The 66673-nt window shown below is 45.3% G+C and overlaps 1 protein-coding gene across 1 annotated transcript; it reads right to left on the bottom strand.

The window, feature by feature from the left end:
* Positions 1 to 52565: 52565 nt before the first annotated feature.
* On the bottom strand, positions 52566 to 62754 carry SIK1 (salt inducible kinase 1; the record flags this gene model as incomplete). Its single annotated transcript, XM_079549570.1, has 13 exons — positions 52566 to 52986; positions 53782 to 54013; positions 54529 to 54804; positions 55487 to 55709; positions 55961 to 56083; positions 56682 to 56831; positions 57064 to 57287; positions 58289 to 58412; positions 58527 to 58651; positions 58927 to 59088; positions 59283 to 59346; positions 61852 to 61968; positions 62602 to 62754. 13 exons carry the CDS (start codon positions 62752 to 62754, stop codon positions 52566 to 52568), a joined length of 2394 nt encoding a protein of 797 aa, XP_079405696.1.
* Between the last annotated feature and the right edge of the window lie 3919 nt (positions 62755 to 66673).

Below are 66673 nucleotides of genomic sequence, written 5' to 3'. Positions count from 1 at the left end.
CTGACAATGGACAGTGGGTTTGCACCTATGATACGCATGTATACATGTGTGTGTCTATAAATATGTGCATATGAATGTTATTCTATCAAATCACCTGAAAATGCATGGCTGGGCACAGGGTGGCATTCCCCAGGTGCAACGGCATCACTGGGTGAGCAGGACAGCCCCTACCTATCGCCCTGCTCCCCTAGATGGGCCAGGTCACTGAGGGGTTTTTCGGTGTAAAACCGAAGTGGAGTGCCATCTGCTGGGCACGTGCACGGCTCTTCTGGCAACGAGGAGGAATAAAGCAAAGGAAAAACCCACAGGAACTGGCTATGTCTATGCTGGGACTTGACATTTTGCTGAGACCCGTTCTCAACAAACTGGCAGGGAGCAGCCCACAGCCAGGCTGGTTCATCTTGTAACTTGGCATGTTGCTGCAAAGTGGTCAGTGAAGGTGGCAACTGGCTCCTGCCAACAATCAGGCTGCTCGGGAGAATTGTGGAGGAGAATCCCAGTGCATCTGGGCTAAAAACACACCAGGACTCATCCTGATAGCGTGGATGTACCAGCGGGAACCAGTGCCTAGGGATAACTGTTTGGTATTAGTTGATTTGCTAGCATAGACATTGTCTTCATGCGATGTGCTTGTGAAGGACCACACCAGTGACAGGGAGGAAGAACAGGTTTCATATCTTGCAACCCTGACTATCACACAATGCAGCTTTGAATGAGATCTGGAGGTAGCCGCTTCTGTCTGTCAGCTACACAGGGAGATTGCCCCCTAAATGTATAGCATTTGGCTGCCTCAAGGAAGCTGTGTGAATCCCTTGTGCTTAACACCTCTAAAGGGAAAGTCTCCTCCTTTTGAGCCATTTCTCCCTGCTGCACCTTCTCTGATTCAGCACAGATGGTGGCAGTTGTTGAAACCTGAATCACAGTGGCATTTTGTTAACCCTCCTCTGATTACAGTGTGAATGAGGAATACAAAGGGAGGAGGGCAAGAAGGGGAGAGTGGGACACAAGCTGCAAATTAAAGGCAAATCACAAGCTTGGTCTCTGCTATTGTGTGAGCGGGGCGGTTCAATTTTCTGCCATGCCAGGAAACTGCAAGACATACCACAGCGCCAAAGATCAAGGCCTGTTAGTACACCAGCCATTAAGATCCCTATTTTTTCTCCTATTAGAGATACAACTGCCTCATGCATTTCTGTACAGCTGCAGCATGTTTCCTTCCCAACACAGAGAATCCAGGGAAACAATGGAAAAATATACAGTGACTGAGTTGGACAAGGTCTCTCAGAAAATTGTTATAAGAGGACTGAATCTAAATACATAAATAAATTAATGTTAGATTTCTTTGCCTGCATGCAGTAATCGCTAATTCTACTTTCCTCAATGAAATACATCAAAAGTAAGCTTTCTCCCCATCCATCATTTGCTTCCCAAAAGTAGCAAAGGGGCCTTGACGTCAAGTAATAGTTAAACCCATCAAGTGAGAGGTAACACGTCCTTCAAAACAAGCACATTCTTTCCTGACTTCATGGTTTTATTCACGTCCTTCCAGCCTACTCCAAACACAAACTTATCACTGTCCTTTTTTTTTTTTTTCTCCTTTCTTTCTTTCTTTCTTTTTTTTTTTTTTTTTTTTTTTTGCCAAATCAATAATAGCTTGCACAGAGATTGTGGAATGCTGCACTTGAAAGCCTCTCACACACTCTGTTGAAGTAAGGGACTGATAATAATTAATAGCTGCCAAGGACATTCAGCCTCGCTGAGTGACTGTTAGCATGGTTTTTACCTGGACACAGTTTAGACTGAGCCTTTCCAATTTTCCCAGACAGCATCTGAAGACCAGATGATTTCTCTGCACTTTTGTGCACAACCCCCTGCAGAAGGTGATGAGAACATCCCATGAAGCCCTTGGACCAAAAATCCTTGCCAATGGATGCGCTCTGCACCTTTTCTGGAAGCTCTTCCAGAAGGAACAGCTTTCCCACTCATATAGACCTCTGTGGTTTGAGTAGGTGAAGTAGCTTTGGACAGGCTTCCAGGTCACAGGGGACAATCAAAACACTGAAACACTGCATGCCGGAGGCTGAAGGATATGTTCCAGATGGTTTCTGCCTCTTTCTCTCATGATTCAACCACTCTGATAGAGTTAGAAACCTTAGGAATTGTGCCTGGATCATAAGCTGCCTTTATTTCGTAGATATTCTGGACTTAGTCCTAAAAGCATTGCTTTTGGGAGCAAGTAGTCTAATAACATCACTCAACACAGTAGCTAAAGGAAGTAAGACAGCTCAAGTGGAGCGCAGAGCTCCTGGCTCTGCATCTGACTTTTGTCAGCTCCTCTCAGACCAGAGGAAGAAAGTTTTGGAAATCTCTCATTTTCTTCCTTTATGCTTGGGCCAGCTGGAGACAGAAGAGCTGTGGGGCAGGCAGGCACCAAGCACACTGAAGGCAGCAGTGATATAGAAGAAAAGCAATCTGACAGGCAGCCAGGAAAAGAAAATACCCTAGCTATGAATGCTTTGTAGGGCAAATCTGGCAAACTCTGCCATTCTCTTTCTGGTTTTCTCTCTCCAGTAAAATTCAGATGCTCTAATGAAGGTGCCAGTGCTTATGCTTAGACAGGAGGAGTGAAGACCTTCAGACTGGCTGAGCATCCCATTTTTCCCACAGCTGTGCGAACATCTCCAGGCTGTAGGATTATATGGCAAGACACAGGAACAGACCAACATCTAGCTAAATGTGGTTAGTGGGAAAGCTGTAATGGGAAATACGTGCACAGCATGTGGCAGGTTGGAACATATATATCCCATGAATGAGTAACTGGGAGATAATATTTGCTTATGTCAGGGCCCAGTCTGATTCTTACTCCAAGCAGTCAGGGTGGCCAAAAGAGCAGTCTAAACAGAGGCAATTTAGTCCATTCGCAGACATCAGAGAATCTACCTGCTTTGACAAAACCCAGCTATGTTTCTAATTAAGCAGAGATAGCTCAGAGTCTGTTGCAGCCAATGTGGTTACAATCCCAAATTCCCACAACAAATTGCATACATTTCTGACTGTTGGCAGAATTACCTATTTATCTACCATCTCTGGTCAAATGCTGGTGTGCATCCTCACACAGGAGTGCTATCATAGCCATTACCTGAAATTTGTCTGAGTAGAACTTGTGGGATTTGGTGTTTGACACCAGGTGTTCTGCCTGAAGGGTGGAAGCTTCCTTTTGAGCATGAACAAAGGAAAGTCGCTTGGGGCTTGGACTTCCCTCTTGTTCTCCATCAGCACAGGGAGAAACTAAGACCTGAGTGGAAATTTCTTGAGTTAAATTCTTCCCCCTCCTGCTTTCTATCGGAAGTGTACTCTTTGCTGTTGTTGTTATTTTCTTTTTTGTCCTTTCTTTTCTCCTTTACATCCTTCCTCCAGCTTTCTGCACAGCTCATAGAGAGGCCTCCCCACACTGCCCAGTTCCCTCTGCAGACTTTTCCTTGTTGTTCACTGTGCCAGCAGCCAAAGAATCACAAAAACACAGAATGGCTGAGATGAGAAGAGTTTTTTGGTGATCACTTGCTCAAGCAGGGACACCCAGAGCAGGTTGCCCAGGACCATGTCCAGGCAGCTCTTGAAAATCTTCAAGGAGGAGATTCCACAATTTCTCTGGACTACCCTTTTCATTATTTGGTCACATTCACAGTGAAGAAGTGTTTCCTGATGTTCAGACAAACTACTGTGTGTCAGTTTGTGCCCATTGCCTCATCTTGTCACTGGGCACCACCAAAATGATCCTGTCTCCATCCTCTTTGCACTCTCCCTTCGGGTATTTTTATGTATTAACAAGATCTCCCTGAGCCTTCACTTCTCAAGCTGAAACTATTTGGCTTCTACTCAACTGGTAGAAATGAAGGAAAACACTCTCTCATGCAGGCCTTCATGCACATTGACTGCAGTCCATATTTTATCCAGGGCTGAAAATGAAAGTTGCTTTGTCTTAGGTAGATCAGCCTAGTTGTCTGTGCCATAAGTGAATTCCTAATGCATAATAAGCTGGCTTTATAGCAGCTAGCATGGGTATGAGCGGAGGGCTCATTGCAAAACCCATTACAGAGCCAGGCAATCCTCTGGAAGTTGCTCTTGCTGTGCAGACCCCACTGTGTTGAGGACAGCCATGGTGTGGGCCTGCACTTGGCTCTCCTCAGAACTAATGAGGAAGAGAAGAACAGCCCATTTATTCCCACACTGTTTTTTGAAAACCCTCTTTTTGACATTCCTTGGGTACCAAAGCTGACATTCCCAGGGTCCCAAAATGCAGCTTGGACTTGGTCATCCTGAACTGACACCAGGACAGTACTTTCCATTTCAGCTTAAAAATATTTTAAAGCATCAGCTCATATGCTGCAGCAGTAGCCAGTGGTCAGGTTTCATCCTTGCTGGCAAGCAGAGGGATAATCCTGCTGTCGTCTGTGCAGCTGGCACCTCATGCTGTGCTGTTGTGGAGATCCCCTCCTGCCCCTGCATGTCCTATGCCACCAGAGGAGAGGACCTGCTGGCAGCTGTGCCCCTGCCACTAGCACCCAGTGTCCCAGAGGTAGAAGGGGGCTATTACTTTGCCAGACCCTTGCATGAGGTTATCATGGGTTCGAGCTTAGCTTGGCATGCTGCTATGGGGTGGGAAGGGCCAGTGGCAGCATGGATGATGGCCATCTTCCTCCTCCTGGTGGATGAACCAAGAGGGAAAGGAAGGAACAGTGAACAGGGAAGGAGGGGACGGTGGATGGGGAGACAGGATGGGAGTGGCAGGAGTGCACAGTGAAAGGCTTCGGGAAGGGGCAGGAGCCTGGAGAGGGGTGCAGGGAGGGACAAAGCCTGGGCAGGAGGTGAAAGGAGAAGCATAACTGGGACAAAGGAGAGCGCTGGGGAAATAAGCCTTACCCTTATGAAGAATGTAACTTTTTTTTTTCTTTTCTTTTACAGCCTTTTTATTTTAATTGAAGCCATTCTTCTTTTCTCCCAGCTTTCTTTGCCCATTCTTTTCCTCCTGGTATTTGACTGTCCATCTGTAATTCTGCTTCAGTGTTTGCTAATTTTCTGTCTCTTGCTCTGCCAGTACAACTGTCATCGCATGCATTGTGCTATGTCCTTTATGAAACGATGTGCAGATAGCAAACAGTCCGTACATACAATACAAAGGCTGCTCTTACCTCTGTTGGCATCATTTCCCCATCCGCAATTATCCTTTCATTTCGTCTTTTTGTCCTTTTCTGTTCTGTGAGCCTTGATTTTCCCATGTTTTCTGCAGCCTGGCCCCTTTCCAGCTTTGCTTTCCCCTTTCTCCAGCTGAGTCTGTCCCTATCCCTGCTGTTGGTATCACTTGCAGTGCATCCCTCCCGGAGCAGCCTTGCTGAGGCAGCTGGAAGGAAGCAGAGCAGTGTAACAGGGAGAATGTGAACAGCATCTACTGCAGATCTCTGTGGTCATGGCTAAGGTCAAACAGCCAAACATTTATGGTTTGTGCGTGGGTGTTATATAAACAACAGCAATTATTCATTTTCAAAACCTCATAACTCAGCCAAAATTTGACCATTTTGCTGGACTAATCACAGAGGCTGCTACTTCTTAAGATTAACTTTCAGCCAAACTTTACAGCCTTCCTCTCCCAGATTGAAAGTTTTGTTACTGCTACTAAATCAAAGAAACAATTCATGGTTATAGTGAGCTTCCCACCTCACTCTCTCCTGCCACTGGAGATGTGACCCTTGCTAGGTATGGCCCCAAAAATCATACTCTCTTGCACAGTATTTGCTTAAGTCAGCTAGAGAAGTAGCAAGTACTTCAAAGCTCTTTAATATACATGAGATGGCTCCTCATGACCTTTCACTTGCCCTTTCAGAGGTCCCAAGTGTAAGGTAGGGGATAGAGTTTCTTCACTATACCTAGATCCCCAAGAAAATCCCATAGTAATCCCAATCCTTACACTGCTTGCAAGAACGCTCCATCCTCCTTCTGCCATCACATGCGGTGTAATCCTCCTTTTCCTGCGTCACCTGTTCAGTGATCCTTCTTATTCTGCAAGATCACATGCATTGCTTATAGCAACCTTCCTCACACACACAGGGCGAGCACCAAGTCCAGAAGAAAACACTCTTCCTCCATTTCTCCCACATGTTGCATAGGAAGCCTCCCTTTTTGCCCGTTCCCCCCAAAAGCCCAGGGCAGTCTAGATTCTATTTCTCTCCCTTTGATGCCATGAGACCTCTCTTCCTCGAGTGGTACCAAAGGAAGTGCTTATTAACTTAACCAGCTAGCTTTTGCTGCTCGTCATTGAGATCCATTTCTCTTTGCTGTGATAACCTTTCTCACTCACCCTCCTCCTCTGAGACCATGAGCAAGGCAACAGCAAGCTGACATTTTCTGTCCCAAAACAAAAACGAGACACACTGAAAGATCAGATCAGGGCTAGGTTATTCTGCCAGCTCCCCCATGCACTCCTGTCCTTGCTCCATACAAAAAGCATTGTATTGCAAAGCAGTATGCTGCTTAGTCACAAGAGAAGCCTGTATGAGCCTGTAGCCTCAGGTAAAGAGCTGCATTTTTTCAATGTGAGAAACAGACAGCAAAATGAAGAAAAAATACCCTGTGAAATGGCTTCCTTGGTATGTGCAATCCCAAGGGGTCAGGATTCATATACCCTTCTGCTGTATTGTCACAGACAGCCACTGCAGCCACTGCAATTCTGGGGAAAGAGCTCTATGCATTATCCTTCAGATAGCTGGGGGGCTAATAAGCGGGCTCAAAAGCCTCTGCTTCCTTGATTATTGTCGTCTTGCAACTCCAATGGAGCAGCAAAATTGAGATGGAAATAATAAAATATAAAAACAATGGTGACTTGCTACTAGGTACTAGCATGGCTGCGCTGCTCCAGAGACAGCCTCTCTTGCCTTTCGTGGAGATGACTCAACCCAGAAGGGGTGATGAGGAGAAAGATTTAAATCAAACCCAATTATTGGGGCTTGATAGGCTTCCCTGGCAAGCTGTCTGGGATTGACCTAGCAGTTGTCAGATGGCTGCCTCCTCCCTTGACACTGCTCGGAGGGTTCAGGAGCAGTATGAATCATGGCCAGGCTCTTAACAATCTTCTGGGCTCTAAAAGCAAGCCCCTCCTTCTTTACAGGCACTCACTGAGCGTCTTCACAACGGAGGCTGAGTAACACACGGCCTTTACCTAATCTTCATCAGTGGACAAACAAAACGAGAAATGGCTCCGTGAGCACTTTGTCTGAGACCCTGGAAATGGCACGCTCTCGTTGTGGCTTTGGAAATAATCCACCTAAGAGATTATTCTGGTGTGGCTGTGAGATAATACCGTGAAGCCATCGCGTGTGCTCAGCTCCCGTCCCTCAGGCACCTGAGCTTTGCCCAGGCCTCTCCCCAGACACATGAAGTGCTCGTGAAGGCAGCAGGCAGGACCTGACCCACCGATAGTGCCTGGCTATCACAGGCAACAGATGCCTGTAGACATGAAATGAGAGGCAGGAGAAAAGCACAGCACGCTGCAGAGGGAGAACCTGTTATCGTGGACCGTGCTACAGCAAGGCCAGCACACACTGGCCAGTACCTGAGCCTCCCCAGGAGGATGCAAGCCATTAAGTCTGCTGGAAAAATGTTTCAGAAATGATTTTGAAACAAATCAAATACACCCATTTTCTCCCTCAATGCAGTCTTACGTGTGGCTATTAAATCAGAATGGGTCATAAATAAAGAATTGGACCAAAGCAGCATGAGCATTTTTATTAAAAAATGGAGAGTAATAAAGTAAAGCTGTAATAATAACATGAAAATGTTGACTAATATCTGTGAAAAGCTTGGAGAGGCATGGAGGGAACGAGCTATTGTGTTCTGCGGCGGGTGGGGTGCTGGTGAAGTGTTTGTGGTTAGGACAAAGACTCAGAATTTTGCAAGCAGAGCTGATGAGTTTCAGGGTTTGCTTTCTGGAGACTCCCTGCACCCATGAGGAAATGGCTGGTGCTCAGGGAAGGCCAGAACAGACAGGCTGTTATTGAATTCATCAGATCCTCTTCCAAGGGCTTTGTCTGTCCTTTTTCCATCCCCCCTGTGCCACTGGTAAAATATGGTCCAACATCACAGTGGCGGATGATGAGCTCCTTGTTCCAGAACTGTGCCAGGCCCATCCCAGCACACTTAGCAGCACCCGCCATTTTGCCTAGCTGAGTTGGCGCTGTGGTTGGGCCCTGCTGGGGCCTGGCAGAGGGAAAGGCTGCGTCTGTGGAGACGTCAGCAAAGCACGAGTTCAAAGGAGGGGAAAGGATGGGGGAGATAAGAGCGCTTCAAATCTTCATTTAAAAAAGAAAATCTGATTAAGATGTGCTGGCTAACTCAACGCACATGAACCCCAGCATCAAAAGCCTCGCAGCTTGTACACGTGCTGTTGATCACTATCAGCTTCACTCTGTACTGCCTACAGTGACAGAGCTGATACTGGGCCACTCCAGCACGCACCTGGCCTGCCCAGTGAGAACCGCTCAGGCCTGGGTGGTTGGACTGGGGCTGAGTGTGCTGACTGGGCCAGAAGGGTGGATGGTGAAATTCCCTGCATATTTCTAAAGCCATAAGATTATGGCAGAAGGCAGGTAATGAATGCCAGACCTTCTGAGAGAGCCGCACATAGCCTTGATGTGAGAATAACATGACTTCAGGGGATGGCACAGCAAAACACCTCCCTTCCCTGTCTAAGAGGCTTCTGCTCAGAACAAAACCCTCCCCTGGAGCTGAAATGACCGTCTGTCTGCCTGTCCATGGGAGGCAGAGACAGAAAGACAGGATGCAGACATAGAGGTCAAGTTTTTGTTAGAAAGAAGAAATAAGCAGAAGAGTGGTAGTGAAACAATTCCAATCCCATAGCAATTTGTGAGGGGGAGGTGGGAATCCTCTCCCTCTCTCTACCCATGCATGACCCTGTAACAGTTTTCTTTCATGAGCTCTTTGCACTTCATAGAATCACAGAATCATAGAATCATTAAAATTGGAAAGACCTCTAAGATCATCTAGTCAAACTATCAAGCCAAACCTATAACTGCTCTAGACCATGCCACTCAGTGTGACATTCACCCTTTTCTTGAACATTTCAAGAGGCAGTGACTCTATCACACCATGGGCAGCCTATGCCAGCGCCTCGCCACTCTTTCTGAGAAGAAATGTTTCCTAATATCCACCCTTCATCCACAGTCTCAAGATCACTTTCACTACATTCTGCAAATCTTCAAGGACAACTCTACTACAATTACTACTAAGTCTCACACTGTGCACCCTTTCACTACCCCATCCTTGTGGAAGATTGTTTTCTTCATGCACTTAGTCCTTCATTTCATAGATACCCAACTGCATGGGGAACTTCAAGGTTATAAATTATGAAGCCTAATCTAACCTGCAAGACCCGACCTGGTAAGTCATGTGTTTAGAGTAGGCTTCTGAGGAATAGCTGGAGACCAATAAAATAGTCTGTATTTTGGGGGGCAGTGTAGAAATATACCTATAAATAATACTTTCCATCTATGCCAAAAACAAAAACACAAGCATCTAACTCCACAGAGAATAAGGCAGCTCACTTTATAGCAAAGTAGATTCATGCCCTGTTGAATATTAGATACATGCTAACTGAAAGATCTTCTCTGGAAGTTCAGTTGTGTCCCACTTGGTGATCAACTGCACCTCTTCAAACAGAACATAAAACATTATTTATTTTTGCAAAAGATACAGAACATAAACCTATTCTCACAATGGTGCTTTAATTACCCCAAAAGACTGACAATAAATTTGCATTTTAATTGAGAGTAATGAATTATGCATGATTGCTTAGCACTTTCTACTTAGTTAGCAGACAAGCACAGAGAAATGTGCAGTATGGATTGCACGAATTAATCCTGACAAAAGAAGGAGGAGGCCATTTTGTTTGCAGTAACTGACCACTGAGGAAAAAAGACTTTCCAGATATCAGACTGTTAAAAACATCCTACTGAAGCTCTGCTACAAGCTCAGTATTGTACTATGGTCTATGAGAACTGAGTCCATCTTCTCTCTATCATGACAACACTACTTGAAGATCATTTCACTAGAAATTTAGCCCTTCTGAACACTTTAGGACTATGTATGTAGGAAGAGTGATGGCAAAACATTTCCCATCCTCAGCAGGGACATGGAAACAACAGCCTAACTGTTCATGTTGCAGACACCCAAGATTTGGCTGCATTTTGTCAGCTTATCTGTCGTAAGTGTTGCTCATCCCCACATAAAACCATAGCATCCATTCGAGGTGAAAGAAAATGGAGAAAGTAACTCTTCTGAATGCATAAAACAGCATGTAAATTTGAGTACATACAGACATGAATCCTGAAAAACAAAAGCACTATAGGACAAGCTAGGCATGCAAAGAGCACTTGAACTGTGACTTCTGAGACTTTTTACATCACGGGTTCTTAGGAATGGGCATTAGAGCATCACTCCAACATTATTTGTAATTTCTCTACCTGTTCTGCCTCCTAAAGTTTTGACCTTCAAAACAGCCCTTGTTTAAAAAAAAAAAAGTAATAAAAACACGGAAGGCAGAAAAAAAAAATGATGCACCAAAGAAAAAGACAGAACATGAAATTGGCATTATCACATTCTTTATGCCAAACTCCAGTTTGACCAAGTTGCCTGACTTCCATATTTTAGCTGCTTGTTTTGACCTCATCACAGTATCGCTTTCTTCAACTGCAGTGTGATCTGTGCTCCAGTCCTTCTCTGCTCCTTGCTGGAGGCACCAACCTTCCATACTTTTGTCTGAGGGAAAGTTCTACCTTGGAAAGTGGAACTCACAGTGAGCAGCCACTTTGAACTTTGCATGGGTGAAAATCTGAGTTTTGTGACAGCCAGAAAGGCCAGTGAGGAGATAGCAAGGGTTCATCCCACAGAGCTGAGTTGAAGCCCATAATTCTGCAAGTGATGGCACTATGTGAAGTGCACTGAGGCTCAACAATTCCATCTGACCACTACAGATCCAGGGCTTCACAGAACTCACCAGCTTTCCACCAGTGCAAGGGACAAATTGTTAATGTTAGTAGAAACCTTGCAGAGAGCTACTTCTGAGTTGAATGACAACTGTGTCCAAGAGTTGCTATACAAGACTCCTTGTTCGTGCTGGAGCTTTCCCCTTAGCCTTAGCTGAAAATGCTCCCATAGCTTGTTTCACACAGAGATGCCAAAGAGGTAGCTGTAGTTGTTATTCATTTCCTCCCAAGACAGGGAGAAGGCACTGAGCACAGAAACGTCATTCACCGAGACACTCACTGACTGAGGTATTCCATGTCTGGGCAGACTCTGAACCGGATCAAAGTCTTTGCTCAGACAATGGCTCACACCACAGAGAAAGGGGCAAATCCCTCATTCAGTAGTCATATCATAAGTAGTCTACAGAACATCCTCCCAAACTGCTCACTTTAAAAAAGAGTTTTTCACTCTTTTTATGGAATAAATCCATTTTTGACATATGCTTCTCTCTCCCAAGCACATTTCTGTCTTCCTAATTGCCTACCCACATAATGCTTACCACTCCTTCTCTTGTTTCCAGATGCTAAAGCACCCTGAAGGACAACTGCAAACACTTGCTTAATGTTATTGCTCCATTTAAGTGATCACTCATGTTGCCAAGGGGATATCATCCCTTCTCCAAGGAGAAGAAAGCATATTATAACATTCTCTCTGTACAGACGCAAATCTCATGGGGAAAATATCCAAGAATGTCCAAGCTTAAATTCTGATCTTCTTGTACAATCCTAGGCAATAAACAGAAATAATCCACGGCATTTTGCAAACTGCAGTCAGCAAACTCTGTTTTTGTCACCTACTAGTGTGCCTTCTGCTCCCTAGCAGGTTTTTTTTTGGACTGCAGATTCTCCAGTATTCAAAATCTCTGTTTTATACACAGAATGAAGCATCAGGACTGCACCTACAGCAACAAGCTAGAGCGGCTTTTTTGTTTGCCAAGAGTAAATCATAGGAATATTTGCCAGAACCAAAATTAACTTATCAGAGATTTAATAATAATAAAGACATCCTACAAGTCTCTCATCAGTACCCAGGAGATACCCTTGTTAAAAAAAATTGTAGCTGTAGTTAAGAATGGATCTGGGGCACCTTGTTGATGAATGCATAAGATCACCAGACAGTAGAGGGTACCATTTTCAGACTCTTTTTTCCCCCCTGCTTTTACAGAAATTAGAGATCTGACAGGTTTGTTTTTGGTCTGTCTTTCCATTGTGGCTGATAGGTGTAATTTCTGTTACCCAAAGGCGCCTAAAAGCACATAAATGAATAGGCTGCTGCAGTACAACAGTACAGAAAGTACTTTACAATAGGTAAAATATATATATGAAAGCCAAAATTGAATGTTACCAATACCTTCATCTTTAATACAGAGAACTCTAAAGGAGGTGACCACAGCACAACGGGACTGCACCAGGAACTCTGAATTCTCCCTGCACAAAGGTACAGAGCAGAAAGCAGCCTGCATCTTTTCAGACAAGGTGTTCTCAGTAAGATGTAAGATAGAACAAGACAAGTTTCTGGATAGTGCTGCTACCTTATGGGATGTCTAAAGTTAAGAGTCACATGAAATAGAGTCACATGCCCTACAGGAAAAAAAAAATCTTTTTTTTGTTATGTTGCAAATATACAGAACATCCTTTGTTAACATCTCTGCCCTAAAGCTCCAACAAAGAACAGCAAAGTGGTGTGAATACATCATCATTCAATGCATCAGTACAAAAGACTTCAGTGAACTTTGTTATTCAGTATCACATGTCAGCTCATTTTAGTAGTTGTGTTTGGTGATATTTTTTACAAAACTTATAGCAATCACCTTGTTAAATTAAAAGGCTACAAGAGACTATCCATTAATTTCACACAGGCTGCTGAACAGCCACCATTACAGATTGAGGCTGTTGCTACACCTTATCTGAAGTCAAATTTGTGACCTTGAATCACAGCAGTATGATCTCATTACCAGCTCCTGTAAAGCAGCCAATCCCCTAGGTAGGACTCTTTTGTTTTCCTCCTTGAATTTCCCCTTTTAGTGTGCGATTCTGGTGACACTGAAGGGTAACTTTAACCGGTTCAGCCACCAGAAGCTACACCTAATGTTCCCGAGTTACTGCTTTTTGAATGGGAGCTTTCACTGAGGCTGGCTGTGAAAAAGCACCTGGAAAGATACCTGCTGCAGCCTTTGATGTTGGAGGTGGTGGGAGGTTTCAAAATCTCTTGGCTTCTCCGCAGACCTTCAGGTGATAAGGTAATTTTTGATCTCCATCAGTCTGCTGGGCTGTTGCCATGAAGAAAGAAAAAAAACCACCCACTTTCAGCTGCTGGTGTTTACCATTGTTTGCTCCTTAAGTGAACTCTCCAGCACCAGAGGGGGATGTTTAACTCACATGAGCATGATGTTGGGTTTCGCACAGCACGGTCCATTTGGTTGCTGTAGCTTTGCTTGAAGCAGATCATAAAGAAGAATTACGCTCTTTCCTTCACAGTCATGCAAAAGCCCTCCAGTTCAGGCAGGCTTAGCAAAAGGGAGAAGAGAATGTCTGTCTTCTGAGCAATGGTAAGTGTGGAGGTAGCCTGTAAGTGTCCCAGTAGCGCAGTACTGCTCTCATGACTCTAGCCCACAACCGTCACAACAGTCTTAATTCCAAAATCCCTATTATGATGCACAGATGAGCTAGTTTTTCAGGTTTAAAAAAATATATATGTTTTTCCCTCACCTCCACAAACACACTCACACACTCTTCAGTTCTGTCAAGCCCCACACTTTCTGGTTCACTGAGAGCCAAGTTGTACCAAATGAAGTGAACTGATGAAGGCAGGCGAAGATGCAGACTTGGTACAGGACTCACAGGTTTGTTTGTATCCACCTCCAGGTGGGTATTGAGCCAAATTGCAGGTTTTGCCCCATGTTGGTACAGTGCTGCCTGCAGAATCACACAGCTTCTGGGCTAGAAGTGCCTTGCACCTGAGCGACATGGTGTGGGTGCAGTTAATTTGTGTCTGCCCTCACCTGCCCACTGAGACACATCCTAAGGAACCTAAAGAAACCAGAAGATGAATTTATCACAGTTCGGTGACTATGACCAGGGAATGAGTATAAATATTAGACAAACAGATAGTAAGAATCTGGAAGAAGACACTTTATGATGGAACCAGGCAAAATAATAATAATAATAATAACAATAATAATAATAATAATAATAATAATAAGGATGAAAGGCATTTAAAACCTTTGGGCTCAGTAGGAGCAGGTACTCAATGGAAAGAGTGTGGCCAGAGCAGCTGAATAACTGGAAGACATAATTCCAGCTACAAGAAAACTCTTAACTAAGCAAAACTGGAAGGCTCCAGAAGGTCAAGATAGTTATACCTTAGCTGAGACCTGAAAAAAAGACATGGGGATTTACTCAGACTTAGTGGTCAATGAATTTTTTGGCTGTGGAAAAAAACACAGATCACCACATAAGTCCTGCATATAAGTGTAAGTACAGCCTAGCAGACTCTGTAACTTTTTAAATGAAGGCAAAGGGAGACATTAGAGAGACAAAGCTCATACCTATTCTTTGTGTAAGATAATAAGAAGCAATTCTGTGACATTTGACTCGTCACACATGCCACAGCTATCAGGCCAAGTCAAAGAAGGATTATAGTTTAAATGACCATGGAAAATGGAATACAGATTTGCTCACATTCTATAAGAATACTGCATTTATTTCAGGATATTTTTTGCATGTTACTATGATGGCCCTGCAGAGCAGCATCAGCTAAGCAAATAGCTGATAGAACCAATTCTGGTAGGTATGGTGCATCAGGTAGTCATCGACGACTGAGTGTGGATTTAGCCCACAGCGCAGTTTGACTATAGACATTTCACTGTTGTCTGTACTGTATTAATTTTCAACATTTTTATTGAAAACAATGTTTGGGTAAAGAAGCTCTGCTGGAAAGAGGAATGGAACAGATACCAACCCTGTCAGCCAAGTACAGTGCTCAGAAGGCAGGTTTCCTCTTCACAATGGGCAAGGTACAAACACTCTAAGTCTGTGGCAAAAACAGCACTAGCTGGCTTCTCTGTGCTCCAAGCCCAGTGAGTAGTGCATGAAATTGATCTTGGGCAACCTCCCTGATCAATCTGAGGCTCTTCATCCAGCTACAGGCTCCTCACCTGCCCCAGAACCTACACTCCCCTATGTCCCTCCATGTCTCTCCATATGTACGTCCTACTATGTCTCTCCATATCCCCACACATTCTTCCATGTTCCTCCATAACAGCCCATATCCTTCCACGTGCCCCCCACAACTCTCCAGGTCTCACCATCTCCCTCAAGCCCTCTGTCTTCCACATTACTCCTTGTTTCTACACCTCCCTCTATGTGCCTCCATGTCCCTGGCAGGTTGCTACGCTCTGGGAAGAAGAGGGAACACTGCATTGAATGTTCTTCTGGGACAGGTGCAGAATGTTCTTCGTCTTTTCTTTCTGCAAGGATCAGGGAGAAATGCCAGGAATGCCCAGTGCCACACAAAAGCAAGCTGCTTCCTTGCCTCTGAACATTGGGTACGCTCTCTGCTTGCTCAGTTTGTTGAACTCGGCTGTGTTTGCTTCCTAGCAGGATCATTCCTTACAGATCCTGGCACAGAGACCCGGCCCTGTTCTGGGTCTGTAAGTACTAATAATGTGCACGTACCTCAGTAATGAGAAGGAGCTGAAAGTTGGAATGAACGCTGATGTGAAATGATAGCAGGCTGGGAACAATAGCACAGGAGAGCATAGGCGTAAACTACAGCGTGTTTGCTCACAGGAGGCACAGATCAGTCTCTCAAAATTGTACTAAAAGAACATCTGTGCTGAGGAACAAGAAAAGGGACATGGTTGGAAGATGGCTCCTACAGAGGCAGTGCTCTGTCAGTATCCCATGCAACTGGTCACAGTGAGGATGGAAAGGTGATGCACTACTTAATCAGGATTACCTACAGACAGGGAAGGAGCTCCCCAGATAAATCCTGATGGAGGCACATCTTTGGGCTTCTACTCCAACCTCCCGATTTGTGCCTTGTGTAATTTCACTAGCACTGTCTTCACAGTCTAGGAAAAAAGCACAACCAGCCTGGGAACCACAGCAGACAGTGGGGTGATGCAAAGAGTGAGAGGAGAGACCAGCATTTCCCAGACTGGGAAAAAATTACATGATATAACCCAGATTTGCACTCTGAATGAGAAATAGAGGATTTCAAGGAAACATGGGAAGGGAGGAGGTCTCCCAGCACACTCAGGAATTGAACTGAGCCACGAGCAGGACTACCTGGAGAGCTCAGCAGCCACATGCTGTCTCCAGGAGCTGTAGGCATCTACAAAGGATGCACAAGCCTTTTCTGCACTGTGGCTCTTATGCTTCCCAGATAGTGCACTGAGGGAAGGGATATGTGGGGAGAGACAGAGGTGCTTCAAGACCTTCAGGAAATAACTGGTATGTTCTGTTGGGCTGAGGCTGTGCTGCATTCTGGAGTCATACAACAGGGTAAGGGCAAAAAGGATTAGGTGAAAAAGGGTCTAGAATTTGCTTCTTCTAGCAAGGTGGCAATGCTAAGCAAGGTCTTTTGACAGAGTCACGTTGGCCTCAAGCTGTCCTTCCAGTACACCAATATTGGAAGAATTGTTACACAACCTCCTCCCCAAACTGCTCCTCTCCAACCCATGAGCCCAGCAACACAGCATGGCTCTGTCCCATCAGACAGGCCCTCACCCAGTGTAAGCTGCTTTCACTTTGCAAATTACTCATGGCATTTCCTGTAAACACGATCAACATCACCTGCAGGCTGTGGGAAGGCGAGCAGAGTGACATTACAAAATGTCTTCTGAAAGGGCAGGCTACCTCATTTTTTCCATTGTTTCCCAGCTTCCATGCTTGGGAGAGCTAGAAATTGTGGGGTGGGGAAAACCCCACCTTGACTGAAAGTGGGACAACTTCAGTAAAACTTCTGTGCTGTACTTTCCAAAGCTGCCCATAAACTCACTGTAGAACAGTCCTTTCCCTAGAAAACCTTGGGTGAGAAAAAATGGTGAGTGCTCCATGTACTTCCCAGTCTCCTATCCAGCGTCTATACTCACTGTGCTTGAGGAAAAAATACTTGCAGCATAACGTCAGGATAAAGAACAAGCCAAAGGAGGACGTATAAGCAAGGAGAGCAAAACAGAGCTGTAACATAAATAGTCTGTAACTAATCTCACATGCTTGGAAAGTCCCAATTCAAGCTTCCCCAAGTCATGACATTGGATTAGAGTGACTTAAGCAGTTTGATTTGAAAAGTACAAGAAAACAGGTAAACAAAGAAACCTTGGCCTACCTGAAGGTCTATTTGTCTTCTGATATCCTTGTCTTCAGGCTCACAGGAGGGCCCTAAAATATCCGTCTGACCATGAGGCCTAGAAACAGCATAGAAACGAACAGCTCAGATTCTCATGTGACCACCAACATTTATAAAGCAATAAATATCACAAGATATATGATGGATCACAAGAGCAAGGAAGCATCACCAAACTTGCTGCTAACACAAAGCAAAGCAGAATGACAGTGTCACCTTACACTGGCATATACTAATGAAGTGCTGTAAGAACCGGCTTCAAGGACTATTTGAAGTCAAAGTTATTTTCCCTTTGTTTGCCTTTTGCTGGCATTTGCCTGCACCTTGGACAGGACAGGGGGGTCACCTTGCTAAGGAGCTTTATAAAGCCCTTTTTATCGTTTCCTCAAAAGCTCAGAATCTAGTGATTAGTGGGATCCAGTGAAACAGACCTACAGGAGTAAATCAGTGAACCAAGAAGAGCCACAAGGACTGGTCTTAAATTACTGTTCCAGAGATGTAGAGAAAGAAAAATAAAATAAAATCCATATGATGTATCATCACAAAAATGTAAAAGAAACTTAAATATGTGGCTGCAGCCAATGCAAACTGGCAAGCTCCCAGACGTTACTGGCACTGGCCCAGTGGGGTTGGTGCCATGTGGCCCGCAGCCGTGCCAGAGGCTTTGATTAGATGAGGAGCAGTGATTGATGAATGAGAAGGCAGAGATGCAGGGCAAATGGCAGGGGCACAAGGAAGGGAGACAGAGAGAGGCAGAGGCAGTCAAGCGGCAGCAAGTTTGGATATGCTTAACTATTAGAACAAAATCTCCAAGGTTTAATTTTTATGGCAAATTTCTGAGGCCATTTCTATCTAGCTCTGTCTTTTTCCAAGAATGGTCAAAATTTCCTGCTGCCCACAAGGGCTTCATGTCACAAGGGAGTGCAGTCTCTTTGAGAGTCCCAATATCCCTTTTTTAGATCAGAACAATTTGGGACTATCCTGGTGAACATTTCTCATACTCTCTCTCTGCTCCTGCAGATTAGCCCAGAAAGGGGGAGAGACATGCAGAGAGGAAAACTAGTAAGTTTGTGCTTCTAAACCACCAAGAATCTGAATCTATTTGGAATCAAGTTAGCTGTAACTGAGCAGGTTGGATTCTCAACTCAAGCCTTCCCCTTATCCTCCAAAACCATGCTGCATACACAGAGTTTCATGTGGAATGTTTCTTCATTGCTCTTGGTGTCATCTGAAACCATTACCCCAAGTTATACATTGACCCGTGGTGTTATGCCCAGTGAGCAGGAAAACTGGCAAACAGGCAGGCATTGTGCACAGCCAACCCAAATACCTGCTTTATCAGTGTGGTCAGCAGCTGTCAGGAAGAATTTCGGAGAGCATTTTGTCTTCTAGCAGCAAAGCTTCAAGGTGAGATGGCACAGCAGAGGGTTGAACCATAGCAAAAGCGTAGCATTTGCCAGCTAGTGGATCAGAGAAAGGTTTCCGTGCCTTCTCTTCCTGACTAGGATAAGGATGGCCCAGCTGCCCCAATCTGCACAAAACCTTCATGCTCAGAAGGTGCCATAATGAGCAGAGCTTACCGCAGAGGGTTTCAAAGAGCCCATATTAAAATTCCAAGGAATTAAGGAGGAATGTCACCTCCTATTCCACTGGAGGGTGTTGGGATAAAAGAAGAGCCAACCGCTCACTTGGAGATGGGGAACTGGGCACCAAGGGTGACCCCAGCCTTGGCCATGCTCTCACCGACAGACATCATCCTTCAGGAGCCAAGCACAGTGAGTGGGCTCGGAAGAGGCTGGCTGACTGCCCCAAAAGGGTAAGGGGATGAGCCAGGGTCAGGGTCCACCTAGAGGGTTCCATCATGAGCTAAGGAAGAAAGGGTAAGTAATAGAGCTGACAGAACTATAGCGTGGGTCCAAGGGCTCCATGTAGGAGGTAAGGCTGGAGACATATTAGCTATACCATGGATCTTAGGGCCATCTGGGAGACAGGACAGGAAACAATCACCCCTACAGCATGGGTCAGGCAGGCACTGGCAGCCCCAGGCCAAGCTGAAATGGGTTGTCTGAGCTCAGGGGCAGGATGGGAAGAGGACCCAGGTGAGACTGGTCAAAGCCATTAGGTGTTGTTAGTTTCCTTGATATAAATGCAATGGGAATAGGGGTATATATCTCTGAAGAGTAAGTCTTTTTCCTTCCTTTTGTGAATGCTACTTGATGTGAAGCCTTGCTACAGAAGTACCAAATCCTTAACCAGTGCCTGTGCGAGGAGTGTCTGGAGAGTGGGTTTTCATGCAGAGCCTGCCCTCATTCCAGATAAATCCTGCTCAAAGAGCTGCCGTTTGATCATCAGTATCAACTCCTTACAGTGTATAATGCACTCCTTAAAAACAACATTAATGGAGGTGCAGAGTCCAAAGTTAGGAAATGCTATGATTAAAGCCACCTGTGGCCTTACATCATCATCCTTATGTGTCTGCCTTGGGAAATAATCTCTAATTGCCTACTTTATAAATTCTTACCTCACTCAGAGTACAAGGTTGCCAACGCACTGCTGTTTTGGTCTTTGGTCTATTCTGCATCTGTGATCACATGGCTGCAGGCTTTGTGTGCTGCTTGTTGCTCCAGCCTTGCTCTAAAAAGCGATTATTTCACAGCATTTTCTGAACTCCCCATCACTAATGCATCAGAGTATTTGCCAAGTGGGTTCACCAAGCTCCACAAAATCCATTTCAGAATGAAAAACTGAAGGAAGAGAAAAGATAAACAGTTTAGGTACTGCAACTGGGAGTGTGAAACACTCTGAGCCTGAGCTTTCCCAGCACTCAGAGTTATACAGCACTCAGTAATTTTAAGGACAGATGCCACCACATTAAGCTACGTCAAAAAGCCTGCAGCATGTCTGCAAGTGAAATCCTGCTGCTTCCGCTCATAGCCAAACTGGAGGAATAGCTGATTACAGCTTGGTTTCAACCACTTGTTTAACTTTGTAACATGAGCTTTGCAGACTAAGTTGAAACAGAGTTCCAGTCTCAAAGGCATCATCTTAGACAAGAGATGTTTGAGATTAAGACTGGTTCTTTTAGGGAAAATATAGAAAGCTGTCTTTACACTTCTGTGTACATTAAGATACACTGTAAGATATACTTGTATTTAACATGTATACATATTTTGGCATCACTTATACCAATATATATGTAAGCAGATGTGCAATTAGCACTTCTCAGGAGGCTTTGTTGGCAGCAGCAGAACTGTAGGACTCTCTAGCTTGGTTTCCATTCTGTGCATGGGAGTAGTGTGTACTCAAGGCAGTAAAGTGCTCTTCTGTGTGCTCTCTGCAGGCTTGACACCCTGGAGTTGGATGTAAGAGGTCAGTAAACACCTTTCTTCCAGCCCTGCCTTCTTATGCCCTAGCTTCTGTATCGCTGCAGCTGAAGTTCTTGCCATTTTCAGCTGACCTTCCCCCAACCAGAGCTATAAACCCGGCTTTTGGCAGCACTCAACCACTCTAGCATCTAAGGTCTAACAAGATCAGACAGCTGAGGATTAGCCGTACAACTCTCCAGCCACAACACAATCTTCACCAGGTGCCCTCGGCTTCTCTGCCAGGCACCAGCCTGTTGCCTTTTGCCCAGCTCCTGCCTTTTTACAGCTCAGACCTGTGCTTTATTCCAGCTCCTGCCTCCTAGCACAGATTCCCCAGCATCCTGACACTGAAGTCTAGTCTCTGATAATGCTCTCCTCTCCCACTTCAACTTCTGTTCAGCCTTCACTCCATCAGGACACAAACCAACCTTCCTCTAACCACAAGGTCCTGCCGCCCATGTCCTACAGAAGATCCTACAACACCTAAAGGCTAAAACATTGCTTCTTTGGACAAGTTCTTCTGCTATACAAACTTGGCCCTCTCCTCAGTCTTTTAGCTCAGATTCCTGGGGGAAAAATCAGCCCTCTCAAAGAGAGATAACCCCAGGTAAGGGGGAGGGTTCTGGGATGGAGGACATAAGGCAGCCTAAAGCATATACTATGTACACTACTTCTACAGGAAAGAAGGGGACAGGGTCTGTGGTGATAGAACAAGGGGGAAATGGCTTCAAGTTCTAAGAAGGTAGATTTAGACTGGATATAAGTAAAAAGTCTTTTACAGTGAGGGTGGTGAGGCACTGGAACAGGTTGCCCAGATATGCAGTTGATGTGCCATTGCTGGAGACTTTCAAGATGAGACTGGATAAGGTCCTGAGCAACCTGATGTAGCTGTGATGTCCCTGTTCAGCACAGGTGTGTTGGGCATTCAAAGGTCCCTTCCAACCCTAAGGATTCTACGATTCTATTATATACTTTGGGTTTTGTCCCACCTATAATAATTTTCTTTGTGGAGAAATGAAGGACATAGGAAGGCCTAACTCTTCCACTTAATGTTCAATGCATCATGTAGCTCTGAACTAATACATTGCGCTTAAGCCAGCTCTCCACTGGACAAGCAGAAGATGATGAGACTTGAAGACAACAGAGCCAGTTGTATGTTCTTTGAAATCATTCTCACACACTTCTGCAAATCTGGACACATGTAATAAGCAAAGCTCAAACTTTACCACAAACCAGGTGCTTTTCTCTTCAGTCAGTTATCCTTTTAGTTCAGAAAGGAAATACCCTGTGCACAGAGCACAGGTGTTTTGTGGTATTTGTTGTTCAGGGAAGCAGCAAGATTTGCATTAGGGGCAGAGGGCAGAAAGAAACTGAAGAAGGACAGATTAGGGACAACCACATCAGGTGATGTGGAAATACCCCTCTTTCGCTGCAGTTCTTTAACAATGACCTGTTTATATGGATATTTGATGAAAAATGCTAGTAGTTCTTCCTTGTGGTGGTATGATGACATAGAGTACTACTAGCTCCCACTCTCCCTAAAATGAGGGTGACCAGAGGTGAATGACTGAATAGCTGAAGTAGTTTCTTCACTGATTGTTATCAATCAGGTCAGCATCATTCAGCATGGCTAATTCCACCCACCACAAGTTTGTTTTGAAAGCAAGATGATGCCATTACTTGTTGTGGATGCACTGTTTAGGCATGTTGCAGTATTGCCTAAGCTCAGCGGGAAAGAAAATAACATTGCTAAGGGCAGGTGATAATATCGTCTCTGACTGAAAGCAAGGACATGTCTTTCCCAGCACCTGTGGGGAGTAGAAGCACTTAGCAATGAGCAAGCAGCAGGAAAGAGAGGAATCACACGGAGGTCCTGATGCTGCAGAGTTCCCAAGCTCATGCCTAATTCCAAGCTCATGAGTAGCTCCCTCAGCTAGAGTCAGGCATACAAACATGTCAGTGAAGCAGGGTTGTGAGCATGGGGAAGTACTGGACAGAAGCTCTGTCTTTTTTTTTAAAAAAAAAGCAGGCTTCAAACAAGAATCCATCTGTCTGCTATGGAGATGTGGACAGGAAGGATCAGACCACTGGAGAACAGTGATATCTATGCTGCATTTCTGTACAGTGCCTACAGCTCCCTGATTTGTAACTAAGTCTAAATATGTAATCAACACATCAAAAAGACAAAATTATTCTAAGCAATCAACATTTTTTCCCATCCGAAGTATGGATATTGCAACAATACCAGTTCTCCCACTCCTGCAAAGAATGCCATGCAACCAAGAGGCAACAATTCTCCCAGATTGAGCGTTTTAAATCACACCCAGGAGGGGGAAGGCATAGGGTTGGTTCCTGAGGTATCACAGGTGGAACCTACCTGGTGTCCCCGAGCTTTCACAAGAAATCTGTGGATGAGAAGCTATAAAACAAGATGGAAAAGAGGAGAAAAATTCTTCCAAATTTTCAAATGGGAACAAATATGAAACAAAGGCCCAAATGAGGCATTTACAACTGAGTTCATTGGAAAATGGAGGGAAGTGGGCATTTCTAGGACACGGTTTGCCTTGTCCTCCTGTAGGCGCCTAGAAGAGATCAGATGACTCATGCCATGGGAATGCCTGCTATTCCCATGGATGATATAGGGAGCCCAGAGCGACAGGCACAAACAGAGCTGTCTGCGGCTGCTTATGACTGGGGTGCACCCCGTTGGCCGTGCCCCAGGGGCCTGGTAAGAGTCTGAGTCATGGTTGTTTGATTAAGAAGAGATCATGGACACAGCAAAAATTGTTCTCAGGGTCACCTTCAGCTGCATCCAGGCTTTCTGCAGAAAAACCTGGTGGTGATGTAGTTGACGTACAAGGTCAGGCTGGATGGGGCTCTGGGCAGCCTGATCTAGCTGTAGGTGTTCCTGTTCACTGCAGGGAAATTGTACTAGGCAGCCTTTAAAGGTGCCTTCCAACTCAAATGATTCCGTGATTCTGTGTGCTTTGGGAGGGCAGACAGAGCCACCGGCTCAGCTGGTGAAGGACAGAGGATCAATGGTGTGGTAATGCAAATGCCCCCCTTCAGAAGGGAAAGTAAAATAAAAAAAAGATCTTCAATCCTCATAGTTTGCTAACTGAGACTTCTTGCTGTCATTTGAGGGGATCCCTCCACACTGCTAAATAACGCTTAAGGTGGAAAGGGATTGCAGGCAGGGTTTTCTGATGGGAACCAATATGTCATAGAGAGAAAGTGATGCGATTCGGGAGCATAGTGAAACCCCGGCAGTTTGGGGAACCCCTTTCACCACATCCTTTGGCAGAGCTATGGCAGAACAAAGTCAATATGAAGGAGGCCAGCTGCAGACAGCACCCTGCAGGGAAGAGGAAGGAGGACATTTTGTTTCTTAGAGCTCTTGAATGTGACCTTCTGGCCTCTCCTTCCCCCTGCCCTCATCCCTACATCAGAATGCAGAGCAGCATCAAGAAAGCAGTTCTACACAGGGCAGGAAGTGAAGCATAGCAGCTAAAACCTCTGTGCTGCTCGAAAGGTAACACCAGCACACTTTAGACAATGTCAGCAATGTCATCTCCCTCAGCTCATGGCATTAGCTCCTTGTTTACAACAGCTGGTTCAGTGTAGACCCTTACAGGTGTCCAGAGTCAATGTTTCTCATAGCTTATATTACCCACTACTTTTCCCCCCTATAATCTACTGCATCCTAGCCTTTGTTACTTTGTTAGTTCTGTACCTCCAATAAACCAAATTCTTGCTGGCCAGGACAGCATTGTACCATTCGATCTTGGCATTTTCTAGCCTGCCCTGCAGCACCATTTCCCCTCCTTGTTTCTTTTAATAAAACACAAGAGGCAGCTGCTACATCAAGGCACGTGGCCACTTGGAAGAGCACAGCAAGATGTTCTTATATAGATAAGCTACAGAAAATACCAATCTGAAAACCCCAGTGGCTGCATGATTGACTTAAACTCACTGCAGAGAGGATGACTGATGCAGAGAGACCAGATGTTCAAAGGGACACCGAGCCTCAGCTGTAGAACGATTTCCAGAAATTCTCACCCCTTTCAGTACTAAAAATAGGGTTTTCTGAAGTGTTTTGCATGCTCACAGAAGTTACTTCTTTGTCCACAGGCATATAATGCTGAAACACTGCTTCTTCTTTAAACACCTAAGTATGGTTTGAGTTCTCCCGAAAGCATAAGGCTCCTGAGGTGTCTGTGTGTGCTGAAGGGTTTCCTCAACACTTCTAGCTTAAAGCACATTTAACATGGAGGGATGCCTATCCGAAGTGGCTGTTACTTGGCCCTGCTGCTCAGAGGCATGCTGACTGTAAGTGAGATGAGTGCAGATGCAAAGGCGCGTGCTATTCCTGGGCATACGAGAACAAGATTTCCTGCCTTTGGAAAATGTGCAAGTCGTATGGGGCAAAATCCAAGCAAGGATGCCTTCTAAAAGAAAGATAACCTTTTTAGCTTATGTGGGGCTTGTGTTTACATGTCGCTGGTGTTCTTGTTGCCACAACTAAAAAGAGTTCTCAGTTCTCTGATGTGCCCTGTCCTTGATGAGCCCTTTGCCAGAAAAATGCTGTGAAGAGCAAGTCCCAGGAACCACTGCATACCTTTTATTTTAATAGCAGTGAATCTGTCACAAGGAGTTGTTCATGCTTCTGTCTTCTTTACAACAGTGCTGTGCAACCTTTGCAAATGCGATTCTTGAGTAAAAGAACCAACACTGAGCTTATCATGTCACCTGCAGATACTCTCAAAATCTCTCACCTGTCTGTTGGATTTGTTATCTTATAGAGTGTAATACTTGGTGCAACCCTGAGCTCTGGTGACACCAGCCTGGATAACAGCCTAAGTTATCAACTCTTCAGCATCAAATATTTACAGTGTATCCTTGGAAAATAAATTACATTTTGCAGAACTTAAACACAATCTGTATGCAGAAAGAGAGGTGAGAAGAGCATGTATAAGAAAAGTTAAAGATTCAGTAATCCTTTGATCATTTTCAATATTTCTGTAGGATTATTTATTCACTGCTGAGAGATAAAGGCTTCCTATTTACCATGGGAGATCAGATATTTTCCCTTTGTCTATGCAAAGGAGTCTGACCCGCCCCACCTTCTGTCCTTTGGATGACTGTCCTGAGCGTATGAGATGACACGCAAAGGCAGGAAGAAAGGCACAGCTCAGTTTCGCCTGTTGACAATGTTTCACTTTGCATGACAACTTAAAACCTGTGCTTAATGAGAGATGAGGGCTCCAACCATCTACCACGCACGTACCTCTTCCATGAGGCTAGAATTTCATCTGTGTCCCTCCACTTGGGTAAGGATATGCACAGAGAATCTATGGCTCAGGTCTGCTCTGAACCCAAACTTCTAAGAGCTACTCCAGAGCTGAGTCACACACCTGGACCTGGCTCTGAGAGAATAGATGCATGGTTTGCTAGAGAGATTTTGCTCTAATTCCATAGTACTAAAAGGAAAGGTAATTCTTGTGCCAACTTTCCAGCATCGACTCCTCCGCAGGCAAACCAGAAGAAAAGAATGAACAGCAAGACCAACCAAGCCAGTTTTCAGAAGAAAACTTGTCAGCCAAATTGAAAAAGGGAAACTAATTGTGGAGCATATTCGTGTTTCCAGGTCCCAGTGCAGCAGGCAGTAGTTGTTCATGACGTTTCCACTTCATTACCCTTCCAGCCTAGCCAGAGAGAGTATATGCTAGTTTTTTACTTCCACCTCCTGAGTTCTCCGGCCAGCATGCTGGACTGAGATGTTGTCAGGACGAGAGGAGGCCATGAAGATGATCAAAAGGCTGGAGCACTTCTCCTATGAAGACAGGCTGAGGGAGCTCATCCATCACAGAGAAGAGAGGGCTCCAAGGAGACCTCTCTGTAGCCTTCCAGTACTCCAGTGGAGCTTCCAAGCAGGAAGGGGACCAACTTTTTAGATAGAATAAGAGGAGTGCCTTTAAACTAAAGGAGGAGAGATTTAGGTTAGATGTCAGGGGGAACTTCTTACTCAGAGGGCGGTGAGGCTCTGGCACAGCTGCCCAGAGAAGCTGTGGTGCCCCATCCCTGGAGGCGCTCAAGGCCAGGTTGGATGGGGGCCAGGGCAGCCTGAGCTGGTGGGGGGCAGCTTGGGGCAGTGTGGGCTGTGAGGTCCCTTCAACTCAAGCCATTCTCTGATTTTATGATAAGTAAATCACAAGCGCACATTCAGTTTGGGATGCTTAGCATAACTATCAGATAACCTGAGCATTGGAGGTCTCCCATGCACAGCGGGTGGAACACAGCTCTCTAGCCAGAGCTGTTAGATGTTACATGGGTTGTTCTTGGCTTTCAAACCAGTTCCGCAGAATGTTTATTTTTTATGGAAGATCTGTAAATATCTATGTGGATGGTAATAGTGTATACTTTCAGAAGCAGAGAAATGTTATCTTGGTTTGTTGGGAAAGCTTTCTAAATGCTACTAGACTTTGTGGAGTCAGAAGAGACAGAAACTCCATGTTTTGAAGCCAAAGTAGGCGGCTGGTTGCTAAGAAGCTATCAGATTAACCAGAATAGGCTTCGTGCACATGTGTACTATAACTGTAGTCTTGCATGCACTCTGCTTTACCACAGGTTCTAAGAAACAAGACAAAAGTCTCTGGTGAGTAAAAGCAAAGTGTCTAGCTTCACTGCTTGCTTTGTGGACTAAAATTTTAACCTGACTTGAGAAAAATCCACCAAGAGAGAATGAAATGGAAAAGATCACCAGCAGCACAATCTCTGGAAATCTAATGAGAAAAAAACCTAACCCCCATTTTCCTGATGGAAATGCAGTAGGAGCTACTATGGTCCCTTTTGTCCTTCCGTGGGACCACTCCAGAGGCAGAGTGCTCTATGGGAGTGGCTGGGAGATATGGTCGTTGGTGATGTTGGCTAGGGCTCAAGTTCATAAAGAAGGAATGACGTGATCCTTTCTGGACTAAAGCTACAGCAAATGAAGGGACAGAAGCCAGTGGAGAAGCCAGCAGCACTGTGATGTGTCACTGGATATATAATTTAAAGTGGTCCACAGATACACGCCTCAAATACATTACGAAGCTGAAAATTTTTGCCCACTTGAGAATTTCAAGTGACCACACCCAGGCATGTTTTAATGCCCTTGTAATTAGGGGTGGGACAACCGGTTCAGATAAAATTAAGAACAACCTGAAACTACACCCAAAACTTAAAATTATTCTCTCTCATCCTGCTCAGAGTTGTTTTGCCTTTAATCTTTTTCTTTCTTTCTTCCTTTTTTTTTCTTCCTTCGCATACCTTTCCTGCTTGGAACAACAAGCAGAAAGCAGAAATACTGACTCTAAGATAGCAGGTTTTTCTTATTTCAATAACTGAAACCAGCAAATATTGCAAACCTCTTAAATGTTGAGGCTCTCAATCTCCAGAATATTTTACAAAAATGATCTCTGCTTCACATATACATATGTTTCCAGCCTGCCTCCAGGTTTCAAACAGGGAAATGCAGTTACCGTTCAGTGACAGCATTTCTTTGTGCTTTGTGCTTGCACCCCAGCTTTCTGATGACAGGCTGTAAGAGATACCCACCTCTTCCCTTGCGCCTTCCATGCCCCAGCTCCTCATGCTGGGAGATGCACACAGGACGTGGGGTTTCTTGTTATGGCATCAAAAGTCTTTCAGAGCCTTGAAAGGAAACTGTCTCTAGGCTCAATGCTCAAGGTTAAACTGAGGGTAGAATAAGGGAAGGATCATAGAATCACAGAATTATTAAGGCTGGCAAAGACCACTAAAATCACCCAGTCCAATCACCCAGCCCATCACACCATGCCCTCTGCCCATGTCCCTCAGTGCCACATCCACATGGCTCTTGAACCGCTACAGGGACGGTGACTCCACCACCTCCCTGGCAGCTGGTTACAATGCATCACCACTCTTTCCGAGAATAAATATTTCATAATACATAACTTGAACCTCTCCTGGCAAAACTTGAGGCCATTCTGTCTCGTCGTATTCCTGTTTCTGAGGAGAAAATAAAGACCCCCACTTTGCTCTGAGGTGGGACAGTGATGCCTCCAGTCACCCATCAGTCAGTCTGAGCAGAGAACAAGGCTCTGGACCTCCCTTCATCTATAGCATGGAGCATCACTCACATCTAGCATCACCTGAGGACTGAAGTCTTATTCTCTGCATTTATTGAAGCTGAGAGCTCCTGGATTGAGGTGCTTTCATTTGCTATAGCATAAATTTCTGCAGGAGGGAGGGATGCCAGGGGGAGAGCAGATCTGTGGCTATTTAGTGGTACCCTGGGCCAATAACTTCTTATTTGTGTGCAAATCATGTCTAATCCTTACAGGCAGCTCCTTAAGGCATAGCAAGAAGAAGGAAAAGAAATCTTAGCAGAAAAAAATTAAGAATGTGCTGACATATTGCCAAGGGGACAGAATTATAAAGTGCTCCTGAAAATATTCTTGGCTTTGTTGTTAATTTCCACCACTTTTTTCACACTCTTTTCCCCTTGAATTTTTCTTTTCCTCCACCTTTCCTCCCCACCATGCGTCGATCCTGTTGCAAAACAAGCCTGTTTCATCAAAAAGGAAAGAAAAACAAGTGCAGCCCTGTGCCACCACCTGTAAGTTGTCCCAAATCCATTACCTGCGCAGTTCCAGACAGTGACGTCCACCGCCACCGCGAGCAAAGCACAAACACCACCTCACATGAATGGCATGTGCGTAGGAACAAAAACAACAACAGAATTCCTGTGTGCATTGCTTTGGGCTTGTAGGCTTTCTTTTTTTTTTTTTTTTCATGTTATTTTGCCTCAACATAGCCATAGAGGTATGGCATTGATTTATGTCTTCAGAAATTTTTGTAGCTTGTTAGCTGGTTATTCTGCTTTCTAAAGCTTTTTAACATGCTTACTTTACACATCTGAACAGTATTGCATAATTACAGAGAGGGCTCCTTGTTGGTTTTAAACCAAGAAAGTATTACAGGACAATAAACACTAGATTGCGTCTGTTTGTCTCCATGTCCTTCTCATAGGTCAGAGCACCCAAGATTGCCCATGTCATTGCTTTCCTCACATGTAAGGCACCTACTGGTTTTCCAGAGGCAGAGACACCCAGCAGGAAGATGGCATAGAGAAAGAAGGAGCCCTTTTAAAAAAATCCTCTTTAGCACTGCTCCAGCCTGAGCACACGAAGGGCCACCAGGAAGGTGGCCCAAGTCCTGTTGGCAACTAGTGGTGCCCCAGCTAGGAAGAGGCCTTGGTTTGTAGCCCAGAGCACATCAACTCCAGATGACGGCTTCTGCATCATCTTACAGTGCCCAGGGTGGGCAGCCCCAAGCTTGCTGCTCTGTCTTGCCTCTTGAGGATGCCTGGTAGTTTCAGGTTCATGGCAGTAATAAATTTAAGGGAAAAAAGAGACTCTTTATTTATAAGGGCACCTTTTTTTTTCTTTTTTTTTTCGTTTGCCATTCTAACTTTCTGTTTTTCAACATATCAGTTTTTCACAGATCGTATTTTACCATGTTCCTGTGCTATTTCCCAAGCCGAAATTTGGTCAATGAAACACTAGATCATAATGAAACAGCAGTGGTTCTGTGCACAGAAACGCAAGGAGCTTTTTCGACTGTGGTCTTGCTCTTATCCGATTTCAAAGATTCTCTGTGAGAGCTGTGAAACCAACCCATCAGCGTGAATCAAAACCCTGGGCTGAGCTCACACGCAGAGTCGGAGGAGGAAGCCTGTCTTCCCTCTGTGCTGAGTAAGGCTCTTCACCCACTCAAGGCACATGTGCAGGGAATCCACCAAGTGCCTGCTTGCTCCTCACCAAGTCTCGCTTTGCTCTCATGAGCCCAATGCGGATATTGGCTACCACCCCTTCTCACCTCCACCATCTTGTTGGGTTTCTCTGCCTCATTTTCACACTCTCGCTCTTGTGTGGAGGGGGGAAATTCAGTCACATGAAAGGGGCAGCCCAACGCCCACAAATTTCCAAAATTTAAGCATTAGTTTTCTGCACCAGCCTCTATTTTCCCAGTTTTTGAGACTTCCTCATGTCTTCACACAACCCCTTCATTCAGGTCACAGCAATCCCAGCCCCTGACGAGGGCTCAACTACCACTCCATTGCTCCCCCACCCTGGTGCCCTTATCTGAAGGCAGAGATGGAAAAAGAGACACAGTTCCATACATGCGCAGTGTAGCACTGGGAACAGACCAACACAGCACTGGTCCTCATCACTTGGGAAGGTCTGAGCAAATCGTGATCAGAGCTGAGAAAACAGTCATTCTGGGCACCATAAATAACAGAAAGGAGAGATGGGAGAGATATGTGTCATTTACATATTTGAATCATTGCTTTCACGTTTGATTTTGTTTAGCAAAGTAAATGTAAAGAAAGGACTGGTGATAAACACATTCCAGGAAAAGCATTGCCATTTTTGAAAACTAGGCAATTTGTTTATTTTAAATAGAGCTTTTGTTTCAGGTTGCATACATGTAAAATAGGGAAGTTGTAGGAAGAAAAGCCTTGCCCTGAAGATGAAATGCACTCCTTGAGCGTGAGCAAGTCTCGTGCTGACTTGGAATAAAGCGACATGTACGGAGGGGGCACCTGGAGGAAAACAGAACAAAAGCCCAAGCATTCCACACCAGCAATTTGCTCTGGGCTTTTTCTTTAATGCTGTTCAGCTGTCAGCTCTAGGAGGTGTTGCTTGTCCAATATTTATATGTTCATAATGAATGGGTATGAACATTAGTAGTGACCTCTTGCATCACGGGCACCATATGCTGTTATATTTATATTTAAAGTGAATCCAAGGATCTGGGTAAGGATGCAGAGCAAGCAACTGTTTGTTGTAGCAACAGCTTCTTTGGTTTTTCAGGGAAAACTTCTCCTGGCCTCCAGACACTATACAAACCAGAGAAACCACCTTTGAGAACTGGAAGATGCTGATTCAATTTTTCCCCCACCCTAGAGAATGGGAGGGTGAAAATATCCCCTGGTTATATGGGGAAAACTGTAAATTAGATGTATTAAAGGTACATTCAGTTAGGCGTGAAGGAAGGCAGCTTAGTGTTCGGGGATAATTTGTAAGGAATCGTCAGTTATAAAAGTGCTCCAAGCTGTTACGTCCTCCATTAATCACCCAGCACTCCAGCTAACTGTTGCAACTGCCCCGTGCTCTAGCTGCAACTATAGGCACACATATTCAGCTGCTGGCTGGCTGATCTTACCATACCCGTTACACTCAGCTTTTTCTTGTTGCCTTTTCCTGCTGCTCCCATCGGCACACCCTCAGACAGCCCCGGTGACTACTGTCTGCTCCTGCTGCTGCACGGATATTTCGCCCGTGCTTGTCCTTATGTGGGGAATTCAGCCTGACTGAATACACGGAAGCCTGACAATCAGGCTGATTTGTTCATGCCCCTTGGTTGCTTCATGGGACGTGCAGAGCAGCTCCCAGCAGGCCCAGTTCCCCCTCCTCACCCCACGCCCTGCCTGTGGCATTGGGCTCCTCGGGCAATAGAGAGCTGATGCTCAAGATAATCAGGAGAGATGTGCTTTTGCCCAAAGAAGGAAAAGGAGAGGGCTTGAAGTGCTACCCTCCCCACCCAAGTATGATTTCTCATAAAAGGACCAGGCCAGGAAGACCAAGGAGATGGCACGCAGTCCTTGCACAATTACCAGAATGGTGGGAAGTCAGCAAAATTCCTTGTCCTGCAGTGACCTATCTGCCTTTGGGCACAAGAGAGATCTCATCATGCATCACAGTGTATCCAGAGACTTTCATGTTTCGGAGAAGCCCTCGTCAGCTTTATCTGGGTGTCTGGACTGGATGTTGCATTTTCCCCAGCTCCTTTTCTTATAGCTGTCTCCAGTTTGCATATTGTCATGCTGCATTCTACCAGAAAAAATTGTTAGTTTTGAGGAAATAGAATCAAAGAATCATAGAACCCTCAGAGTTAGAAAGGACCCATAAAGGCCATCTGGTCCAACCCCCCTGCAGTGAACAGGGACACCTACAGCTACATCAGGTTGCTCGGAACCCCATCCAGCCTGACCTGGAGTGTCTCCAGGAATGAGGCATCCATCTGGGCAACCTGTGCCAGTGCCTCACCATGCTTAGCATTAAATTCTTCCTTATATCCAGTCTAAGTCTCCCCTCTCTTAGTTTGAAACCATTTCTCCTCATTGTATCACAGCAGACCTTGCTAAAGGGTCTGTCTCCTTCTTTCTTATATCCTCCTTTAGATACTGAAAGACCACTCTCAGGTCTCCCAGAGTCTTCTCTTCTCAGCTCCAGCTCTCTCAGACCATCCTCACAGGGAAAGTGTTCCTTCCCTTGGATCATATTTGTTGCCCTCCTCTGGACACAGTCCAACAGCTCCATGTCTCTCCTGTACTGAGGACTCCCCATCTGGATGCAGTGCTCCAGCTGAGGTCTCACCAATGCAGAGCAGAGGGGCAGCATCACCTCCCTCACCCTGCTGGCCGCATTTCTTTGGATGCAGCCCAGGACACGGCTGGCATTCTGGGCTGCAAGGGCACATTGCTGGCTCATGTCCAGCTTGCCCATCACGCCTAAGCAGGCTGATAAAGCTTTAAGAAAATAAACTTTCTTCCAACATATCTAAAAAAAGCTAATTAAAAAGCCTTGGGCAACAAGTTCATTAAGCTGGTTAGCAAGCAGACTTTTCTGAGGCCCTTTGTATGGGTATCATTCATTTCTGTAAATCTCTGAACTTTCCTTCTTGCATTACCTTGCTAAAGGATTCCTTATGCTAACAGAGTACTTATTTTTAGGTGGTAAGTTTGCTGCAGGAATTTGGGAGATAGGGGAGCTGAAACACCAGTAAATCTCTGCTCAGGGAAAAAAAGAGTTCAGGGGGAAAACAAGTAAACACACCCATACATACCCATACATATCCATACATACAGGGGTGAGGAATCACAGAAACAAGAAGTTAACTCTTGAGAATCATATTTGCAAGGAACTAAAATTTTCTGCAGCGCAGGGACAGATGAGGAGGAAATTCTTTCCCAAGTGGGCAGTGAGGCAGCTGCAGCTGCCCAGAGAAGCTGCGGTGCCCCATCCCTGGAGGCACTCAAGACCAGGTTGGATGGGGCCCTGGGCGGTTGAGCTGGGCCGTGGGGGGCAGCCCTGCCCATGGCAGGGGTTGGAAATAGATGGTCTTTGAGGTCCCTTCAACCCAAACCATTCTGTGATTCTATGATTCATGCTGTTTTGAAGCAGGTCATGTGTAGAGTAAGGCCATCACCAGGGAGCAGCTCTGCTCTCCCACCTGCAAGCTGCTGTCTTCAGCCCTGACCCCAGAGGCTGCTTCCCCAGATGTTGTTTTTCAGGTGTGAGCTTGCTTGTAGTTAGGTTTTATTTCCTTTCTTTATAATCTTTCAAATAAAGGATCTCTTTCACAGAAGAGTTGCAGCCAACTCATACCAAGTATGTCTAGCATCCACCCAACTCCAACAGAGTTCATGAGCTGAGAAATGTTGTTATTCAGCTCTGTAACAATTCATCTGATACCAATAAAGTGCTGTTCTGTGCCTTGGATTTAGCTAACAGGAATTCCACATGCTAGCACTTAGTAGATTGTCATTGTTTCTTTTCAAAAGAAGCCTGTGAGCAGCAGAAATTGATTTCTGGGACAGTTAGGATTGAATAGCTCTGAAGCAGATGCAGAGAAGAAGCTGTTGGCTACAAGGGAAGCTTGACATGTGGAAAGTTTCCAGGTTTTCAAAGGAAATGTAAGAGTTCAAGACCACAGTTTACTGCACCTGGATTCTTTATCCACCTGTCCCAACTAATCAAACAGTAAGAAAACTTCTGAGATAGGGGCTTGCCCTGGCAGAGCAGTTGCTAATCTGAATCCTGATAACATTCCTCTGTCCTGGTTCCTCAAACTTGGCTCCGTGCGGAGAGCGCTGCTCTGTAAAAGTGCTCAGTGATACCCCCACCCAGGGGAATTAATTCTATCTATAATCATAAAAATGAATTGGAGAACAAAGTCGAAGGTGTTTCTTTTTGTTTGTTGTGAGGAGGGAAATTCCCATAGAGACAGTGGGCTGAGTTTTCTCCTTCAGCTTGTACCACAAGAGAACTGCCTACTAAATCCCATATGGTAGTCCTGTCCTAGTTGCTCTCAGGGTCTGTGTGGATGATAATGGCTTCTTCAAGTGTCAGCAGGAGCCTAGTTCAATTAGTAGCATTTTGCTTCTTGGCACTGAGTAGGAGGCTCATACAGGATGGTTCTCCTAGGCTAAGCCAGAAAGCTGTGTAAGTACGCCTTTATTTTCATTTTTCTCCCAAACAGCTTCTATAGAAGTATGCTTTTCATATCAAAAATCACTTCTTATACAAGAACCACCATGAAGAATCTCAGCATGCTTTCAACACGCTCACTTGGGATGTGGTTCTACACTGACCACAGCAAAGAGCAGCACGAGACCCAAGGTCCCTCTGTCTGGCCTAGGACTGGTGGCACAGCGAAGAAGGAGAGACTGAATCTGAGGAAGATCCCAGAAATCACCTTTCAAGAAGTTTCTATCCTGGGACAGCTGCTCACTAGCATCAGTTTTCCAATGCAGTGTTATCTACCACACCAAAGACAGGTCAGACCAAGACACTTATGGTCTGATTTTCGGGTGGTGCTACGCAGAGCCAGGAGGTCAACTTGATGATCCTTGTGGATTCTTTCCAACTTGGGATATTCTACAATTCTATGACCTTTGATCCATTTAAAGTCAGTTTGGTTTCATGATTCTCTGGTTTCTCATGACTTGTAGTGACAGTTTTCTCCCTTTGACAAATTTCAGTTCCATATTTGTAATGCAGGACTGTAAAAAACAGCTGGGTTTTATTCTGGGCCTTTTCTTCAGAGCGAGTTTGTCAATGCAAAACTCCCCAAAATCACCCGAACTCTTGAGTGTTGCTTTATGTATTATGTACAGGTCCTGGTCAATTCTCCTTCCACATCACAAGCTTTCTGAGGCAAAGGTTGCTGTGTTCTCTGCATTTGGGCAGCATGTGTTATATCTGCAGCTTGCCTTTTTTAAAATACAAAAAAATCCCAGGCACCTGAGGCAAGCAGCTGAAATACATGCCCACATGAGTGCGAGCTACTGGCAACTCCAATTTAAAACCAGCCAGGTTGATTGGAAACTGGCCAGATGGCAGCTCCTGTAAGCTAAAAGGATTAATTATTTGGGGATCATGCCTGGAGAGCAGGCGTGATGAATGTAATATATTATTCCTTGTCACGACTGTGTCAGCACTGGGAAATGAGGAGTGGCCTGGGATTCAATAGCAGCCATCTTTGCTCTCTCTGGAGAGACAACAATTCTTTTAATAAGGCTCAGAAGACAACATAACCCTCATTTTCAGCCTGAAACTCTATGTGTGAACAGATATCTAACAGTCTTCACTTTCTGCAATTACACTGATGTCATACAGCCTTATTTATTTTATGAAGTATTTCACAACTGTAGTGTTAATTAACTATTTTATTGAGTCTGTGTAATTAACCATGTAATGACTCAAACACCTTCAAGACAACTTTGTTTTTTTCCCTCTTAACTTACCATGTATGGCACTGTAGCTACTCCTGAACGGACATTTCACTGCATAGCCCTGCCTCTCACAGCCAAAGAAGCTGGCCAGCCAAGCTCCAAGAGATTGTCCAGTATAATTAAGAGCCAATTTTCTAAAAGGAAAAATCCACTTAGGAGTTTGCTTGCAAATGCCCCTAACAAAGCTTATCTGTTGCTATGGCTTCTGCTGTGCTGAATGGCAGTGGGGCTGTGGTGCCCTCCTCCAACCTTGGCCATGCTGAGGTTAGACTTGGGGGAATGAGACCTACCTCACACATCCAGTGGGGAAATTCCTCCAAAAACAGCTTTTTGACTTTTAATCTATGTACCCTACGTCCAGGTAAAAAAGGAAAACCTCTGACAGGGCCTGTACTTCCCACCATGCTGTGAGGGCCTGGCTGCCCTTCCATCCAAGCACCACCAGTGACCACCTGATTTTAACAGCCATGTCTCAGCACAGTTATTTCCAGCACAGTTTCCCTGGTCTGTGCCAGTGGAGAGACACCTCGTTTTTCTGTTTCAGACCCCAGCTGGCCAAACCATGCTGTGTTCTCTTCCTACACACCAGTGTAGCGTGACAGACAGTGACCACATGTGGGGCACAGGGAGGATGGCCTTTTGTGGCAGTGAAGGACATCTTGACTGACTCTGGCAATTGTGACGGTGCTGGGGGAACCTTGCAGAACAGCTGGATCCAGCTTCAGACCCCCGACCAATGGCACTGCTACCAGTCCCACTTTGATGAGATGCTTCATCTTTGCTGGGCTCAACCCCACAGAGCCCTGCCCTCAGCCCTTCTCCTTTTATTTTTTATAAGTGACTTATTTGGTCTTAATCTGTAATTTTTCTGCTGTGGAGCTGGAGCCAATACGTAAAAAACAGAACAGGATTGTCCTCTAACGCCTCTCTGCAGTGAGGTTTCTCAGAGCCCAGCTGGATTTTAGGAGCTTGCCTGCACTCAATGCTGTTTTCTCACCTGAAACCATAATAACCATAATCCTCTCTTTGTGCTCTCGCTCACTTCCATAGCAACCAATTCTGATGGCCCCAAGGATTAGAGCTTCAGGAAGGAAATAAACAGGGATGGAAGAAGAAATAAAAAAGCCCAGAAGAAATGCTTTGATCCTGGTTTTATTATGGTGGAACAAACGAGTTCAGATAAAATAAAGAGCACTGCTAGCCCTCAGCTGTTCTCCAGACAGTCACCAAGCTGTATGGCTGGCTGGTGGCAAAGTTGGGTTTGATTTTTCCTTTTCTGTGAATCACTGTGTTCTGGCCTCTTGCTGAGCCAAAGCAAGATGAGTAACACAAAGAGCCTGCTCACCTTGCTAGGCTGACCATCCACCTAAAACATCTCGTGTGTGCAAATGCACGTTCCTCCAGAAGGACTGCTTGTCAGGCACTAGTGCACTACAAAAGATTTTTGCAAATTCCCAGGATAATACAAATGGACTAAGGAGAAGGAGATGGATAACGTGCTCAGCAAGATCACAGTGGATACTGGGAAAATGAACAGAAAAGCCTTCTGAACTTTTGGCCAGAACCAGTATAAGTAGCTGCATTAAAGAGAGACATTCAGAGCTCCCAGTAACATCTCATTTCCTCCAGTGCATCAGCCAAATCAAACAACTCAAATATCTGCAGGCATAAAATACAGAATGGAGGACACTATGAGGGGAAAGACGTAGCATGAGCACTTAAGGCACAGCCAAAACATCTGCAGGAGATCACTGCCTTGAGAAGCAGGATGAGTACAAGAACCATAGGCGCATTCATAGAATCATGGAATCCTAGAAGGACAGAATCATAAAAGCACAGAAAGGCTTAGTTTGGAAGGGACCTTAAAGATCATCTAGCTCCAACCCCTAGCCATGGGTAGGGTTGCCAACCACAGATCAGTCTGCCCCAGGCCTTATCCAACCCGGTCTTGAATGCTTGGGGCATCCACAGCTTCTCTGGACAGCCTGTTCCTGTGCCATTCCCCCATCACAGTCTCATGTTAACCTACAAGAGAAAAGTGGCAGCACTCGGGCATCTAGTGACCACCAACCCCAGTACTGGTGCAGAATTTCGTCAGATTTGAGTCCCACATGTGTGGCTCCAGCCAGGAAGGATCATGCCTTCCCATCACCCCAAGTGCTGCCACCTGGAGCTGAATGCCACAAGTAACAAGAGATGGGGTGAAAGCAAGTGAAACCTTGAAAAGTTGGAAAGAGAACAATTTGCTTGTGTATGTTACTAAATATCTCCAAGGAGCTTAACAAAAACTCCAACCACCTTCAAGCATTCAAGGAATGACAAAGAGAAACTCAAAGCCATGAACAGGGTTGGTGTGCTGAACTAATACATATTCACATGGAGGTTACATCACTCAGATGTGCTTTGTTCTTCAGAGCCTGATCCAAGTCAGGTCATGCATAAGCTTTTTGTTTTAGCTCTGCTATGTGATAGAGGCTGGTGGTTACAAGCTCTGTTTACCAGGCTGTGTGGCTGAAATTGTTTCACTGATGGCTTTGGTGCTGTGCATTAGAAAGGATTAGTTTCTTTGTGCTCATGTGCACATGTACACAAAAAAAAGAAAAAAAAGAAAAAAAAAAAAAGGTTTTTCTTGCTGAGAACCTCTATGGGAAATATATAGAAGGATGTATTTACAGGAAAATCTCAAGGAAACATTCTTCAGTCTTGGTTTTTCATATTTTGCTAGTCAATTATTTTTCCTAAGATGACAGGAAAAGGAAAGAAAGACAAGGTGAGAGAAAAAGACAAAAAGGAGGTAGCAGACTTTGCTAGGATTTGTAGAGAGGAAAGCATGCAAACCCAGGGCTGCAGAACCGCATAAAAAGGAAACTGGAAGAGACATATCTAGACTGCCGCAGTCCCACACAGCACGACATAAACTGCTATACTGAAGATTTGACATGGCTCAAATCTGTTGTGTCCCTCTACTTCCCCGTGCCTCCTTCCCACAAATAAATGCTTTTTCCATTCACCCTTCTCAGACCCTTTAATTACACGATGGCACAGGTTGAGAACCATTGGTCACGGAAATACAGCAAGCTTGCAATGCATTCAAAGAAAAGAAACAAAAGAAAACAAACAAAAAAGTAACTAAAGGTCTTCACACAAGTTTCTTCCTTAATTAGTGCCTTGAGCACTGCTATCATAATCATTAATGTGTTGCTGTGACTGCTCAGTCAGCCATGACTGACTCGGCACATTCCCACTCCTCTCCATGTTCCCTGAAGTCTTTGTGATAGCATCCCTCAGCTTCTGACCCTGCGGCCAAGGGAATCAATCAAGGATGGATATATCTGCATGTTATGTATGCCAAAATGGATAATGTTGATATGCCCACACTATAGCAAATACCTGCAAGCCACACAAATCCCTGAAGCTGAAACCAAGCTGGCAATCTTAACCTTGGCTGTTTTTCCATATTACAGGTCCCGGTGAAGTAGATCCCTTCCTGCCTCTTCTACTCTGGCATGTATAGCTATGCTACCACAGCTGTGACCATCTAGGTGTTTAGTTTTGCTCTAAGTGGTCTCAGATAGTTTGACTAGATCTAAACATTTTTACAGATCTGCAATTGGGAGTGTTTTGTGCAAGCTGAGCCAATTCAGAGCACTTGTTTCAAGCACACCCCACAAAAGCATTGGGTTGGAGCATGGGGGGCTGCAAGGTTTGAGGCCAAGACCAGTGGGGAGCATCTAGGGGAAAGAGGATAGGGATCACAGGGGACAGCAGTACCTGCAAAGGAATCAGTGTCACCTGTCACTTAGTAAAGTAACACCTCTGCACGTCAGAGATGTGACTCTGCTTTACTGAGATGTCTTTTCCGCCTCTGTGGCAATGTAAAACATCTTCAAAGGGACACGAGACATTCCTGTTTGTTTTAAAACTAATGCCTGGGCTGCTAAGGTCTACAGTTCTGCACAAACATGAAGGCAATAACAATTCTTGTTGTGACATGAAGTACTCGGGCTGTGGAATAATGCCAAGTTTGTGTTGTTTGGGAAACCCCGTTATTATTACACTCCTTTTAAATTTCCTGACTTCCTGGTGGCTTGTCTTCCAACCTAAACTTTGCATTCTTTTTTCTTTTTCCCATAGCTTAATTATAGCTACTGAAAGGTGGAGGAGGAAAACATTAAAGAAACTTTAAATAGAGCATCAAAATTCCTTGCAAATAGTTGTTATTTTCCAGCTTTCCACGCGGCTTTAGCAGTCTCACTCTCAAATATCATTGCAGATGCAATGAGATTTGCTCAGAATGAAAATGAGGTGGAAAAAATGCATCTGTGCAGCCAAATGCCTCCTTTCTGGCCCCCTCCAAAGTTCATAGGCACCTATCAGCCCATTTCAGTGGAAGTTGGACTATACTTCCAAGAGTGTGAGGTAATAAACACCAAGGAAAACAGGGTTGTACAGGGTCATCAAAACTGTTACGATAGGCACTAGATGAATAAGTAAGGAATTGATGTCATGTTCCTGCAGTCCTGTTCCTCACCAGTGTTCTGCAGAAAGAGTAAGTAACTACATTAAGCAGAAGAACCTTTCGAAGGAATATGAAGGGGAACAAAATCCTGATGGCAAGATCTGTCAGGCTCCAAAACCGTCCCTCAAGGGAAGCAACGGATGCTTGAGTCATTCGAACAATGGACTGGAAAATACATAGGAGGGAATAAATCTGCGTTAGCAGAGGAACATCTCAGATGACCTAATAGGTTGTTTCCATCCATAAATCTGTGAATCTATGACAAGACCTTAGCCAGAAGAAGGCTGGGTAACATCAGAAACAGATACACCCATGTTATGTACATTGGAGCTTGGAGTGACCAAGGTGACCTATGTGTTACGTGAATGACAACTCATTTTTGGAACATTTTAGTACCTCAATAGTTTTCCATTGCCCATAGATTCTGCATCTGTCTTATATATGCATCTCACCATTCAGTTTATGTCATATTTACAGTGCAAAGGAAGGAGGCTTGGATATTTGTGCCTCTTAGTTGTTCTTCAGAGTTAATATACTCACTCTGGGCTGAGAACACCAGCTGTTGGGAACTTCCAGCGTCTCTGGTTTTTTCTTCCAGTGATTGACTTTTTGGGGGACTCCACCTAGGAATTTTTGTGGGAATAAAGTGCACAAAGGTCTATTGATCTTAATTTAGGAATGACGAAATGAAAGCCTTTCTCCCTTTACCAGAAAAAAAAAAATAGTAGAGAAATAAATAAAGAAATAAAACAGATTAAATTATTTAAAACAGAGATCATCTTGGTTCATAGTAACACACACTAACTACATCTTTTAATACTCTTAGTACCAGCATCATCTCTTCAAGGAGTTTAATTCTTAAAGAAACCATTCTCTTCTCCTCCCTGTAAAGCTCTGTTCTGTTTGACCTTCACACTCATTTAGTGGCATCGGGGAACATAGAATCAGAATATCCTGAGTTGGAAGGGACCAGCAAGGACCATCGAGTCCAACCATGGGCCCCACACAGCACCAACCAAAATCAGAGAGTTTCTGAGAGCACTGTCCAGACGCTCCTTGAGCCATGGCCACTTGGGGCCGTGCCCACTGCCCTGGGCAGCCTGTTCCATGTCCAGGGCCCTCTGGTGCAGAACCTTTCATATCTTCTTAAAAATAAATCTCTCTTAAAAATAAACCCATCTATGTACATGTCGATACAACATTTCTGACAGCTCAGCCAAAAGTCAATCCTCTAAACAGAAACGGGGGTTCAAACTGGGTGCTGGCTGCAATCCATCACGCTTCAGTAAAGGGCAGCAAGCTCGAGTTCTGCTTCCTCTGTCCTGGTGTAGCCTGCCAACAGGAAGAGCTCAGTCCTGCTGCCCACCAGGAGAAGTTTTCTGTGCTGTTAGCGAGTTCTGAAAAGCCTTATTAGCCCCTCATTACCGGGCATGGCTGACAAAAGGTAATCATCAACAAAGCCATTTAAGCAAAGGAAGAGCTTCAGAGAGGGTCATTATGAGTTCTAGGAATATGATTTTGTGCAATACTGAGAAATCACACTGATTCAGGCTCTGAATGGACCACGCGCTGTTCAAAGCACACTGTGTACGTGTGCATTCACACACAAAGGCACACGTGTGCACGTGTGTGCCCTCTCCCAGTGCCTATCAGGTGGAAGAAGGGATGTTTGAGATAGTCTTTGGGTGCTGGTTTAAGCAGCATCCTGCAATGACTATCCCTATTTCCCTGCACCACAATTGGCTCCTGATTGCCAGGATACAAACACTAACTTCCATCTTTGCCCCAGGGACAATGTGCAGAAGGATGAGGGCAGGGAATCATAGAATCATAGAAGGTTGGAAGGGTTGGATAGGGTTGGAAGGGACCTCAAGGATCATCAAGTTCCAAACCCCCTGTCACATGCGGGGCCAACAACCTTCATACCTAATGCTAGACAGGCTGCCCAGGGCCCCATCCAACCTGGCCTTGTACACCTCCAGGGACGGGGCATCCACAACCTCTCTGGGCAGCCTGTGCCAGCACCTCACCACTCTCTTGGTAATGAACTTTCCCCTGATACTCAACCTAAATCTTCCCTCCTTCAACTTAAAACTATTTCCCCTTGTCCTGCTCTTATCTATCCTTTCATAGAGTTGACTGTTTTTAGGCTCCCTTTAGGTACTGAAAGGCTGCAGTGAGGTCACCCTGCAGCCTTCTTCTCTCCAGGATGAACAAGCCCAGCTCCCTCAGCCTGTCTTCATAGCGGAGGTGCTCCAACCCTCAGATCATCTCAATAGCCCTCCTCTGGACCCTCTCCAACAACTCTGTCTTTATTGTGTTGGGGGCCCCAGACCTGGACACAGTATTCCAAATGGGGCCTCACAAGGACAGAGTAGAGAGGGACAATCACCTCCCTGTCCCAGCTGGCCATCCTTCTTCTGATGGAGTCTTTGTGGGACCTCTCCCATGTTCCCACTCCATCATAGCCCTGGCATGGACACTTGAGACCAGGAGGAGGAAGGCATCTCCTCTCTGAAAAGAAGAAAAGCTTTGCTTTAACACTGCAGCCCAGTCCTGTTTTGGTGATGCAACTGGGTTTGAGCACACAGGGAATGACTAGGGCAGTCTTGACACACAAGGTCTGCTGCTGAGTGCAATAAGGTACTGCTGTGATTTCCTCATGAACTTTGTGAAAGGCTCACGTGGCAAAGAAGAAACTGGTAATGCTGGCAGCTTTTATACTTTTATTGGTGTTTTATTCCTCCAGCAAATAGCACATACCTGAAAGTATGATCTCAGACCTCAAACCCAGGTGAAGTCAGTTCAGCTCGCAGGGAGGCAAGCGTGGCTCTGGGGTTGGAGGCCACGTGCTGGCACATCGAGTTGTGGTGAGCTCTGGGGCAGCTGATGATCTGGCCATGTATCTGGCCACGTGAGCTGGACACCGGGAAAAGGCCAAATAGTTCACACTAGGGGAGAAAAAAAATACTTGTGCTTGCTCTACTGTTGCAAGAGTCGATGCTGAAGGCCACATCCTGCCCCAGGAACTGGTTAATCCTGCTCACTGAAGGGATGGATGCGCCCAGGGGCTTGGTTGCACTTAGAGTTCAGCCAGCTGTTGGATCGTATCAGTGACTGTGGGCTGCTGAGGTGTCCTGTGCAGAGTGATGGGTTCACCCTAAGACCAAAAGGACACCTGGTCCTGGTCTGGGGCCCTCAGTACAAGAAGGATGCAGAGCTGTTGGAGCAGTCCAGAGGAGGGTCACAGAGATGATCGGAGGGCTTCAGCACCTCTCCGTCCCCCGCTGGTACTCTGGGGCAGACCTGGAGCTCCTCCTGCCTTCACTCTGAAGAGGGCACTCACCTCCACATGTCAAACTCCTACCAACAGGTCCTCCTTCCAAGCAAAATTCAATGTGAAGAGTGAGCAGAGTGGCCTAATGTCACCTGGCCCCTTCAGACCTCCTGCTCCTCTCTGCTTCTCACCACTCCCGTGGGAACACCACCCACTGGGCCACATAGCTGGGATGCCTGAGGCTCATCAGGTCTGCTGTTCGGTGATTTATAATCAAGAGCAGAGTAATTAAGAATTAAAGCTGCCTTTCTGTGTCAGAGCCATTACAAAGACACCACAGCAGCCTTTTGAAGCTATTTTACCCCTGCTAATGCAAAAAGAAACCTTTTCCACTACAGGACAAAGAGTCATCATTTCACTCTCATATCTAATTGAATTCTAAGTGTTCAGACTCTTTCTTGCTGAGAGCCATTAACCCTCCTACCCCAAAATTGAGACCAATACCTCAGTTTTTCTCAGACCAAACACTACAAGGAAGGCAGCTTGGGCAATGCAACTGCCTGACCTGTCCAGCTTTGCAGTTAATTTGGTGGTTCTGTGTCCTTGTTCCTGCTGTGCTCACTTTCCATGAACAGAAAGCTAAAATGTTCATGGAAAATGCATTTTAAAGGCGTGTGCATAAGTGTTCCTGGAAATCTAATTTTATGTTTTCAGTAAAAGCATTTGCTACCATACAAGGGGTGAGCAGGAAAAACAAATAAGATGCTTAGTTCACCCCTGCACAACTATCTTCACTCAGTGCAAAGAACAGAAAGTGTGGCTATATATCCCAGCAAATAGAAGAGCTGCTTGCAGATGTTAGGCAAGCAGGACAAAGCAGCTAAAATCAGATGGTTTGCTTATTTATCTTTGTTTTCTATCTGGCATGAACATAGGCATTAAAAGCTCAATTTTTGCAAGATGCAGCTTGCCAGAGGAGATCTGTTTGCAAGTGCAGCAGGTGGCTGGGACATGGGCTGCGTGACAGTCCAGAGCACTGCATGCCTCCTGATGGTGTAGAAGAGCTCACCAAATCACAAGGCTCCTTTACCAGCAAAAGTAACATAAATGATCAGCAAGGATAGCAGTGAGCTCTTGGTTAGGACTTCTATGATCCTTCCTGGCTCTTGACTAAGATCTTAGAATCATAGAATCATTTGAGTTGGAAGGGACATTTAAAGGTCATTTGGTCCAACTCCTCTGCAATGAACAGGGACACCTACAGCTAGAAGATATTTCAGTTGTCACAAAATAAGCCAAGGACTGTCAAAAAGCAGCTGACCAGTGTGAGTGAATAGGGAAGTATGGCACAGGAGAAGTAAAGATGAGACCTAGCCTGGTTTGGGAAAAGCTCTGTCAAAAACAGTGCATCTAATTTTGCTGCCTCAGTGGCTGAAGAAACAAAGGATGAGATTGTCTGGCTGTGGAGGTCAGAGCTTTAATGTGCTGCTAATTGCATTTGTATCATAAAGCAGCGCTGCTGTATTCATTTTGATTTAGCAAAGCCAGCTCACATCACTGAGGAAGCAATCCATAAATTTAGTCTGCTTCTCTTTAAACACAGCAAAGGGAGAAAGGCCTTGCCATTTGGTCCCTCTGGTGACAGCAACAGGGCCCGAGGGAACGGCGTGGAGCTGTGTCAGGGGAAGGCAGCTGGGGGTCAGGGAAAGGGGCTGCACCACAGGGTGGTGGGCATGGAACGGGCTGCACAGGGCTGTGGGCACGGCCACCAGTGCTGGAGTTCAAGGAGCGTCTGGACAGTGCTCTCAGACATAGGATTGGGTTAGGGTAGGGTTGTGTGGAGCCCGGAGCTGGTCTTAATGATCCCTGTGTGTCCTTTCCTACTACATGATTCTGTGATCTTGTAAGTGCATAACCCAGGGACCATGGCACTGACCCAGGTACTCACTGATGTCCACCCTTGTTGTCACTGCTTTGTTACCCACCTGCAAGGAGCAAAAAGGACAACATGGTCTGCATGGCTTGGTCCAGACTCATTCATCCATTTGAGGGTGGGCCCCTCTGCCCCACACTGGTAGCTGGCTCCACAGGCAATGGGCTTCAGAAACTGTCCAAAACTGAAGTGTCAGTATAGCAGATCTGGGGATAAAGCAATAAAAATAACAGTAGCAGATCACTAAGAGCAGACACTTTCACTCGAGAACTCTGAGGGAACAAAGACTTGAAACCGCTGACCTATTCAGTACAATACCACAATAGCTGTTGAAATGGCGTGGCACCACGGGAGCTGAAGGTGAAACGTCACATTCATTTTTAAAAAGGGCTTTTAGAGGTCATCCAGAGACCTGTGGGCTGGAAAGCTGGGCGTCCGTAAAAGGCAAATGATACAAACTGTCACGAAGAGCAGAATAGCTGGATTTGCAGATAAATGTGATACAACAAGAAGGAGTACATTCTGCAGAGCGAGAGGTCGAGTATCAGAAGCCCATTAGTATCAAGACTTGGGCAACTTGGTGCAGTCATAAGTGATCCAATTGCAAGGAGATGCAATGAGCTCAGAAAATTGAATATAAAGTTAAGAAAATGACTTCTGCGGTACACCAGCAGTAAATACAAAGCGAGTGCCACAGAGAACACCAACCTTAGCCTTAAAAAGTCCATCAGGGACTCTAAATCAACATGCCTGGCTGGAAATCTCAGTGTCACTACATTTGCTGAAAACTCCAGCTCTCTGCTCAACAGCTGTCAGCAAGGCAAATAAGAGCTTTGGGGATTAGTGTAGAATGAGCAAGGAATGCAAACAAGACCACTTCTTCTGTGTTCATGCCCCAGAAACAGGGGCAGCTCTGCACATTTAGAGGATGAAGAAGAATTGGTGAGGATACAAAAAACATTGCACAGAAATGTGCAGCGTTTCCATGGACAGACAAACTAAGTATAGCAGTATTCTGCTTGGTCACCTCACCTCTACAGTGATGGGATGGATACAAGAGGTCCCATCAGCTTATGAGCAGCATGCAGATGTGAACAGGAGAACTTTACTCTTTGTGTCTTCTACAGCAAGAGAAAGGGAGCACAAGCCAATCTGTTGGACTGCAGGCCTAATACAAAAAGTCTTTCACACCATGGAAAATTGAATGATGATACTCATTGTCACAGGGCACTCTGGAGGCCAGAAATACAAAAGAATTCCAAAAAGGGTTAGCCAAATCCTTGGAGGCTTCACCCATCTGCAGCTGTTGAACACAGTGACTCAGATGCCAGTCAATTCCTTAAACTGCAGTTCACTTGCTACTGGGCTGGTAATACCACGGAGAGATTGCACTGTACTTGCCCTTATCCTAGGAGCCTGCCTCTAAAATGAGCTGAGTAGCTGTGCTTTTGGTCTGGGGCACTGACACTGCTTAATACGTTATATATGACATAAAATGTATATTAAGAAGCCAGAATATATTGCAGGTGATGGTCAAGTCTGTTTACCCTGTGTGAACATTTTGCCTTTGGCACGCACTAATATCTGATGCCTTGGGAGAAAGGCATTTCTGTCCCAAAAATCTATCTATCGTGCCCCTGGCAGGCTGTACCAAAGACCAGCCCTTTCTTGATCTCGCACAGATGCACTGCTAAATCCATAAACCATGACAGCGGATTATCTTTATCATTGATTTAACTGTCACCGCTGAAAGTAGTTAGCAGCCATGAAATAAGCCAGCAGCCATACTTGAAGCAGTGTCCTCCTGGGGCACACATTTCCTTCTGTTAGTTCTTAAATTAATTCTCCTTCATTGCATGAGGTGTGCCTTATTCTCACTTTTCAGGATGAGTGAAACGGAAGCACCGATCGCTTTCCATCTCATGTACCAACATTTTGTGAGCTCAGCTGCTCTCCTTTCTGATACATCTCCTTTTCCAGCTGACACAGGCCAGGATCATAGAATAATAGAGTCACAGATTGGCCTGGGTTGAAAAGGACCACAATGATCATGTAGTTTCCACCCTCCTGCTATGTGCAGGGCTGCTAACCACCAGACCAGGCTGCCCAGAGCCACATCCAGCCTGGCCTTGAATGCCTCCATTCAAGGGAGCTGCACGGGGCATCCATAACCACCTTGGGCAACCTGTTCCAGTGTCACCACCCTCTGCGTGAAAAACTTCCTCCTACAGCACAGCCAGCAGGAAGGTGGTGGCTCTGGGATGGATCGTGCTTCACCTGGCAGTGGGCAGGAGGAGAGGGGTAGGGGAGCTTCTGTCTCCTGTGGCCGGATCACAATGGCACCAAAGGACTGGGCTTGCAACTTGTGCTCAACTTGCTCTATGAAAAAGCAGCCTGTGTTTTTCACTGCTACCAGCCTGGCATCTCCTGCCAGCTCCAAGCACTTCCTTTAAACAAACAAAAACCACAGAAAACAAAACAACAAGGTTTGGTCATTCACTTTAGGGGCTGTGTTAAAGCTCCACCTGAAAGAGGGGGAACAAAACATCAATTCCAGACAAGAAAAGAGAGGAAAACACTAGGTATGGAGTTGCATTGTGAGAAATGAAGTAAAGCAGTGCAACATCTGGAGAGATATTGAGGACAAAACCAAACATGGTAAGCAGGATCAGAGTCAAATGTCAGAGGAAAGGCTGGAAGACGGTGACTAAAGCACCGAGAGTGAAACTATGTATACATGGAAACTGAGTCCAGAGTTCCACGTTTTCTTTGTTCTGATTTTCCCTGCCATTTCCAAGAAATCACGATGCTGTCAGATCTTTCTATACCCAAGGGTCAGTTATGTTGGCACAAACTGGTGGAATTGCATTGATTTTTGTCCATTAAGAAGCAACATTCTAAGAACTCACAGAATTGCCAGGGTTTAAAATAGCCCTGAGAACCTTGTGAAAATAGCAGCTGGTGTAGTTCTTAAGCCGGGTCATAATAAAAGCAAGGCAGAAGTAATTAAAAGCATCTCTGTTGTTTTTCCATAGTTGTGAAAATCCTCACTTCGGATGCAGCCATGCAGAAAACACAACCCTAGGAAAACACATGCAGAACAGCCACCTCTCTGACAGTACCTGTGAGCTTCCTAACTCTGCTTTCTCACCTCCTGAGGGAGCAGACTGATCTTCTATATAAGTCAGGAGGTTTTTCAGTTTTAGTCTGTTGAGTGCATCCATGCTGCAGCCTGCAAGTAGGCAGCCTGCTGCGAAGGCAATGCGGGGCACAGCCTGGCTGCAGCAGGTACCCCTGCACTTGTCTTCGCAGCTGGAAGGAGAAATGCCATCACCCCCAGAACCTCTGCTTCCCTTGCTGTAGTTTTTTCCCCCTCAGTGCCTTAATCTGGCTGAGGCCTCTTTTAGATGAAGGTGACACGGACGGATTGCTCATCTGGTAATGACTAAACTATGCTTGACCATTTTCACTCCATAGACCTCTCTAGCTGTCAGATTTTATAACCCGATTACTACAGACTTGGGTTAGATTCAGACAGATTGCCTACCAGTGAAAGGCTCAATATCCCATTATCAGATTTTTGAGCCAGCCATTCCTCTTCATTTAGTACATAATAGGAAGTGCCAGTAATGTCCAGTGCCAGTAATGTCCTGTGGACTCAAGCTTTAAAATGAATCTTAACTACGCAGAGCTGGAGCTCCTGCTGCAGTGTAGAGAGCAGCAGGAGAAAGAACTCCATCCAACCATATGCAAGACAGCGATTTTAAAACATTTTTTATTTAAATATTAAATAAAACACAGACTAATCATTTTGGTGTACATCTCTCATTTTAACATAAGAAATAAAATGATTGTTCAGTCATGATAAAAAATAAACTATACATCTTAATTAAACCAATCATGTAGTGTCTTTAAATACCCTATTGCATTGCAGTCTGCAGAACAGCACTGTCAAGATATCTACAAAACAAACAAAAAAACCACCAAAACCCAAACTTTTTTAAATGACCTCTTTCTGTTCCAGCAAGAAATCCAAAGAGGTTCTACAGCAATTGGAAAAAAAAAAAAAAAAAAAAAAATACTATGAAAGTAAAGTGCTTGTCATTGCTTAGGACAGGAAACAAAAGAATCTGTGGCCTTTTGATCCATGGCATTTAAACAGAACAAATATCAAAGAGGAAAAAAAATCTGTGTTTTCAGTCTGTGCGCTACCCCTTACAAAACTGAAGGCAAAGTTGCTGCTTTGTGACATTCTGGCTTCTTCTCACCCTCCTCTCCAGCCATCTCCATGTTCATTTGGTTGGGTTTTTTTTTTTTGTTATTGTTTGCTTTTTTTGTTTTTAAATCACTATAATTTAAAGTGAGACTTTGGTGTTTTCTCTGCTGCAAGGCACCGCTCATTCAGATATTCTACTCAAGCAATTTTCTCTCGTGTTAAAGCTTCCAGACCACGTAGCTGCAGCAGCAAACTGGAGATGCACCAGTATAGACACACTGATACTACACACAGATAAAGAGGTCGTTTATGGAGAGCCACAGACAGAGCCACGTGACATCTTCAGCCATTCCTACTCCCATTAATTAATCTGGTCAATCTTTGGCTTTTTTTAATTAAAAAACAAAAAAACAAAAAAAACCCAAAAAACAAAAAACAGGTATCTATATTATTTGTAAATGCGTAATACTGCAGGTTGCACGAAGCCAAGGTAACTTGAAGGCACCCTGTGTCACACGAGGGAGATGGGTCCTTGAAGCATTTAGACAAAATGCAGCTATTTCCTGAATGCAACTTCCAGCTGAACTGGCTCACTGTTTGCTCACCTGCTTCCAAAGCTGGAACACCCTGCCCAACTCACTGCTGTAAGGGCATGGCTTGGGCTCCCCTCTACACCTAAGCACATCTTCTATTGACAGCAACAGAAGTCATGCTCTGCCTTGGGAGGGAGGTGGGGTTATACCAGAAACACAATAGAAGCTTATTACAAAATATAAAAAATAACTAGTGTTACATAGTTTTCTGCTTCCTATTTATATACATATAAAGCATTAAAAACCATACAAAAAAAAAAAAAACCTACCTAATCCAAAACCTCATTTTGCTAATATGCTAAAAACAAACCAGCCAAAAACAAACACCCAAAGATTGTGCTGTTTTACTTGCTTTTAATACAGTTTTGTTCAGAAATAGCTGTACTCTGTTAAAGCAGAATTCTGTTCTAGCCTATTCCTTTTGTCTTTGTCAGTATATAATTATAACCTCAATATTGCACATTTCCCCAAGAGTCAGTTCTATTTGGACCCTGATAATGAAATGCATAAAAACATAATTAGCAGCGGAAATAACAATGTGCAGCGCTAAGAAATACCCTTCAGACAACTCTGTAGGCAATCTCCAGGAGGGCTTTTTAAAAGGAAAATGCTTCCCATCACCCCACCGGTAATAAGAGCTCCCTCCTCAGTGCCTCTGCAGGAATACAAAAAAACTCAGCATTTATAAAATGAGACCAAAAGATTATTTAGACCAACAGAATACATGCATGTGTGCATGTGCTTACACACACACACACACACACACACACCAGCCCTGCAGAACACCAGACAGTCTGTAATTTAGATCCTGATATCAAAGGATGCATTTTCAAGAGATTACTTGCTTCTGTGCTAATTAGAATGCTGTTTGGTTGTTGGCTTTTCTTTTTCTTAAAAAAAAGGTTTTCTAGCTGACATATCAAGCAGAAAGTTCACAGTTTTCATTTAAAGTATACATATCTGGGAGATGCGGAATGGGGATGTTGGTTCCTTTAAAACAAAATGAGTGTTAACAGGAGGAAAAAAAAAAACAACCCCACAAATGGCAATGCTTCCATTTTTGTCTTCTATGAATGCATAATGTTGCATGCCACTGGTTTTCTGTTTATTTTCTTTAAAAGAGGTAATCATCTTCACAAACCCATAAATGAATATTGTGAAAGAGGGAGGCTCTGGTCCCTTCTTTGAAAAGCCTCTCCCTGCTGTGTCACCACTACCGACAGCTGCTAATCTTGCATAACAGCAGAGCTGTATTGGTCTGACTTGAGTACAGTACCGAAGACTTCTTCCCCAACCACATCCCTCCCTGTCCCCACAAATGCCCCACCCATCTTCCCCCATCATTATTTTTCCTTTTAAAAAAAAAAAAAAGTTTCTATTCGTATTTGTTCAGTGCAAGAATAGTAGAAGCAAAAAGACATACATATTGCTTGTTTCAGTTCTATAAAGTTGCTAGCTTTCGGAGCCAGACAGCCTCTTCACATACTTCAAAATTTATTGCTTCTGAGAGTCACTCATCCACACAACACCAGCCAGCCACGGACCTATGCATGCCATGGAACAGCGGTGCAAGTTCTTTGTAAAAAGAGCAGCGTGAGCTGGAGCAGCCAGAGCTCTCATTTGACCAGGACAAACTTCCCTAGCTGGTTGGAAGTCAAGTCCTCCATCTCACAATCCCCGTGCTGCAAAGCGACAGCATCGTAGCTCGGAGACTGAGCAGAGAAACTCTGTTGCTGAGAGAAGGTGGTGCCGACCGGAGAGACGTTGCTGCTGATATACAGGTGAGTGTCTAGGAGGTGAGCTGCTGAGGACACCGGTGACACGCTGACACCAAAGAAATGAGGTTGGAGCAGTTGGCTGTTGCCAGCAAAGGCCAGCTCAAATGAGTTCTCTCTTTGTAGCTCTGACAACAGAAGAGAATTGGAGGCTTTGCAGGTACCTGCGTTATCAGAGGGGGGGAGGCCATTTGTCGCAGATGCTTGAGAAGTCTGGGGACAAGCTGGCTGGAGTAGCTGGTGATGCTGAAGCTGGAGTATTCTGAACAAAGTCCAAGGATGGAAGATGTTAACTCGCAACGCTAGAAAGGCTTCAAGTTTTCCTTCCTCCTATCTCCCGCCCCTACCTTTACTCCCGATTCTAACTTTCCCCTTCATTTCCTCCTTTCTGAGGAATCTCACCCTACCCAGACAGTACGATTAAAGTGACTGCCATGCCAGATCAGCATGTTTTCTCTTGGTTTTTCCCCACACTGAAGCTGGAAACTACCACTAGAATTTTATCTGGCCATAATTTGGCCAGCTAATAGTAGATGTTTTATAGACAACGTATGCAGATAGACCGGATGCTCTATTTTCCATCTTGCTTCTATGGGAATGAAGAGGTGCCATCGCACACGACATTTGAGGCCACTGGACTGTGCCTCTTTTGTGGGCTGTAACTTTTCCAAATTACAAGGTCTCATTTCCTTGCCATGGGACAATTACAGGAGGCAGAGGAGGAAAGAAATAATTCCCAAACCTAACAAAGAAAAACACAGCTTGCAATGGAGAAAAGTAATGTTTTACCCCACAGCACCAAACTGCTTCTCCGTCCAGTGACCTCCAAATACTTGGACATGGAGCTTTTTAAGCAGAAACGCACGTCCTACGTTACACGTGCCAGTGCAGGAACCCACAAAGAAAGCTAAACAGTTTATCTGCTGCCACACAGCAAAGCTGAGAGGAAAGTGACCAAACTCCCCAACTCATTTTGCTGCATTTACTCCTCCTCCTTTGCCCTTAACCAAAACAACCCCAAGGAAAACAGCAAAACTCCTCCAGGTCAGCTTCTCACCTCTGCTGTTGTAGCACTTCCTCCAGAAGGTTTCTTCCCTCTCTGTTGCTCCCACTGCTGCTGTAGATGCAGGTGTTCGGCTGTGCGTGTTGGAAAGGGCTCATGGCACTCCTTGCTGCCCGAGATGAGGAGGACTGACACACCTGCCGAGCAAAGCCTTTGATTTTATTCAAGCCGAGAAACCCTTTGGCTCGAGCGTTCTTCCGCAGCTGCTGCCTAAAAGCCTTCAAGCCTGTGGGACATGAGGAGAAGAAATGCACTTTAATCCTTCTTAGCATTTGACTGAGAGCCTACTTTACAGATCAGCCTTTCTGGGCAGCTGCCTCCATTTACGTGAGCACTGCACTAGAAGAAACCGTGACCCTTCAGTTCACGTTTGCATCTCTGCCTGATGGACAGAGTAAAATTGATGTGATGGAACAGGGTTTGGGACAGCAGCACTCTTGTTTAGATGGACATATACGGAGCAAAGGACAAAGCTGCTATAAAACACGATGAGCATTCCGTATTTTAGGAGAAGGGTGGAGCTTGCCATCCCACTCACAGCAGCAGAAACATCTTCATGGGCATGCCGAAGCTGTATGCGACAGCCTCCCAACCTCAGCACCCTCCTCAGGAACCACAAATACATGAGGCAGAATATCCAGGCGGCCTCAGTGTAATCCCAACACAGGCAAGAAAGCTACCCTTTTCTAGTAGCAACTGCAAGGGTGCTTTATTGCTGGGATATTGCAAGGAAGGAGTTACCTTGAGTTAATGAGGTATCAGATGCTCGTCTTCCTTCTTGGAAGCTGACAGGCAGGAGAGAAGCACCTCCCATGCAGCCCTGGGCTTGTAACACCGGAGCGTCAGACTGAGAAGCTAGGAAGGGTGATGTCATCCTAGCTGTGGCTGGGCTCCCCGTCATTACTTGACCTGCCAAACAGTTGCTCAGGGCCACTGAGCTGTCATTTGAAGATGAAGTAAGGCAGCTGTCTGAACTAGTTCCCTCTGTGGGGCTTGCTGAGGAGGAAATGACTATACCTGCAGAGGGGAAGGAAGGACAGAAAGAGCATTCCCAAGATGAGTACAGGAAGGAACAAACGTGACATCAGAGCATTCTGCCCACCTACACTGGCACTAATAAGCAGCTGCAAGTCAGAGAGATGTCCAGCAACTTACGCTGTCACAGGGCCTGACTCCTGTACATGGTCACTGACAAATAACCTATGTTGGGCTCCTGCCCAGCTGGCAGAGCTCTGCCAATAACTCTCAGACATGCAACATTTTCTAGCACGAAAGTTCCAACATAAGATATTTCTTTTGTGAGCATTTTTGTTTGCTTACTTAGTTCAAGGGGTCTGCATGTGTACCCAATACAGTTAGATACAGTTAGCCATGACTTTTTTTTCCCCAAGTCAAGCATACACACCATACACACAGTAAAACAGCGGAAACAAACAGAGAAGAGTTATGTCCTGCTTGTGAGAATGCCCCCTCTGAAAGATCTAGATGAAATATAACAGTGCTGTGTCTCCTCCTGAAGGGCCATGCTTATTTATGAGAAGTCAGAACTAGAGGGGGCAGAGTAGAGACCTCTTCTCTGGGTTTTCCTACTTCAGTCAAGTTAAAATCAGCACATACCCTCAGGAATTTTTCTGCTATGGCACACCTTCTCCATCATTTTCCTCTAACTAAGGACAACCTTCATTGCTCCCAGACTTACATGGAGGGGCATGCTGATAGAAGTGAGTGACTTCAGCCAGCGTGTGCCTCCGGCTGGTGTTGCTAGGGATGCGGATGGGGTGGTCGTACGCCTTAATTTCATCTTCCAGCTCCTTCTCTTGCCTCACTTCTTCACTAATGGTGGTCTCCAAAAGGCTGCTGGGGGAGATGGAGCGATTTCGAAACAGCCCGTTGAAGTTGGGATCCACAGGAAAAAACACAGGCTGCAAAACATGTCAATTCAGAGATTTATTTTCTCTATGTTTTGATGCTCTTCAGAGCCCTGTGCTGTGTCCTCAGAAGGTGTACTGTTTGAGAAGCTACTACAACACCATGCCCAAGTGCCAAAAGATTCAAGGGAGAGAACAACTATCACGACCTCTATCTTTTTTAAATCAACAGAACAATTTAAAAATAAACAAGAAAACCCACAACAGAAGAGGCGGTTACACACAGTTCAGCTTAGAACACCCACCTGTAATGGATTATTCACATCACAGTCCATTTCTGCCTGCAAAGATGGTTGAATCAGACTCTGAGGTTGCTGGTAAAGCAGAGATGATCGCAGGGTTTCACTAGTGAGACCGTCCTGAGGCATCTGAAGGCAGAGAGAGATGCACAGAAGCCATCACATACACCGCTGTTCCACGTGATTCTTCAAATATTGCAGGTTCAAGGAATTTTAGAGACACCTTCTGTGCAAGCCTTCTCCATGCACTTTCTATCAAAATTAACAAAGCTACTCTTTCAGTGCCAACACAAATACAAAGTACTTCTCCTAAGTCAGACTATTAAACCGCCAGGACAATTTGAAAAGGCACCCACGCACAATTAAAAGGGGGTAGGGGCTAGGAAAAGTCAGAAGAAACATACAAACTGAATCATGGAGTATTCCTGAGGATCCTACAGGGCATATAACAAAAGAGTAACTGATCCGTGCCTGAGAAGGCAAATTTCCATGAGAAGCCTGAGAATCTGGCTCATTACTGACTTGCACCAGAGGCAAACTATTCTCTGGATCATGCTCTACAGACAGTACTCAATCAATCAGCATCCTGCTGAAGAATAGTAGCCTGCCCTATCAAAGGACACAATCGGTTCTCAGAAGCCTCAAAGCTGCAATCTTTTCTGCCATAGAAAGTGGCAGAAAAGAGCCCACAGATACACCCTCCCAGGTAAACAACGTCCTTCTTTACCTCAGCATTGCTGATCTCGGAGCTCCTTGGCCTTTGCTGACGGCCAGTTGCTGGACGACTCGATAGCTGGCTGCTTCGATACTCCTTGAGGCGCTCCAAGAGCAGGTAATAAATGGCAGCAAAGTGGTTGTAGCTGCTGTTCTGTAAAGACTAGAATACAAAGAACCCCAGTTACACATAACTCAAGATACGCAGCCACAACTCATTATTAAGACTTCGTAATTGTGTACTCAAAAAACAAGTGAAAACTCAGAAGGGCAGTGAAGATTCTACTACACTGTGAAACTGCATCAAGGCTAGTCACTGAACAATATACATGACTGCACCACTGGCATTCTGGTAGTCACTGGTAAAACACTGTGAAAGGACAAGCTCTGCTCACCTCAACAGTTCTCTGCCTGTCAATGCCAAGCGTTTGCATGATCCCAAGGACCTGCTCATTGTAGTCACCCAGGTTGGAGTTATAGTTTTGCATGGAGAAGGACAAGGACTGTTGCTGTCGAAGGGATGGGTCAGCTTGCATCCACTTGTGCTGCTTTATTTGGGAAATGGTTATTCGCTTTGTCGGGTCTACGACTAACATCCGTCGGATTAGTGTTTCACAGTCTAGATGACAAAGATAAACTCATGAGCAAGGAGTAAAAAGGCCAGTTCAGACCCAGGCATTTGCTAAGAAACTTTCCCACCACCAGGATTTGACGCCTGTGAAAACAGGAATTAAAAGTTTTCTGAACAGCTGATGCAGAGTCTGACTGCTAAATATCCAAACCAGCACAAGAGTAGTACATATTTCATAGAAGCAACGTGTCACTGAACAAAATGGCACTGTACTGGCTAAAAGTAGGTTTCAGTTTGCCCTCTACCATGCAAGGGGGCTAATTTTGAGTGGATGTAGGTTTAACTATGGTACATCCACTTGAAATAGGTTAGGATTTACAAAGAACTGCTGTACATGTTAAAATATGAACTCCTGGTCCAAGCATACTGCTTATTTGTTTACTGCCAGGGAATTAAAGCCATTCATAGCTAAAACTGATCAAGATCAGACTTTAGAAGATATTATTCCATTGAAGAGAGGCATATTCATTTGTTTTCAAATCCTAATCGGAGAGAGCTGATAATACCTCTCACCTCCTCTTTCTCACCGGACTGTCCAAGCACAAGCATTCAAGAAACAGTGCTAAGCTTCACTATTTCTGCTCTCCTTGGCAGCAAAGCCACACTGAAACGTACCCTTTCTGCATAGTTTGAATATCTCAGAACTACACCCACCTCAGCATTGCAGGCTAGTCTCATTAAAAGCTTGTTTTCTCTCTTTTGTGAGTGATTGTTTCTACAGCCAGGGCTTCAATTTTTGTAATCTAAAGCAATACTCTTAAGAAATGAAATGAGAGCTTTTTAGATACACCATAAAGTAGACCTCAGAAAAAGAAACCATCTACAATCAGCCCCTGATCTTAAGTGCTGCCTTACAGAAATTACTGGACACAAAGACAAGGTGATTGCCAGCTGCAGAGCCATCTGGACACTGCCTCAAGAAAGAACAGGACAGCTATTCCTTTACTCTCAGTTCCTTTTCTAACATTAAGAATCTGAAAACAAAGCACCTTCAGACATGAAGTATGGGATGCGGAACCGCCCCTCTAGCACTCTTTGCCTCAGAGTTGGTAAATTGGGTCCATCAAAAGGCAGAGAACCACAGACAAGGACATAGAGCACCACTCCAAGGCTCTGTCAACAGAGAACAGCACAGAGTATGAGTGATTCCAATAGAAACAACGGTTTTCAAAGCTCACAGTCCATAACAAAGTGTGAAACGGAATTCCAAAGGAATATCACACTCACCCATATGTCAAGGTGAGGTCCTTCATACTCCTTGCCTTCAAAAACTTCTGGAGCTGCATAGGGTGGGCTTCCACACCATGTGGAGAGTGGCTCTCCTGACTTGTAGAAGTTTCCAAAGCCAAAGTCTGGAAGGAAAGTAGAAGTCTGGTGTAAGACATCATTCAGCCACATGCAAACTGTTTAGAAGTAGCAGAAAACAGAGGGAAGGAAGCAGGTGTTTTGCTTTGCTTTCTGCATACCTATTTGAGCTATTCTCTTTTGACTAGAGGATATATTCAGAGAAATATCAGTAACGTTCACTTTCAGTTACTCCAAATACATTTATGAGATTATGCTAAGGAGGCTGAATTTGACCACGTGCCTAACGCCATTTATAGAGTAACCAGGCATTTCTCATTACCTGCTAATTTGATATTCATGTTAGCATCTAGCAGAAGGTTCTCTGTTTTGAGATCCCTGTGCACTATGTGGTGGCTGTGACAGTATTCCACTGCTGAAAGAATCTGCCAGAACTTCTTCCGCGCTTCGCTTTCGCTCAAGTGCCCATTGGAGGTCAGATGATCTGCAAGACAAAAGAGTCACAAGAGTTAGAAATACCTGAAAAATGATTCTGTAGACTTCCAGATGTTGCACTTGCTGTTTGACAGCTGACAACAGCGACTCTGGGTTTTTAATCCAAACAGATATTGCTCAGGAATGACAAAAATATGGCCACCAGCTCTAAATCTGAAGTGAGGTACTGCAATGAGAACTTACCAAACATTTCTCCATTCTTAGCGAACTCAGTAACAATGTAAAGCATGTCCTTTGTCTCCATAACCTGCCAAGACACGAGAGGACATGCTTAAAGAAACACAGACCTCTGCAGTTACTTTCATTTCCCTAAAACTATTCTCAGATATATTGGATCAGTTATTTATTTGCCACAGTAGCTGGCAGTAAAGACATCTAATTTTGCATTGCAATGTTTCTTCCTAGCAAACTGGTAATGAAAAAGATAACCAATCAATGCTTCTGTGCCTACAACATACAATGGCTTCCCATGGTATTGTTCCTCTTACCATTATGATGCCACGTAATCTCCATAAGATAACTGACGAGCATTTCATGACTTTATATACTTCCCTGAATTCCCTTTTTGGTTAAAATATGCATATGCAGGTTTCCAACTCATTGGACTTATTTTGAACACACAAGGACACAAAGCTCACTTAAAGCCATCTTTGTTTCACACCTAGCATGCACTCAGATCAGGAGATACCTGCAACTCGGACAATCAACAAGTGTTACCAAACACCCCACTCCCATTTGGTGCTGGCTGGGGGCACAGCAAGCCTCCCATGTGAGTGAAAAAAAGGTCGTTGATGTTACTGCAGTGCTTGAGGCACATCAACAGCTATCACTGGGCTGTTCAACATTCAACTACCAACCCCGTGCAAAACCATGCAAAACAGTAATTGTCAGAGGAAGCTGACACATCTTTGGAGGAAAAAAAAAAAAAAAAAAAAAAAAAAAAAAAAAAAAAAAAAGCAAAACTAAACCCAAACAAAACTGAGCATTTTGGAATTCATCTTCATTTACTAAGCCACATCTCTTAAATGTCACATTTCAGCTTTCAGAAATATAACCTTTCCCTGGAATAGGACTCACAGGGAATCAATATTTTGTTTGGGAAGCAGGAGGCTCGCGATATATTAACAATCAAATAAGAGTCGATACTACTTCAAAGGCTGCAATTTCCAGCTTCCTAACACATAACCTTTTTTGGATACTCTTGTCCTTCCCTCTACAAGTACACACAGACACAAAATGAAAACAAACAAGAAGGGAGCAAAGGAAGAGAGGTTCCCAGTTTAAAAAACTGAAGGAAAGTGTTCTGGGATAAATGCCAGCTGGATGAAATTAAGACGCCGTGCTGAAACTAAAACAATGATGAAATAATACAAGAACACACACCCTACGTTGGTATGTCATCTAATTCCATCCCTGCTTCTCAGCCTCCACCAAACAGGTAAAGCATCAGTTACAGCAACAAAGAGAAGAAAACTTTGCTGAAAAGAAATTATGGTCCACTACCAACGTCATTCGCTCAATCAAGTGAAGTGGTTCAACTAGATGGAATTTAACCTGCTTTTCTAACAGCTTCCAAACAGTATTTTCACCCACATCATTCCACGGAAATGAAATCAACAGAACTGTTAGAATGTTTTGGTATATCCTATGGGCAGCAATGACGTCAGCTGGTAACGCAAAAATCATTTTTGTTCGGATGGTTTAATACTGTAAACAGCAAAGCAATTCACGCGTGTCAAGGTGTTGAAAAACAATGCCTTGCCTAAACACCTGTTCTACAGGCTCCTCAGCCTTACACATTTCAAGCAAGGAGAATGTTAATTAAGCCAACCAACCCAACGGTAAGATAACAGCTTGACAGTTGTGCGTAAAACAGCGCACACAATTTCAGACCTGCTGCTTCATTTCTTAATCCATTCCTCTCCCCCTCTGTCCTTCTGGCCAGGTGCAGAAAGACCGTGACGCCTCATCTTCTTAAATCCGCATGGCGTTATTTAAGATGATTAAGAGGAACATACACCAAACGCTAATTGGATCAAAGACTGCAAATTTGCAAGGCAGCCCTCGCTCACTAGGCAGCTGCCACTCTGCCTGCTGCACCACACGTTTGTGCAGAAGCTTACCTTTACTGTTCTAATACCCTCCAAAAGGCAAAAGCAAAAGCGCAGAAACTGAATGAATCCAAATCAGAATTCAACACCTTGAAACTCCACAAAGGAAAAGATCTTTTAAACTTATTTTCAAAACTATGCGAACTGGAACAGAATAACCAAAACGGGTCATTTCCTCATATATTCTACAATATCGATATTTCCAAGTCTTTTCTTTTTGAGTTTATTCATTGCTGAATTTGCTTTCACTTATGGCAAGCCCAGCTTTTGTGCCTGCTACTCTGCTGCCCTTAGAGAGTTTAAGTCCTCCTCATATCAAAAGCACGCGAGAAGTCCCAGTCTTCCAAACATACAGAAGAGGAGCTTGGAAGGCAAGTTAACTCTACGAGTTCTGACAACCTGTTCCTTGATCTGAAACAAACTTTTTTCACTTTCACAAGTCTTTTTTCACTGTTCTGTCAAGAAACTGACAAGCGTACCAGAATGATAACTTGAAACGAACAAAACCCCCACTTTAAATGAACTTTAGTCTCCAAAAACTCTTTCAGTTCTCATTCTCGCTGCAAACACTTCATGCAAAGCCAAATGCAAGAGGACAGCATATCTCATCTGCATGCTGTGCTTCAAAGCTGACCTCTTACCTGATAGAGTTTGATAATGTGGGGGTGATTCAAAAGCTTCATTATCTGCACTTCTCTATAAATCTTCTCCAGATTGCTGGGGTCTAACCTTGTTTTGTCTATTATTTTTATCGCGACCTGCAGGTTAAAAAAAAAAAATAGTAATCACATCAAACAGCTGCTGGCATTACAAAGAAGGTACGCTTCTTACGATGGGGAGAGAAAGAGCACGACCCCAAAACACCACACGCAAAACCACGCACAAGCTCACAGAACACACGTAAGGTGGACGTTAGATACGGTCTGGCCAAAGCTGATGGTGTTTTTCCGAGCTGCTCCAATCGCATGCAACACAACGAAGGGAACTACGGAAGGGCAGCGCTGGATGGAATTCGGTAAATCTTTTAATCCAGCGAAAAACACGTTCTTGTAAGGGAGTATTTATTTTTTTCTAAGAGAGGGCGATAGGGACACGCAGTGCTACACCGCTGCTGCACGGCCGCGGGGAAACGCTCTGCAAACGAACACGGCGAGTTCTTTGTTCTTGGAGCGAAGCAACGGGACGGGGTGGCCCCGCGGGGAGCTCCAACACCCTCGTGGGACCCTCCTGACACGTGCAAAGCCTTCAGGGGGTGCGAAGGTTCCCGCGGCTGGGACTCGCAGAGAGGGAGGCACTCGGCAGCGCTCTGCGAACGGCGGGCTCCGCTTTATTTCTACGCTACATCTATAGGTAAAGCGGAGAGAAACCCTCCAGCTCGGCCCCGTACCCACCTGCGTCTTGGTCACCCTGTGGCGGGCCAGCTTCACCACGGCGAAGTTGCCTTTCCCCAAGGTCCTCTCGATATCGTAGAAGCCGACCCGCAGGGGCCGCGGCTGGGTTGCGCTGGAAGCCGGCACTGAGGCGTACTCTGACATGATCACCATGGTTCAGGCGGGCGGCGGGCGACAGGGCACCGCGCCGCGACTCACCACGGCGGCGGCAGCATCGGCGCCGCCCCCGGGCGCTCGCAGCTCGCACGGGGACGGCGCGGCGGATCCCCCGGAGCCCAGCTCTTCCCCTTCGGCCTCGGGCGGCCGCTCCGCAACCGCCTCTACCTGGCGGGCTCTCTGTCGCCGCCGCGATGCCGGTGGCGGGGTGTGAGCGAGTGAGTGAGTGAGCGAGTGAGTGAGTGAAGGAGGGAGGGAGGGAAGGAGAGAGGGAGGAGGGAGTGTGCGCCGGGGGGCGGGCGGGAGCGAGCACGCGGGATGTCCCCCCGCCCCTCCGCCCCTCTCTCCGCCGCGCGGGGCCCCGCCCACCGCCGAAAGCCGAGAGCGGGGCCCATTGACGTCACTTTGACGCCAGAGAGACGCGCGCCCAGGCGCGAGGCTGAAGGAGAGCGAGACACCGCGCCGTTGCCAAGGAACGGGCGGCGCTGACGCGCGCGCTGATGGAGCCGTCGCCCCGGCGACGGGGGGGCGGTGACGTCAGGGCGGAGGGAGGCAGGGAGGGGGCACCTGGGTCTCCCGCACCCCCACCCCGTCCCCGCCCGACGGGGGGGAGGAGGGGGGGAAACGACTGTCTGCGCTCACGTGACGCCCTCCCGTCTCCCGCCGGGGTCGCCCCCTGCCGGCGCGCGCCTCGGCAGCCGTTAACCGCCTCCCCTCAGCGCCTCCCCTCCGCGCCCGCGATGCCGTGCCCGGAGCTCGACGGAGGCGGCGCCCCATCTGGGGAGCGGGACTCACGGGGTTGCCGTCCGCGGCTCTCTGGGAAAAATGTGGGTCCCCCGGCTGGGCACCAGCACGGAGGATGAAATGAAACAAAGAGCCCCTCCGCCTGCCGTCCTCTGCCCGATTATCGGCGCGGGCTGCCCAGGGAGGTGGCGGAGTCACCGTCCCTGGCGGCTTTCAGGATAGATGTGGCACTGAGTGACGCGGCTCAGAGCGCTCACAAGCACGGGCTGACGGTTGGACTGGATGGTCTTCAAGAACTTCCCAGCTGTAATGATTCTGTGATCTGATACACCTGCAGGGCTGTCATCTAGGAACAAAACTTGGGAAGTGATTGCTTCTGCACGCTGACGCTGTTCAAGGTTAAAACCGGACATCCAAAGACATTGCCCTCAAGGTCCATTGCCAGGCGCTGAGTGGCAGATACACTCTGTTAGAGCAAGTAGACATTCTCTCTGCACACGCACAGTGACCAAACTTTGTACATTACCACTCAAATTCCAGATTCACCCTGAAAATAAGTCTTGAGTGGTGCCTGCCCGATCAACAGACGTGATAACATCTGTTATTCAACTTAATCTTGGTTAGAGTCAGCCTAGGTTGTTCTTAGAGAAGTAGTGCTCCAGCTGGTGACTGGACCATACTGTCTTCTCCGCAGTCCATCCTGGTGCATTCACTAGGGGCTCCCAATGCCACCTGGACTTGTTGAGCTTGGAGGTCTTTTCTGACCTTAATGATTCCATGAATATGAGCGGACATAGTGGTGATAGGTTGGATAGATGATCTTAGAGGTCTTTTCCAACCTTTTCCAACCTTAGTGACTCTATAATTCTATGGTCTCCTGGCCAGGATATAGTTTGTCTTAGTCTGTAGTCTTTGTCTGATCACCACCCTCAGTGGCATTCAGGACAAGTATGCCGGTCTTCCATCCAGAGGCAACTGGATCTGTCAGGCTTCTTGAAATAAAGAGATGCACAGCATGGCTGCAATCAACATGATGGTTTTCACCTCTAGTTGACGATTTTCTGGAACTCGTGATGAGAGATGGAGGGATGATGGTTCTCCACTCCATGAGTGATGTATAGAGAGCTCAGGAGGGACTCACCTGGAGGACAAAAAGAAATTTATTGTCAGGTTTTATTTATGGGTTTATTTTGTTTTGTTTTTAATTTACACTGTGAAAATCCAGGGAGAAAAATGTGGTGGTGAGCTGCGTGTCATAAACATCCATGGGAGAGATCCAGCAGGACGTTTTAGTGAAGCAAACAGGATTTCGTCTGCTTCTCTTTTCTAATGAATTATGTATTATATGTATGCAGCACCAGTGAGGAAGCACCTCAAGTACTGTTTTCAGTTTTGGGCCCCTCTCTACAAGAATGACGTAGAGGCCCTGCAGTATGTCCAGAGAAGGGCAATGAAGCACTGAGGGATCTGGAGCACAAGTCTGATGGGGAGCAGCTGATGGAACTGGGATTGTTCAGTCTGGAGAAGAGGAAGCTCAGGGGAGAATTTATTGCTCTCTACAACCACCTGAAAGGAGGCTGTGGTGAAGTGGGAGATGGCCTCTCCTCCCAGGTAACAGTGATAGGATGAGAGGGAATGGCCTCAGGTTGCACCAAGACAAGTTTAAGATTAGATATTAGGAATAGCTTCTTCTCAAAAGGAGTGTTGAGGCAGTGGCACAGGCTGCCCAGGGAGGTGTGGAGTCACCATCCCTGGAGGTGTTCAAGAGCCATGTGGATGTAGCACTGAGGGACGTGGTTAGGAGGCATGGTGGTTGCCAACATTTCTGATTCTATGATTCTATATTGCTTTCATTACCTAAAGCTACCTGGGTGCTAGCCCTTTGAGAGGCCAGTTGTGCTTCAGGCTCCTTCATCTAGAAGCATGGAGACGTAACGTCTGAGCACCTGCAGGGCTTGAAATGGAGGTGGGAGAGACCTGTGGCTTACAGAGCTGTTGTCCAGCAGTGTGAGGAAGGAGCTGCTAACGTGAAGGCAGTAGTATGACCCAGGCAGGTCACGGGGCTGCTGTGCCGTTCTATGGGAGGAGGGAATAGCATAGAACAGGCTATTGCAACATTCAATTAGCACTTACATGATGCTTGGTATAACTCACACGAAAAGCTGACTTATTATTATTATTATTAAGCTAACAGTGTATTCTCCATGGAGCTTATGAAGAGGAGGTGACGCACAAACAGCATATATAGTAGCAACTGCATGTGAACAGTGCCCCAGGAGTTATAAAGAAAAAATTACCTTAATAATGGTTCCTCTGCTGTGGTGGGATTTTGCTCCCTTTAATTATAGTTGCTGTTTTCATTTCAAATTGATTAAGTGTTTTAGTCTGGCAAACAGAACCAGTCTTTTTAGAAAGAACACACAAGAAGGACAGCCCCAGGTGGGAAAGTAACTTTTTTTTTTCTTTTTAAAAGACTCATGATTTTTCTTCCTCCCAAATGGGAAGAAGTGACTGGGGATTTGGTGCTCTAAGACGCAGCAGTCACCTGTGCCATGGGACGGCCTGGAGACTGTAACACTGCATCAGAGGGTGACACTGAAGAGAATCCAGGGTTTAAATTATCTGCATTAGATGAAAGAGGCAAAAAAAACGGAAATCATTCCTGTCTGCAGAAGGTATTTAAGTGGATCTGCAGTCCCTAGCCCAGAGGACGGGGTACACGGAGCTTCTGCAGTAGAATGGGGGTACATATGGTTTTCAAGAGTAATCATGCTGATGTATGATTCATTGAGAAATAAAGACGTCCTGCATCTATCGCACTCAGCAGCCTTTCAGTATTTAACTTCTATTTTCATGCATAACGGTCACGATAGTTTCCGTCAGTGCTGCTCAGAAGTTGCACAGTTTTGCTAGCATCACAATTAAGTTGTTTTTCTTCCACTTTTGCTATGAATCGATACTGTCTAGGCACTATGAACCTGTTACGTGAGCCCATTTTACCATCCTAGAGACGCTAGTGCAAGGAAAGGCGATGCTTTTGCAATGCCTGCTTTAACACTTCTGCTGCCCTCTGGTGTTTTCGATAGCCTGAGTGAGGAATCATTTCTCAGAAACATCCGTGGTCGGCAGAGGTGTAATTATGGGGCTGGCTTGTACGTAAGGAGGGTAGGAA

This window comes from Tetrao urogallus (assembly GCF_951394365.1).
Source record: "Tetrao urogallus genome assembly, chromosome: 1".
Classification (NCBI taxonomy): domain Eukaryota; kingdom Metazoa; phylum Chordata; class Aves; order Galliformes; family Phasianidae; genus Tetrao; species Tetrao urogallus.
This window is presented reverse-complemented; position numbering and strand designations above follow the sequence as displayed.